The following is a 72,089-nucleotide window of genomic DNA, read 5'->3' on the forward strand; positions in this document are numbered from 1 at the left end:
TTCCCCTTCTATTTGCCATGAAGTGATGGGACCAGATGCCATGATCTCAGCTTTTGTTTTGTTTTTTGTTTTTTTATTACTTTCTTTTTTATTTTGTTTTTATTATTATTATTTTTTTTATCTTAGTTTTTTGAATGTCGAGTTTTAAGCCAGCTTTTTTACTCTCCTATTTGACTCCCATCAAGAGGCTCTTTAGTTCCTTTTCACTTTCTGGCATTAGAGTGGTATCATCTGCATATCTGATGCTGTTGATATTTCTCCTAGCAATCTTGATGCCAGCTTGTGATTCATCTAGTCTGGCATTTTCCATGATGTGCTCTGCAGAAGTTAAATAAACAGGGTGACAATATATAGCCCTGTGGTACTCCTTTCCCAATTTTGAACAAGTCAGTTGTTCCATATAAGGTTCTAATGGTTGCTTCTTGACCTGCATAAAGGTTTCTCAAGAGACAGCTAAGATGGTCTGGTATTCCCATCTCTTAAAATTTTTTTCAGTTTTTTGTGATCCACACAAAGGCTTTAATGTAGTCAATAAAGCAAAGGTAGATGTTTTTCTGGAATTCCCTTGCTTTCTCTATGATCCAATGAATGTTGGCAATTTCATCTTTGGTTCATGGATCACAGCCGTGTCGTGGAAAATGGGCTACATAACTCAATGAAGCTATGAGCCATGACATGCAGGGCCACTCAAGACAGACAGGTTATAGTGAAGAGTTCTGACAAAATGTGGTCCACTGAAGAAGGGAATGGCAAACCATTCCAGTCTTCTTGCTGAGAGAACCCTATGAACAGTATGAACAGTTCAGTTCAGATCAGTTGCTCAGTCATGTCTGACCCTTTTCGACCCCATGAAATGCAGCACACCAGGCCTCTCTGTCCATCACCAACTCCCGGAGTTCACCCAAACCCATGTCCATCAAGTCAGTGATGCCATCCAGCCATCTCATCCTCTGTTGTGCCCTTCTCCTCCTGCCCCCAATCCCTCCCAGCATCAGGGTCTTTTGCAATGAGTCAACTCTTCACATGAAGTGGCCAAAGTATTGGAGTTTCAGCTTTAGCATCAGTCCTTCCAATGAACACCCAGGGCTGATCTCCTTTAGAATGGACTGGTTAGATCTTCTTGAAGTCCAAGGACTCTCAAGAGTCTTCTCCAACACCACAGTTGAAAAGCATCAATTCTTTGGCACTCAGCTTTCTTCACAGTCCAACTCTCACATCCATACATGACCACTGGAAAAACCATAGCCTTGACTAGACGGACCTATGAAATCTATAATTCCCATTAATATATCCTGTGAAAACTTATTTCATGGTCACAGGTTGGTAAATGTCTTTGGTGCATCAATGCATTTCCCATTGAAGCTGTACATCCAAAAGAATGCATGTGTTTGCTTTGCAAACTAATTTCATGCTTATTCAACACCCTAATACTAATGAGGCTCACAGTGACAGAGCAATTTTTGACATGTTAACCCTATCATAGCTTTATAAGTATGGTGTTATGGTGTTTTAGTCACTAAGGTGTGTCTGACTCTTGTGACTCCATGGACTGTAGCCTTCCAGGCTTCTCTGTCCATGGGATTTTCCAGGCAAGAATACTGGAGTGGGTTGCCATTTCCTTCTCCAGGGGATCTTCCCAACCCAGGGATCGAACCCACGTCTCCTGCCTTGCAGGCAGACTCTTTACCAACAGGTACAAGGGAAGCTAAAGGGTGTGCTGCCTCCCCATCAGGGAATCGAAGCCTGGTCTCCTGTGTGACAGGCGGGGGTACTCAGCACTATACTAACGAGGACAGCGGCTTTTATAAGTATAAACATTTAAATTCATAGGGACTGCTACAATCCCCATTTTACAGATGATAAAACGAAATCACTAACATACTAACTTGCCCTAGGTCACAGGTGTTCATAGCAGGACTAGAATTTGAAATCATGAAGTCTGATTCCATTCTCTCTTTTTCAAATTATTTTTAAAAAAATTATTTAGTTTTTAAAAGTGCTGCACTCAATACGCCAGCAAATTTGGAAAAGTCAGCAGTGGCCACAGGACTGGAAAAGGTCAGTTTTCATTCCAATCCCAAAGAAAGGCAATGCCAAAGAATGCTCAAACTACCGCACAATTGCACTCATCTCACACGCTAGTAAAGTAATGCTCAAAATTCTCCAAGCCAGGCTTCAGCAATACGTGAACCGTGAACTTCCAGATGTTCAAGCTGGTTTTAGAAAAGGCAGAGAAACCAGAGATCAAATTGTCAACATCTGCTGGATCATCGAAAAAGCAAGAGAGTTCCAGAAAAACATCTATTTCTGCTTTATTGACTATGCCAAAGCCTTTGACTGTGTGGATCACAAGAAACTGTGGAAAATTCTGAAAGAGATGGGAATACCAGACCACCTGACCTGCCTCTTGAGAAACCTATATGTAGGTTGGGAAGCAACAGTTAGAACTGGATATGGAACAACAGACTGGCTCCAAATAGGAAAAGGAGTACATCAAGGCTGTATATTGTCACCCTGCTTATTTAACTTCTATGCAGAGTACATCATGAGAAACGCTGGACTGGAAGAAGCACAAGCTGGAATCAAGCTTGCTGAGAGAAATATCAGTAACCTCAGATATGCAGATGCCACCACCCTTATGGCAGAAAGTGAAGAGGAACTAAGAGCCTCTTGATGAATGTGAAAGAGAGTGAAAAAGTTGGCTTAAAGCTCAACATTCAGAAAACGAAGATCATGGCATCCGGTCCCATCACTTCATGGGAAATAGATGGGGAAACAGTGTCAGACTTTATTTTTTTGGGCTCCAAAATCACTGCAGATGGTGATTGCAGCCATGAAATTAAAAGATGCTTACTCCTTGGAAGGAAAGTTATGACCAACCTAGATAGCATATTCAAAAGCAGAGACATTACTTTGCCAACAAAGGTCCATCTAGTCAAGGCTATGGTTTTTCCAGTAGTCATGTATGGATGTGAGAGTTGGACTGTGAAGAAAGCTGAGCACTGAAGAATTGATGCTTTTGAACTGTGGTGCTGGAGAACTCTTGAGAGTCCCTTGGACTGCAAGGAGATCCAACCAGTCCATTCTAAAGGAATCAGTCCTGGGATTTCTTTGGAAGGAATGATGCTAAAGCTGAAACTCCAGTACTTTGGCCAGCTCATGCGAAGAGTTGACTCATTGGAAAAGACTCTGATGCTGGGAGGGATTAGGGGCAGGAGGAGAAGGGGACGACAGAGGATGAGATGGCTGGATGGAATCACCGACTCGATGGACATTGAGTTTGGGTGAACTCCTGGAGTTGGTGATGGACAGGGAGGTCTGGCGTGCTGCAATTCATGGGGTCGCAAAGTGTCAGACAGGACTGAGAGACTGAATCGAACTGAACTGAAATTTTTTGGTTGTACATGTCTTCGTTGCTATGTAAAGGCTTTCTCTACTTGCACCGCTACTCTTTGTTGTCGCGGTGCATAGGCTTCTCATTGCAGTGGCTTCTCTTGTTGCAGAGCACAGACTCTAGGACATGTGGGCTTCAGTAGCTGCGGCTCCTGGGCTCTAGAGTTGCTGTGCATGGGCTTTAGTTGCTCCGGGGCACATGAGATCCTCTGCACCAGGGATAAAACCCGTGTCCCCTGCATTGGTAGGCGGACTCTTATCCACTGTATTACCAGGGAAGCCCCTCCATTCTCTCGTAATCATTTCAAAAATTGAGATATAATTGACCTATAACATACTTTTTAAAATATTGAGATATAATTGCCATATAGCATTGTATTAATATAAGTTTAAGGTATACAACGTGTTGATTTGACACATTTATATACTGTACTATGATTACCACTAGGAGAGTTAGCTAATGTCTCTATCATGTGACCTAATGATCATTTCTTTTTGTGGTGGAAACAATTAAGATCTAATCTCTTACATTACCATATATTCTTAACCATTCAAGGTCAGAATCATGGAAAGATAGGGAGAGCGACAATTTGATCTGATATTTTGATAGAGGGTATTTTAATAGAGTGGTACAGCAGATTAGGGTGACATTTCAGGACCATGCATAGCACTTGAGCCACTTAGCTCTCTTGTAGTTCCCCTTTCCCAGCTACTAATATATTACCTTCCCACTGCTTTCTGGTTTTCTTCTTCACTTAATCATTCAGGCTACAAATTATTGTATGCCTACTGTGTACCAGGTTTCTGAATTATGTGCGAGAGATGAGACAATAAGACACAGGCCCTTCCACATTTACGGCATAAATTGCTCTCATTTCTTCCTTGTTCCTAATCCTAATTTCACTGTTTATTTTTTGCACCAGTTCAGACTGTTGATTGCTGATGTGAGGTGACCCCAAAGTGACCTTTTAAAAAGTCCTAACCCTTTGCCTTTTGGGCTCAGTAAACAACAGAAATAGTATATGGGTCCTACTTCTCAGTAAAAAGCCTTTTCACAGCTCAAGGCGAGGTTTTTGTTTTTGTTTTTTTTAATTTGAGAGTGTTTCAGACCCAACCTGGTTCCATCATTTACCTCCTGGCAGCTTGATAACCAGGGCGCAATAACTTCCTTATCTGTGGATTACTCAGTGACAATATAGTACCACCCCGGGAGCAACAGACTGAGGCCCTTTTCCAGATGCCTTGTTTTAAAACTTTCAGTTGGAAAGACCTTCACTATGTGAAACTTATTGCGATTATTTAAAGTCAATATCTGGTCTTCTTCAGAAACCAACAAACAAATGACCTCTGGCTTGCTGCCTCCTGATTTTGGCTCTAGACCATGGGATTATTTAATTTGGAGTTTTTCAGTCTGACAAGTGGTTAGAAACTGGCCAACGTGGGCCTCAACGACAGATAAGTGCGTCAAAACTGACAGGAATTATGAAGACTGCTATAGATGGCTTAAAAAAAAAAATCGACCTCCTGTTCTGCAAGGCATCATCGTCTCTTCTTCCCACTGCTGCGCTTTGCCAGGTTTTCTGAGAGTGCCAGGTCTGAGAGGCACCAATAACTCTGTTTCCTCGGTTTTTGCTGCGTACAGGTAATTAAGCTAAAAGTCTGTAGTAGGAGATCTTATTATGCTTTAGTACATTACGCATTCCAGAGCAGAAGGTTTTTGCTGGAAAGCTTCACTGTTAAGATATGATTTGCATTTTTTACTAGATACTTGTCTTTGCTCCTTGAGGACAAACACGTTAGGATTCCTTTGTGCATAAACAAAACTGTGGGCTTGACTGTGTGTTTTTAGCAAGACTGGAAATGCTTTAAAACAGAGCATGCTTTTGCTGCAGAGCCTAAACTATTTGGTTAAGGTGAGGGAGCAAGGCAGAAATAAGACTTTTTGTGCAACTCCATCTGTAATTAAAATGAGTGCTAAGTCATCATATGAAATAGCAAATATTTGCAATTACAACTATTTACTCCTAATTTTTAAAAACTGGTTTTTGTAGTGCTCTTTTTGAGGCCCCTGCCCTGCCAGTACTGAGGAATGTTCTTAGTCGACCTACTGAATTAAGCCTGTACTGTGGGCAATTCTACCTGCGTGGTCTCCAGACTGGGACGCAGCGGGTCAAGACAGAGATGGGCTGTTGGCCCATATGGTTTGCTCTTTTTCATCCATGAGGAGACTGGCCCAGAGCCTGGAACATCTATCCCGTGGATCTGGCCAGAGCCAGGGGGTCGCCTTTATTTAAAGCTGGTCTGACCTGCCCCTTCCTGGCTGCTTTCTAAGGCTGCGGCTCGGTCGGGGGAAGCGACGCGCGCCAGGACGCTTGGGTTCTAACGCGAGAGAGGGCGGAGCTGCGAGGCCGCAGCACCCGGGCACCCGGCTGGCATACCCAGCTGGCACTTAGGCCTTGTCCCGGCGGACAATGCCGCCCAGCCGGCCGCACTACAACTCCCGGCGCGCTCCGAACTCGCTCGCAGAAGCCAAGGGGACCCGGCGTGCTCTGCGCCGGCCAGCCTGACAGCCCAGCGCACCCCTCGGCCCGCTCAACGACCTGAGGGGAACCAGCGTGCAAACCTCCTCTCGCGCCTTACTGTCCTCCCCTCTTTATTCCAACTGCCTGAGATTCGGCCACAAGAATAGGAAGCAGTCTCCTAAATTCAACCCCGTAGAGTCGGAGCCAGCCAATAAAGTACGCAGAGTCAGGCCACGTGACAGTAGCGGGGCGGTGCTCCGGCGGCCCCCTAATCTCTATGGTTTTGGCGCCTCGCTAGAGGGCGTGTGGTCCACTGGAGGACTCCCTACATTCTTCCTCCATTACCTCACTGCCTCCGGTGGCTGCTGGGATACCGGAAGACTCGGGTCCCGACTCGGCTCAGTCCTCCAGCTGCCCGGGGAATACCTCTAGCAGTTCTTCCCCGCCGCCACCGCCGCCCCGCAGCTTCCTCCTCCGCCCGCCCCCTGCCGGCCTTCTTGGCCCCGCCCCGTCCGCGCCGCGCGTCCGGCCCGCCCGCGGCCCGCTTCTCTCGGGAGCCCCCACCCAGGCGCATGGCTCCATGAAGCAGGAGGAGGAGGCAGAGCGCGAGAGGTCCCGTCTGCCCCGGCTACGTCTGGGCCAGGAGAAAAGGTGGGAAACTCGGTCCGCGCCGCGCCCTCTTCCCCCGCCCCGCCGGGCCGCCCTCTCTCGCTCTGCCACCGTGCCCTCCGGGCCTCCTCACTCCGCGGCGACTGGAGGGGCCGGGGAGCGGGCCCCCCGGGTTCGGGGCGAGGGTCCCGGGGCAGCGTGGGGAGGGGGCTCCCGAGCGGCCGGGGAGGGAGGCGGCAGGCTGGGCCTGCGGGCCGCGTGTGCCCACCGGGGGGCGGGCGGGTCGGGAGACGCGCTGGGGAGGGGGTGGGCTGACGCCCCTGCCCCGGGCCGCGAGGAGAGGCCGGGCGAGGCCAGGCGAGGCTCCCACTCTTTTCTCCACTCCCTCCTGGAAACAGTCTCGGGTCGTGTAAAGTTTGGTGGTCTCCGGCGCCGCCTGGCGGCCCTTGCCCCCCGTCCCGGCGCCCCCTCCCCCGCTTGGCGTCTGGATTCCACCCCCGCGGCTCGGCCTCAGCTGCCCTACCCGTCGCTGGGTCGTCTCCCGATTCCTCCTAGCGCCCCGCGCTTTCCTTCCATCACCTTTTTCTTACCTTTTACCTTTCTCTCTGCCCGCTTGGCCCCTCCCCGCTCTGGTCTCTCCTCTCCCCTCTGTATCTCGCCCTTTCTTTGGTAAACTCTTTAACACGCACGCTCTCGCCTTTCATTAATCTTTTTTTTTTTTTAAACCCCACTTTCATTCTGTCCTTCCTTACCCACCCAAAGCCCCTATTTCCACCTGATATTCTGTGGGTTTTATTCCTCCCTCCTTCCCAGGCTGTGGATTTTGCCCTTCATTACTTGCCCTCCTCCGTTCCCTGTCCTGATCTGAACTCCTCACTTTGCCACACTCTCTCACCCTTATCCCTCTGGGCCTATCCTCTTTCACTGCCCTCTCCTTGGATAGAGTGGGTGGGGCCTGGAGTCTCCTGTTTACATCTTTGGGAATAACTCATATCTACTACTGGGGGGTGGGGAGAGTTGGTGAGATTATGAAAAAATTTATGCCAGCCTAAGAGTAATGATGACTGACTGTTACCAACAGTTATCATCTCCTTCTGGGATAACAAGATGGCCTGTCCTCAGGACCCTGACATGCTGTCCAGTAATCCTTCAGCGCCATGTTTGCAGAGAATTTGGGAGTCTTGTTTGTAGTCTGAAACCAGTAGAAAACTTTGAGATGGTGTATCTTGGCCTGAGAGCAACTTCTGATCTAAATTAGTGGTGGAGGAAGTTTTAATGTGTGTTTCATGTTCAGGTTCAATAAAACCTTTAATCTTCCCTTGTCCTCCCTTCTTGGTGTTGACCTCAGGAACGAGGTGGTTTACTGCAGGGGGCTGCCCTTGCCACCTTATATTTAGATTTTGAAATGTTTTGACTTAAGGAAAACCTGTTCCTTAGCTTTTTTTTTTTTCCTTCCTAGAAATTACTCTGTTGTAGTGCTTTCAAAAACCATCTCTTACCTCCTCACTGCCTTGGTTTTGTTCACTCACTGCACCTGCATTTCCATCTTAGGTACAGGAAGAAGGAATGGAATCAGAAGGAAGAAAATTCATTTCAGAGACAAAATAGCTCCCCTCCTCTGTTATAGCTGTTCCCCTGACAGTACAAACTCTCTGCTTTCAGTGAGTATTACCTTGGACATACTTAGAATGGAATTGTGTTGCTTTTAGTTTTTGTCTTCTCTTGCTTTTAGGTCTGTGCTTGGACTAGAATATATGTTTACTTTGTTCATTTCTGTTTTTCTACTTACATGAGTGTCCTAAACTTGATGAATCCTTCCACTTCCGCTTGCTCGCTTTTAAAATAATTTTAATTGGTAAAAAACGAGTTTATTTTCCATAACCCTATTAGAGTAACTTAGATGGTTTTGTAGCATTACACTTACCCTTGGGTTGCATAAAGGTTCGCCTCCCGCCCCTTCCCAAACTATTTAAAGACAAAGATCTTAACTCAGAGGTTAATACAGTTTCTATCAAGGTCAATGATCAGATGTCTTCCATATGGTTATAATTTTCAGAGAATTTTGGAACATTTTGCCCTAAATCTGCTAGTGTGATACTGTTTTCTTAAAAATAACTAAAATTTTACATGTAAACAGAGTTCTGGGAAATTTTTTATTACTGCTGGGTCTTCTCTGATGGTATGCAAACACTTGTAAAAAAGTTTTTCAGAATGCTTCATATCTTATTGGAGCCTCACAGTCTATCTGTGAGCAGGCTGGGGACAAATATTTTCATTTTACAAATGAAAGAACTGAGGCCCAGAAAGATCTGGCATTCTGCCATAGCTCACATAGTTAAGGGAGGGGATCTAAAAAGAAAACAAAACATTTGATTTCTTATATTCATGTTTTTCCTTAAGCTAAGTTCACACGAAGGTGTATAGTATTGTGTGTTTTTCTAAATCTGTAAATTTAAAAAGCAGTTGTATAGGCAGATCTGTTTTTCTCAGGGAAAATTTTTACACAGCAAATGTTTCAGATATGTATGTGTGTATGATTGGCTTTCAGAAATACAGAGATGATTATTTGGAATAATGTCCAGAATGTTTTGTGGGTCTTTCATCTGACTATTTCTTGGAATAGTTCCTTAAGTAGGCCAGAATATAGCTTACGTGCCATTTCATACTCAAATAATTATTAAATTGAATTTCAGTTCACTTCTGTGTCACAAAGGAAACAGCAGTCTGTTCCCCTCTGTGTAAATTTGGTTTGAATAGACATCTGGACACTAGTAATAACAGAAGAAAATGCAGAGAACCCCTCCCCCCTTTTTCTGCCTTTTTCCTACTTCCCAAGTCTGTTTTGTTGTTGTTGCTGTTGTTGTTAAAAGGTCATGCCCCTGAATAGCTGTTTTGAATTTTGTCATCCAAAGGTGAACCTATTTTTTTTTCCTACCTCCTAGCCTTTCTAGATATTTTTATCTAGAAAATTATTATTGGTTATTGGAAATCTAACTGTTTTGACTCGGTAGTTCTGTTAGTACTCAATATATATCAAGATTTCTGTAATAGTAGTGTATTTAGTAAATTTAGTTTCTTTTTGTTATATGGCTTCAAACTTAAAGGAGGACGTTTGTAGAATAGAACTGCACAGCTGTAAGCCCAATATTCCTTATACTTCCTGGCATCTCACAATGAAAAGATCAATGGATGACTTATTAGAAGTATGGGTCCCCAAAGAGGAAAAGCATCAAGGTCATTAGAATAATAACCCCATATTAATAGTAATAGTAGACGCTTTAATAAATAGTAGTTCTGTGCCAGAGATCAGCTAGATGTTTTTCACGTCTTACTCAGTGAATGCTCACAGAGAAACCCTCTGTGGTAGTAGGAGCCTACATCCAGAGACGGACAGCCTGCCTGAGTCTGCACAGCCTGTACCTGCTAAATCAGATTTGGGATTTGAGCCTAGATGGTGACCCCGAAGCCTGGACTCTGTCCTCTGAGGGTGGGAGCTGCTCTGGGAAGGCATCAGCTTGTTGTTTTCAGCGGACTTTGGAGCCTTGGAAGGGACCCCCAGTGAGGGAAGAAGGCCCTCCTGCCCAGCCAGCCGTGTCTGTCAGGATGCCCTCGCACCCTCCCCTCAGCACTGGTCTCCACATCTTGTTTATAAATATCAGCAATTTATGACACATCATTTCCATTAACTTCTGAAATTGTAAATTGCCCTCCTGACAAATAATGCTTTTAAAGTGCTCCATCATTTAAAAAAAGTAGGAAAGTTCTTGTCACATGCAGTTTAGAAACTAGGCACGGCGTTTGAAAGGAAAGCCTTGAGCAACCTACAGGTAAGCAGCCCCTGAGGCCAAGCCTAGGACTGACCAACTGCTGTGATTTGGCAGAGAACAGCTACCAGTATAAACCAAACCACGAAGTTAGTGTAGGGGGTGTTTGACCTGATTTTTAGCATGAAGTTAGTGTAGGGGATATTTGACCTGATTTTTAGAATGAATGGTCCACATTAGCTATCCGTTTTGCTTGAATTAAACCACGCCTTGGTTTGGGCTGAGTAGAATTGACGTTGTTGATAAGAATAGATACTTGTATTTCAGTCACCTTCGGCTTCTGACACACTCAACAGTCAGCCCCTCGCGGTGGAACAGAGTAAAGATCAGGCTGTTCCATAAATACTCGTTTTATTAGAAAGGCTAACTTAAATGAAGTTGCTGGGAGATCTGTAAATAAGATTGTTGATGTGTGTACCATATGCAGGACGCTGGGTTAAGTGTTGTGGGGGAAAAAAAACAGAAATGCAGCCCAGCTTCTGCGACTGAAGGTACTGGTGAGTTCAGCCCCGGCTGGAATTCAGGCGGCTTTGTACCCACTCACCTTCCCCTCAGGCCGCAAAGGTGCCTCATGAGGGTCAGGATCCCTTGAGCACTGTGTGTCAGATAAAGGGCATGGTGACTTTCAACACTGAGAACAACTTCACTGGACACTTGCTAGGTTAGGAGGCCTTAAGAGGTGAAACAGTGACTCCTGTTATTTCCTCCAGCTCTTTGTGGAAGTATGGGTATTGTCTCCATCTGGTAGAAATCCAGTTTTAACTAGCTTGTTCTCATTGTTTGTTCTAAAGTAGACGGAGTGTAGGAAAATGACATCACTATTATAGGCCCTTAAAATGGCCCTGAGGTTAGCTTGAGGTTAGCCAGCTGAAGGCTCCAGAAGGGTCTCTGTGGTATATGTGTTTATAAAGCAAGGATTTTTACCTGATTCCAGTTACTTCAGATGAACCAACTTGACAGTAGCCATTCGGTTACTCCCATGACCGTTGCTGGTAGTTTTTATGACGTTTTGGGGAAGCGTGAGAACAAAGGCATAGTTTTCTAAGAGAGGTAGAATATGTATGTCCTTAGGGGTATTTTTAGTCGGTCACAGCAGGTTAGTCTATTGCATTGAAAGTATTCTGAGGGATCTTACACTGTGCCCTCAGAAACAGAGCTGTTGGAGAATCAATGTCTTTTGTCACTGTGGGACGGTCCTGGGAGCCAGGTCTGGGACACTTAGTTGTGGTGAGGAAGGCACTGGCACCCCACTCCAGTACTCTTGCCTGGAACATCCCATGGACGGAGGAGCCTGGAAGGCTGCAGTCCATGGGGTCGCTGAGGGTCGGACACGACTGAGCGACTTCACTTTTGCTTTTCACTTTCATACATTGGAGAAGGCAGTGGCAGCCCACTCCAGTGTTCTTGCCTGGAGAATCCCAGGGACGGGGGAGCCTGGTGGGCTGCCGTCTTTGGGGTCGCGCAGGGTCGGACACGACTGAAGCGGCTTAGCAGTAGCAGCAGCCCACTTTGTTGGGTTAGGAGAGTCTCACTGAGAGGGAGACCTGATGGAGTGGATAGGCAGTGGTTGCTATGTAAATAAAAGTACTCACTACCAGCACCTGTTTAGTTAATATTTGCTTTACGCTGACATACACGTAAAATTTTGGCCCATTTAAAAAACAAACCTTAAATAATTCAGTAGGGTGAGGGAGATGGAGTAAGTAGGCTGTGGATGAAATAAGTTTGGCCCTTTGTTGAAAATTATTAAAGCTGAGTATTGGGTTCATTATACTCTTTTACTTTATGTTTGAAGTTTTCTATAGATTTAAGTTTTATGGAATAAATTTTAAAAAATGCCTTCTAATATAGTTTTGATGCAGAAAGTCTCTAACTCTGCCTTTAGTCACTAATTGAGAATATTGATTGAATTGTTTGTTTAGTGGCCTCCAGAGAAAACTTGGTCCTGAGGATCCACAAGGTTTGGGTTGGCTCTGTTGATTACAAATCACAGTTGGGGATGGTGTGGGTGAATTGCTAAATGTAATCTCTTGGTATGCCCCCCTACAGAGCACTGGTTGTGCATTATGGGTAGGCCAGGGGTCACCAGCTACAGGCCTCGGACCAGTACCTCCTGTCAGATCAGCGGTGGCATTGGATTAAAAATAAAGTGCACGATAAATGTGTTTGAATTGTCCTGAAACCAGTCCTGGGCCAGAAAGATTGGGGACCACTGGTGTAGGCAGAATCTTCCTGAGCTTGACCTCACCTGCCTTGGCGTGGTTTGAAAACCCACTGCTCTGTTACGGGGTGTTTCACCCATCAGAGAGCTGATGGCACCTTGGGAGGAACACCTGAGTTACCACTATCTCATGACATTTCTCTCTTCCTTCAAGCGGCCTGTGGTATAAGGAGAATGAGGAAGGATTTCTTTTTTTAACTTACTGTTATTTCATCCCTTCTCTTTGCTTCTTTGAACGTTGGGACTCTAGAGGCAGAGCCTCAGGGCCCTATTGGTGCTGCTAAAGCTCTAGCTCTCGAGACAAGGTCCCTCTGCTTCGTTGAACACATGCCCTAAAGCCTCTGCCCACAGTTAGGCCAAGGAGGACAGTCAAGTGAGGGCTCGGAGGCCAGTGTCACTCGTTGTGGATGCAAGTGACTACGGCAGGGGCACTGGTCGTTGTCAAGGTGATAGCAGAGCTTTGGGCTTAGGTTTTGGTTTTTTCCCCCTGCTCCTCCTTTTTTTTTAAATTATGTTGGCTGCACTGTCTTTGTTGCGTCTTGAGGGGATTCTCTGGTTGTGGTGTGGGAGGCCTTCTCTCGTAGAGCACGGGCTCTAGAGCCTGCAGGCTCACTAGTGCAGTGCACAAGCTTAGTTGCTCGGAGGCATGTGGGAATCTTAGTTCCCCGACTGTGGGTCAAACCCATATCCCCTGAATTGGAAGGTGGGTTCTTAACCACTGGTCCACCAGGGAAGTCAGCTTCCCTCGGCTCCATTTTTATGGGCAAAATTTTGCAAGCTATTCTTTTAGTTTTCAGTATACCCTTGATTTTTTTTTTTTTTTAATCACGCCCTTAGCAAAGGGACTGAATCCAGTGAATATTATTGGCAGGCTTCGTTCTTGTTTGTGGCATGGTGGGAAGACCCAAGCCTTGTAGTCTGACAGGTAGATTGTGGTCCAAATACTGACTCTGCCACTCAGTGGCAGTTAATGGCACCTAGTGCCACTCAGTGGCAGAGTGTTTTTCTTATTAAACCTAAGTTTCCTCCTTTGTAAAATGATTGTAATATCCTTGCTGGGTGGTTCTGAGGATTAAGTGAAATCCTATTTAAAGAGCATCTGTTCGGTGCTCTAAGCCTTGAGTGTGCAGCAAAGTCCTAGCCTTCCCAGAGTCTCCCCCTCTGGGGGGAGCAGTCAGATGAGAGCCCAGATGATAAGAGCAGCTAACTTTATGCCAGAAACTGTATGGAAGCACTTCACATAGAATAAACTCACTTCTCCTAACAGCCCCATGAAGCAATTCCCAGTTTGCTGAAACTGAGGCATAGAGAGGTTAATCCTGGAGGAATCACATGTGAACCCAGGCCATTTGAGTCTGGAGGCAGCATTTTTAACCAGGACCTCCTGCTCCCTCTCTTAACAGTCTGAACAAGACAGTGATATCCACACTTAGAATCATTGGAGGTTTTAGTGTATCACATGCATGAGGCTTTCTCAAAAAGAAGCCTGTTGCAAGCTAGACATCGAAATGTGCAAACCGTTACTCCTCTGCTAGAGACAACTTTCTTCCGAAGAATTGTCCTAATACAAAAATATGTATTTTGTTAGGGATCAGGATATATCAGAAACAAATGCAGTATTTGTGAAATTTTTGTATCTCATTCAATCTAAAGTGACAAGTTGTGTTTGTAGAAATAACGGCATTGGAAACGAGTATGCACTTACCTAATTTTATTTAAAAGATTGTACACATTACAACCAAAATACTATACAATACAGTAGAGTAGTGCCTAAAAAGGCAATTATGTACTGCGTGTTCAAATTACAGAGAAAATTTTAGATGAAAATTACATATTTTGAGTAGGAGGCTAAAACTAAGTGAAAAGTGAAAGTGAAGTCGCTCAGTCGTGTCCGACTCTTTGTGACCCCATGGACTGCAGCCTACCAGGCTCCTCCGTCCATGGGATTTTGGACCCCATGGAGTAGGTTGCCATTTCCTTCTCTAGGGGATCTTCCCAACCCAGGGATCAAACCTGGGTCTCCCGCACTACAGGCAGATGCTTTACCGTCTGAGCCACCAGGGAAGCCCTTAAAAAAAAAACCAACATGTAGTGATTTGTGAAAAAACAAAGTACATTTTTCTCAAGTTAGCAGGATTTTAACTTTGGTATTATCAACATTGAAATAACTAGGATCTATTTTCATGAGTCTCAATTATTGAGATAGATAACAGAAAGAATCTTGGTCATGTTACAGCTATATATCTTTACCTTGGGCTTCTTAAGAAAAAGAATTTAATGGAAAAAGATTCCTTCCTTCCCTTTATCAGCTGGAACTCTGGTTTGCTGGCCCATCTAATGCCACATTTTGTCAGACTGATGGCTTTGCATCTCTGCCTTGCTGTGACAGGGCAGAAATGACTACCTCACAAAAGGACTGAAGCTTGGGTCATTTGTGTGAATAAAGGTTTCTGCTTGGTTGTAGCTTTTTTGAATGGGGTCTTGAAAGTATAGAAGTGTAGAAATTGGAGTACGTTCAGAGGCGAACCAAAGAAAATAGGACCGCAGGATTGTGTGAGGACGGAAGGCGGGCGGTCGCCTTGTGTTAGCGCACTCTCGCCAGAGCAGCGGCTGCTCTCCATCCTCACAGAGGTCCGGAGCTAAAGTCACACAGCTAAGTTGAGGTTAGTGATGGGGGAAATGCGGAAAGGATGTGGTTAACAAGGAAAAACATGAAAGTTCCTCTGGGGTTCTTTAGAAACAGAGTGGTTCAATTTGGAGCCTGTAGAAATGTAGAGAAAGCGTCCTGATGAAGAGCCTGCCAGGTCAGGTGCAGTCTTTCAGTCAGTCTCCAAGTGTCCCCATTCGCCTGCAGACCGGCTGCCACTCTACCCTTCTTTCTGCCTGAGGAGACCTGGGCAAGAGGGAGCTGTCTTTGGCCTGCCTCCATCCATGATGGTCATAACCTTTATGGAAAGTGAAAAATAGCTTCCCCTCAGGTAACGGTTGGGCGTCCCTGGTCTGGAATGCAGGCTCTTCCAGCCCACTGGTCTGACACCCTTTGTGAGCAGTGTGACCTGTGTGAGAAAGAACTCGATGACTCCTACCCCTTCCATGTAGAGCCTTTCTCTGATTTTTGTGTTCTTGTAACTAACGTTTGAATTAACGCTTGGGTGTTCTCCTTTGGATTAGGGTTCTGCAGCATTCCGGACCTCAAGCACTGAATCAGGATGGGAAAAAGACGTTGTGTCCCTCCACTTGAGCCCAAGCTGGCAGCAGGTTGTTGTGGGGTCAAGAAGCCTAAGTTATCTGGAAGTGGAACGCACAGTCACGGGAACCAGTCCACAACTGTCCCCGGCTCTAGTTCAGGACCTCTTCAAAACCACCAGCATGTGGATGGCAGCAGTGGTCGGGAGAATGTGTCGGACTTAACTCTGGGACCTGGAAACTCTCCCATCACACGAATGAATCCCGCATCGGGAGCGCTGAGCCCTCTCCCCCGGCCCAATGGAACTGCCAACACCACCAAGAACCTGGTGGTGACCGCAGAGATGTGCTGCTACTGCTTTGATGTCCTCTACTGTCACCTCTATGGCTTCCCGCAGCCACGACTTCCTAGGTTCACCAATGACCCCTAGTGAGTAAAGCAGTCACGCGCTGGGGACGGTGACAAAGGCATGGCACCCTCTTTCCAGGGTTATTTTCTTGCAACGGTCTTCTACTTATAAAAAGCTTTAACATGGTTTGGGCAAAGGTTAATGGGAAAAGAATGATGAAAAATATCCAGACAATATCCAGAATATCAAAAGTGGATACTAGGCTACGTTTGAAGGAGTTATTGGCTTATTGTTAAAGTTACATTCTGGGAATCAAGAGGGTTTTGATTTTGCTTGTCTTTTGGTTTCATATGGCAGTGGGTAGCTCATTCAGACCCTCATGTGGAGAAGTCACACCACCACACCATTGCACACCCAGGCATTGCTGAAATCCGAGTGAACTACCAGTGTCTGAGGGCCAGGCTGGAGACGACGAGCTCATTCAAGAGTCTCATAACTTACTGTCAGTCCCATGGGGCTGCCAGCACCCCACCAAGAATGTCAGAATTTGTTTTGATGTTTTTAGTTCAAGACTGTCCCAAGTTCCCGTGAGGTGTTAGTGACTTAAATAAGGAATATGTGTATGTAAAGGGTGAAGTCAAGTGAAGAAAGGCATGCTAAGGCTTGCTTTCTCAGAACTGGAGGCAGCTTTGAGGTGCATTTAAAGAGCAGTGCTGCTTTTTAATTTTTTTAGGAGGTGCTTTTAGAGGACTCACTAAGAACTGTTCGTGCCATACTGAGGGCTGCGTGGGGAATAGACAGGCATGAAGAAATAGTCCTTGCTCTCAGGAGACTTGAATAGACAGATCACACACAACAGCTAAACCGGGTGTGCCTCACAGTGTCTGGGCAGAAGTAGAGGGGAAGTTAGTATGTGATTGTGTCAGAGGAAAGGAATGAGAAAATGTGCTCGCTTTTTAGGGAAGTATTCCCATGTGACATCTGTGGACAGAAAAGTCCTAACTAAGTAGATGGAGAGTCTGAGCCTTGACCTGAGTGGGATTAGGTGCGTCCCTTGCAGGAGAGGGACACAGACTTTGAAGAGTAGGTGGTGACCACAGCTTTGTAGGCTGTGGGGACAGTGGAATTGGAAGGGTTTTTGAGTAGGTTTTGAAACATTAACTTTGGCTGGTGCTGTTCAGGTGTTTTACTGAAAGGAAAAGATGGGTAGGTGGGAGATCTTGCCTTGTAATAATGATCAAAGGTAACTTTAAAGATGTAAGTTGCTTTTTAGCAGTGTTAACTCAAGAATCTTAAGACGTAAAGGCATAGGAACATGGAAGAATTTTCAGAAGAGGAGGCAGCCCCGTAACATGTGTCTAAATATCTATTACTGTCTATTTGATGTAGCCTAATGGAACATGACTTTGGCCTAGAAAGTGGTAACTTCTGCTGAAAATAAGCTTTAAAAAAAAAAAAATTATTATTTATTTTTGACTGCATTGGATCTTAGTTGCAGCCTGTGGGATTCTCTCTCGTTGTGACACTCAAGGTTTAATTGTCCCTCAGCACGTGGGATCTTAGTTCCCCAACTAGGGATCAAACTCATGTTTACTGCATTGGAACACAGATTCTTAGCCACTGGAACACTAGGAAAATCCCAGAATAAGCCTTTTTTTAAAAAATTCATTTATTGGCTGTGTTGGGTCTTAGTTGAGGCACATGGGATCTTCATTGCATCATCCAGGATATTTTGTGCGGTGAACAGACTCTAGTTGTGCTGCTCTGGCGCAGTAGTTGTGACAGGCAGGCTTGTTGCATGTGGGATTGAACCCATAACCCCTGCGTTGCCTGGCGTATTCTTAACCATCAGGGAAGTCCACAGAATAAACTTTCTCGGAGACTTTTTTTTTTCTGGAATTTATAAACAGAAGAGACAGAAATAATGATGGGTGCAGTATGGGGTTGAGGGGAGAAGGTGTGCATGCTATGTCTTCAGGAAGGATGGAACTGGGAGACAGAGACACAGAGAAAGAGGGTAAACAGGAGGAGGAAGATGTGGAGAACTAGCAGAGAGAGTCCTGAGCAGAGGAGGAAGGAAACAGTGTGTCCATGCGGAGTGGAGCGGAGCTGAGAGCAGGGGCTGCAGGAGCCTCTCCCTGAGCCTCGTGGCCACTTCTTCTCCATCTCCACCTTGGGGCCGCACGGCGCCCGGAGGCCGCAGCCTTCCAGACAGCCCACATCAGAGAACAGTCGTGTTGGGGAAGAACAGGCAGACAGGGATAAAGCCAAGGTTTTCTTCTCTGATTGCTGCGTGCTTGCTCTTTCAGTCCACTCTTTGTGACATGGAAGACAGGGCGGGACAAGCGGCTTCGTGGCTGCATTGGGACCTTCTCAGCCATGAATCTTCATTCAGGACTCAGGGAATACACGCTAACCAGGTAATGACACCACACGTGAGATGGGTAGATTATTTGTAAAATTTGAAAATAACTGCCTGTTTCTTCTGAGTGGTGAAGCTTGAGTGTTTCTTTTTGATAGTCAGGAGCTGTGGGGGCTTTAATCTGGTGAGTCACTTAGCAGTTCAAGTGTAGACAGTAGCATCATGTTGTATTTAGCATGTTCGTGCTGATGGGTAGTGAATGTTTTCTGCAGAGCTCAAGAGCCGTAAACTTTCAGGCTTATGATATTGGCTCCCAATTCCGGAGCAGCCTCACTCATGTTTTCTGTCCCCTCCAGTGCACTTAAGGACAGCCGATTTCCCCCCCTGACCCGAGAGGAGCTGCCTAAACTTTTCTGCTCTGTCTCCCTCCTTACTAACTTTGAGGATGCCAGTGATTACCTGGACTGGGAGGTGAGAACAGCCGCATTTGGAACTCTGCATCTCTCGTTGCATTTGGGTTCGGGTTAGTACATGGTAATGTATCTCCTTCATTGAGCAAGGGTATAAGCATGTGAGAGCCGAGGTCAGAGGCAGTTGTGGGCAACCTGGGTGACAGGAAAGATACTTTGATATTAGAAGCAGAAAGAAATCCCTTTCTTACCAGCCTACTCTCTCCCACATCCTTTTCCCACGTCTAATAAATAATGGGATAAAGGAGAACATTCCTGATTCTTCTTGGTAAGCCCTTGAATAAATGTTGTTATTACGAGCCACATGTGAAAAGTCAGGAATCCTGATCAAATCCTGTAGCCTGTTCTTGAATATTAAAGGTGGAATATTCATGATTATTGGATGCGTTATTGAGAGAATTGATGTATGTAGCCTCCATAGTCTCAGCGAGGTGGCTCCACATAGAGTCTCCCTTTCCCTGAAGCAGCAGTTTCTTCAGCTTCTATGCCTGAGAGAGAGTCAGTCGTGAAAAGTATGAGGCTCCCTTTTTCTCAGCCCTGGGTCAAGCTGGTCAGGGGACAGTGTCAATTTACATGAGGATAATTGAAGTTCCATTAGAGTAAGTAAACAGCATTTATTGGTTGTGTGTTTTTGTAGGTTGGGGTCCATGGGATTCGAATTGAATTCATCAATGAAAAAGGCGTCAAACGTACAGCCACTTACTTACCTGAGGTTGCGAAGGAACAAGGTGAGTTCGACAAATGGAGTGATACCCTCCACAGTGTTGTCAGGCAGAGGGCAGGGGAGTGGGCTGTGCTGCCTTTCAGTGCAGCGTGACTGCGTATGAGTGGCGGGCTTTCTTTCCATATCTATCAAATTCTTACAGAATAAGAAACTCCCCAAAAGAGCTAGGAGGGAAAAGGGGTAAATACTTGTCAGGTAATCTGTTTCACTTACTTTCAATGAGTAGTAGTATTTCTTGGCCCCAAAACTGCAGTGGTAATTGTAGAAAAAAAGAACTCAGTTGTTCCTACAGTGGGACACTAAAGGTAGGAAGTAGGCTGGGCAGGTTTTCTCTTTAAGAATATTTAGAAGAATACCTTAAAATGGTGCTTATGCATTCTGCAGTGTACAACCCAATTTTCTTTCTTTTTTGGAACTAGTCTTTTTTTAAAAAATAATATCTAGTAGTTAGGTATGAAACTGAAATAGAGGAAAATACTGAGTTCAGTATATCAATGAACTGATTATGTGGAGAGGGATTGCCTTGCTGGTTCCTGTCACGGAAAGCAGTGGGGATATGGCTTAAAAAAGAGGAAGCCTTTTAGCCACCTCTTTGAGGTCATAAATCTGGCATTTCTGTCCAAGGAGATGGACCAGGAACATTTCCTAATAGTGAGATGTGATGATGATTTAGGTAAATAATTAAACACTTCTTTCTATTTGGAAACTGATTGGGAAAATTAAAATCAAGGCACCTACTGAAGTGATTTATGGAGTTCTGTTTGGTTTTCAATTTGATATATTTGGTTGTATCTGGTGAAAATATTTCTAGAACAACACAGCAGTAGATGTGCAACAACTTTCCCATCCTTCCCAAGGGAATAGCTTCTGTCCTGCTGTCGAGCCTCTAGTAGAAAACGACTCCTAGAAATCATCAAGATGCACGTGAAGGAATGCAAGCTGCAGAATATGAATTCTCCTTTCTCCCAGAGCAGCCCTGGTTACAGCACTAGGCCAACTAAGTTGGGACCATATTTGCTTCTAGATAGTTGTCCTGGGATCATACCTGACAGGAAAGACTCAGAAGAAGAGGAAGGCCACTGACGGTGTGTGCTGGGCATCCTCGCACGTCTCTGGCTCTCCTTGGACTGCCAGTGAGGCAGACAGGACTCCGGGATGTGGGGGCCACACCCAGCCTGCCCTGCCCCCAGCGGGTCCAGCTGCTGCCCTCCTGTCACTGTGTTAGGGCACTGCCTGCCTGGTTTGGTGTCAGTGCTCACTGACCTCTGTGTGCCCGTCTTCTCCTCAGACTGGGATCAGATCCAGACGATAGATTCCTTGCTCAGGAAAGGTGGCTTTAAGGCTCCAATTACCAGTGAATTCAGAAAAACCATCAAACTCACCAGGTAAGCCACTGTCTCATTTTCCTTGTCATTTTAACTTAGTTGGGGTTGGATGGAAGATACTTTTGATAGACAGGGGAAGAGAAAAATGTTCCCTGCTAATGTCTCCAAACCAAAGAAGTATATGTGAGGTTGAAGCTCTGAGGAAGCAGTGGCAGAGAAGGCAGAGATTCCCCAGCATCCTGGGCGTCTCCACAGCTCAGCTGATGGCATAGTGGGGGCAGAGTAGCTGCTGAACAATCGTGGGTGTCTTTGCCAGACCCACTTGTTGGGAGGCTGAGTGGGAAAGCTGAAAGCAGGGGAAAAGGCTCTTAATAACAGAAGTCCTGGATCAGTCGAAGTCACCACATGCAGTCAGGTGGCGTGTTGATGGACTAGTAACAAGGAAACGCCTCTGCCTGTTAGGAGCAAGTACGTCTGTGGGGGGTTCTATAGTAAAATCTGTAGGAACTGGACCCTAAATCCCAGCTCCACCACTTCCAGCTGTGTGACTTGGGCCTCTCTGAGCAGAAAAAAAAAAGCCTGCCTTGGGGTTGAGTGTGGTAAGGTAATGTGTGCAGAAATTCTAGTCTGGGGCCAGGCAGTATTGTAGGTGGTCAGTAGGTGTCGGTTCTCTTCCCATCCCTATTGAAATTGGAAATCCTGAGAGGTGTAGCTTCTGTGGGTTTGTGTGGGCCTCTGTTGGCCTCTTCATCTGTAAAATGCTGAATAATCATGTAGTAACCTCACAGGTCTATTTGGAAGATAACCCCATGTTTTTGAAATGCTTTGGATTCCAAAAAAGAAAAATCTTCAAATACAAAGCATTATTATTATCATTATTATTATAATTTATTTGAACAGCCATTTCCCTGTCAAAATTCAGGAATAATCACCTTGCAGTGGAGGAGTGATTACAGAGGGAAAGAGATGGCTCTGGGTAAGGATTGTCACACCCAGCTCCTGTGGTCTGTAGTAGGCTCCATAGGTTTGTAACACCCCATGCTTCGCATCCTGACTCATGGCTCTTTTTAGAGCAAGGCCAAAGTGCTATGAATTCTGTTCTGATGACCCTGTGATATATGATATGGCACATTCATCTGGGAAGTGAGACCCAGGATCTTTTAACCTGCTTCATCAGAATTTGACCCAGAATTAGGTATCTGTGCCCCTTTTAGTTATAAATAACTTGTTTGTTGCTTTTCTGCAAGTTGAAGTTGCATTTCTGTCAAATTTATCACATTTTAACCTGAAATAGATAATGCATTTTACACTGGGCATTGGTGCAGCCATCTTCCCGTCTGCCACCCATATAATTTGACCTTGAAATTCTTCATCCAGACCCTAGTAGCAGATTGCTTAAGAGCAGCCTAATGATAAGCATATGAAGTGTTTAAAGGTGGGATGTGCAGAAAACATTCTCAGGGGTGGACTGTGACTGTGCTTTTTCATCTTGTTCATTTGTAATAACAACACTGTTTTCTTGTGCTGTCTTTCATTTTCTGTAAGTAAGATTGCTCTTGGTCTTCCATTTTATTCTTTGAAAATGTGGAATAAGCTTTTGGTTTACTCTGCTGCGTGATTTTAAAATGAAGTATTGGGGGTTCCTAACACCCTTTCCTGTTTCCTTACACAGGTACCGAAGTGAGAAGGTGACAATCAGTTATGCAGAGTATATAGCTTCTCGACAGCATTGTTTCCAGAATGGCACTCTTCATGCCCCGCCCCTCTACAATCATTACTCCTGACACACGGCTGCATGACCAGTCACACCCCCCCGTGGCCACCAATGGCTATGACATCATTGGAGCAGATGCCTCCTCTTCCTGGTCCAGTTACTTCTATTACTGCACCATTTTATGATGCTAGCTTCCGTTGCCAAGTCTGCCTCCAGCTGACTGAGGTGGGAGGGGGGGCTTATACTGAATGAAACAGAACTTGAGGGCCCAAGCCTTATCTCAGCCTTTCCTCAATACGGGGTTCCGTTGGACTGGGGCTCCTCCATGCCTAGTGAGAATTCCATGTGGGCTCAGAAGACTTGGGCATGCAGGTGCCGCTGCTGATGTGCTGCCTGTGTGTCGGACACACAGTGGAAGCTGGAATTGATGGTCCATGAAGGCTTACCCCACACACACCTGCAGCCTCCCCAGATCAAGTAGGTGTATTCCCCTGGCAGTCTGGGCAACGGAGACCAACAAGAAACATTTTTAGGTTGTTTTAAATTCCTTTTTTTAAACTTGCAGTTTATTGCGTACTGAGAGTTGATCACAACCTCCATGCTTCATAAGCGGACGCCATGTTAGGGTCAAACGTGGGCACCATGAGTCCTCCGTGGCTCCTGGACAGAGACCCACCTCAAGATCAGAAGCCCTTTGGATGGCGTTGCAGATCTCATTGCTCAATTAGCCTCGAAGGTTCTAATTCTCATCCCACTCTCAGTTGGATTTTCTGGCACTCTTCCTGCATCGAGTCTTCTGGGACTGAACCAAGCTCTGTGGTTTGGCCTGCTGAGGATGGACTGGGATGCCTGCGGGAGGTCCTGATGGCATCACTGCACGCAGTGTCAAGGGAGAGACCTCTTCCTTACCACCTGGCTACCTCACTCCTCTACTGGTAGCAGTGCCTATAGCTGGATCTAGGTTCTCAGAGACGTTCCAACAAGCACTTGGGTTGGGTTTTAGAAGGATACGTCGTCATAGGAGAGAATCCAGGGTCTCCAAGCTGTTTTTCTTTTCAGGCAAACATCCTGAGAGACCTTTAAGCAGAGGAGTTCCTTTTTCTAGTTTGCCTGTAGAAGTGGGAAAACTGTTAATGTTTCAGTCCTTTATGGGGACTTTAGACAAAGCTGTGTAATTAAACAAGGTGAATCTTTATCTTGCCTAACAGGCTGGGAAAACATCACCCCACTGTGGCAGAGTTCCAAATAGCTTGTTTTGTTTTAGGTCATTCATACTTTCATGTGGCATATTTCCCTTTCCCATTTTTGCTGATTCCAAATAGCTGTCAGCAGGTTTCTCCTTCCTCTTGCCTATTCTTCACTCATATGGTGGCAAAGTTCATAGAAGTTGGGAATTTGGAAGATGCTTTGACAACGTTGTCACAGAGGCACTGCTGAAGTGATTCACAGGGAGAGGTGGCCAGTTGGAAGAAAAGACCCTCCAGGTGATACACTGGTTTCCAACAATATGCTTAGAGAACTCTAAAGTGGATTGGGTGTCAACCCAGTGAACACAATGTTTTGATTTAATTTATTTTTAATGTTTATGTGGTAGTGGTGTGGCTTTCCGAAATGGGCAAATATTCAAGCAAAAGATCTTTTGAGTTTTCTTCTGCCAGGAGCGGGGGGCGGGGGGAGCAGGGACAGTCTGAGGAATGACACATGCTTTTCTAGGCATAGCAGTCCTGTTTCTTGAAGAGAGGGGTTAGGGAGAGCAGTGTGCTTGGCACCATCCTCTGCTGCTGTTAAGGATGTGGAATGTGCAAGGGAAGCGTGGGCTGATGTCCAGGTGTGTGGGCCAGGCTCCAGCACCAGCTCGCTGCTGGGCACACTCCCACATCCTGCCACCTTTCCCTCGCAGTGTTAATGAAAACAGGCTTCTGAAGATGAAGGAGTTGTTTCATGATTTCCTGCTGCTGAGAATAATAAATGTCTTGTTACAAACAAATGTGACGACAGTTACTTATAGGTGCCATGGATTGATGTCAGGGTGGTCAGCTCTGGACTAAACCACCCACCTCCAATTTGTACAACAGTATTGATACATAGGGCTACACTCATTACTGTTCAAGTCTTCTATGTTAAAAGTTGTGTTTAATTTCTAAAGTTTAAAAAAAGCAAAAAAAATGGTGCTAAACTTTCACCCCTGAGCACGCTCAGTGAGACTGGTCATGCAAGCATTTACAGTGCCATGCTCTTTCAAGCCTATTTTTTCTTGTAGAAATGTTGCCCTATTTGTCTTTCCCAGTGTATAGTATTTTTTTTTTTTTAATTTTATTGAGGGTGGGGTAGGAAACCTGCCATTTAAGAAAAAAACAAAATTTAAAACCCCAGGAAATGGGGGGAAAAAAATCAGTGCACAAGAATCGGGCTTAAGCCCAGAACCACACTGAAGTGGGCTCAGTGGTTTTTGGAGTGAAGAAGCCTTACTCCCCGCACATTCCCTTATGCTCCCATCCGAGTCCAGCCATGGAGATGCTCGGGTTCCTCTGACTTTAGTAAGAGGACTCAGGAGTCGACCAAGGAAAACTGTTTGGCCCTGTGAGGAATGGCACTCAGTGTCTGTCCTGAATGGAGCCTAGTCAGGAAGTGGTCTGGAAATAAATGGTCATGGTCACCTTATGAAGATGTGTGGCAGGTGGCTCTCAGGAAAAATACTAAGTCTGGATCATCCATATGGCAGCTTTGCGTAGGGAAATGACAACTCCGAACTGGAACTGACCTGCCTTCCATGTTGCTTGACCAAAGCAGTGATGAGGGTGGCCAGTATATGTAGTGTGAGTGGTAGGTTTAAAGAGAAGGGAATGTTTTCTGCTCAGTGTTTCCTTTGTCCTTGGACTGCTCAAGCTGAACAGTAACCACTGTTTTTAAGGGACCAGCCCACTGTGGCTGGTTTGGTTCGGAGTTCGTTTCATCCCTAGCTGTGAGTGCCTTTCGGTCTGGAAAGTTGGCTTGTCTCATAATACCCACAGCTAGGACATTCTGTAATTTCGAATTGTCCTTGTTCTTCATTAAAAGAGAATGTCTTTGATCACTAGAGTTTATCAGTGTTGGATTGTTTCCACTGTGAGATTCTTAAACTTTTTCGCTTCATAATATTAAAGCAACTCATGTTAGAGACCATTTCAACACGAAAGGTTTGTAGTTCAGACATTACATATATTTTATTGTTTATAATAAAAATCATCTATACAGAAGTCCTGGGTGTTAATATTTGCACAAGCTCTGTTTTCCATGGTATGTTAACACCTACAATTTCACTAACTGTTGATGTTATTTTCTATTGAGATCCTGGAACCTAGGGAGCTATTTGTTCTTTTTGTTTATTTTCATTCTTATTTCCCTGAAGCAAGAGACTTTGTATGGCCTTCAGTGCAAAGACTTTAGACCAATTCTTTGTATTACACTTGGTTGCCTCTTGGCTATATAACTTCTGAGTGCAAATCATTGAACTCTTTAACAAAGTATTGTAGAGAATAAATCATAATGGGTAAAAATTGTTCTTTGTCTTGTCTTTTTTTTTTTTTTTTGAATAGTAGATAGTAGTACTTTTTGAATAGTCATTATTTAGAGATAGCCAACCTGATCATATTTATTCAACCTGCATATTTTTGTATGGTGTTGAACCTCAATTACCTTTCATTTTTATATTTTTTTTGTGGTTGCTAGCAGTACCACTGGTTTTTTAAGAGCCAAATTTTCTGAACTAAGATTCATAGTTCTTAGATTTTCCAGTGAGACTGACCTTGCCCAGAAAGCTACAACCTGAAAGGGGGTCGTGGGGAAATGCTCAAATTTAAGATAATTCATGAGGTTAACTAACCCAACAGTGACCCTGGGACATTGTGTGGTCTGACCTAAAGGAAAATATTTCTTAGTTTTGGATGGCCCAGAAAGGATAAGGTGTGTTTGGCGAAAATAGCAAGGAATAACTTCACACTTTACATTCATATACTGATATTGTTAGTCTTCGGCTGAAATTATTTGCATGGGTGTAATTTTTTTTAAGATACCCAGATCCTCATCCCTGATTCTTGGCCACAGGTGTACATTATCAGGGTTAGATGATTTTGGAAATAGATTACAACTGATCTAAACCGACTGGGGTGATAACTCCAGAGTGTGTGAGAGGGATTTTGCTCCTGCAAGAGAAATTATGGTTCTAGAGTAGTATTTCATGTTTGTAATACCACCTGTAGTTAAACGGCATGGAAATCCATGTCTTTGTTGTTGTTTTTTTGTGGTAGTAATATAGAAGTGTTAGTTACATCTGACTCTCTGACCCCATGGACTCACATATAACATAAAATTCGCCATTTTAACCATTCTGTTGTTTGAGAAATGTTAACTAAGCCATGTGGTCAGAAATCAGAGTTCTTATCAGGATGGAGGAGGTGCTCCAAGTCTGCTCTAAATCTGCTTCCAGATAAATCTAGGGTCTGTGACCTTGGCTTGAATATCTGCCTTTGAAAGGCACTCACTGGGCTGGTTGAAGAACTTGACTCTGAGCCAATACAGTACAAAGAACCATAGTAGCTCTTGAGGAACTTAATGATCTCTTTCTCTGTATCTTCTGTCACTCTCTTTTATGATGGAAACTAAGTCCAGATCTTGCATGAGCTACTCTTACGTGAGCTCTTCTTTGGTACGGCTGTAGGACTGATTCATCTTTTTAAATTCAGTGCCTTGCACTTACGTGTTTATAATGGTTTCCTGAATGAAAATGTGGACAGAACAGCCTGTGAAACATCAGTGTGGATTATTTGTTGTTCTCCTTTCTTCTCTCTTCTGTTGACTTCCTGCTGTGTGTTAGGTTATCTGGCTAGTACTGGGGCCAGCAAATGTTAAGGTCCAGTTAAGTAGTAGGTAGGTGCTCTGCAAAAGCCTGTTGGATGGATAGATGGGAGAACGGGGCCTACACTGAGCTCAAGACTGTATCCTATACCCAGCTGGGGCATGTTCCCAGACTTCTCTGGGCATTGGTCTACAGCTCTAATGAACTGTGTAGGAAAGCACTTTGAAGCAGTAATAAGCCCTGTCAGCACTATATAACCTACCACTAATTCACCTGATACATTTCTTTTGGAAACACATATACAAGGCAAATTAACTTTTATAAGTTATAATTTAAAGGAATTATAAATCAAAGGAATACAGATGCATACCCTTGTCTGGTAATATCTTCATTTTTTGTGAACAGTTTATATACTTATAGATGGTTCATTTCTGAGCCAAGCAGTGCACTATGGTTATTTCCTTCATTGTACAACCATCTGTTTTCTCTCAAGTTGGAAACAAAATCATTTTTCATTTGCTTACTTACTCTATCATCCAAATGTTCCAACAGGCTTCTCAATTTCACTATCCACATGTTCAGAAGTATTGGAAAAAATCCACTACAAATCAAACATTTTAAACGCTTTGAGGCATTGGAGGAATTACACTGAATGTTTTCAGAGTCACCTACCCAGCTTCCCATCAACCAGAGATCCTTGGGTCGGTCAGCGCGTTCCTGCATCCCATCTAATCCTTCCCCTGCGCCCTGGAAACCGGTATCCTCATCCACACTTCACAGGTAAGATAGCTGAAGCTCAGAAATGCCAAGTAAGCAGTCCCCACGACTCGCGGCGAAGGACCTACTGTTGAAGAAAGTGACGGTTTCCTCCTGCCGCGGCCGCAGGATACGCCACCCTGCCACGGCACTTCCAGAGACCTGCAAGACCCCACCGCTCTGGCCCCTCTCCGCACGCGCCCGAGGCCGCTAGGTCCCTTGGCCCCGCCCACCTCGCGGTTGTCTCGCCTACCCATCGCGGCCCGCCCATCTCCAGTGGGGCCCCGCCCCGTCTCCAAGAACACGCCCCTTCCGTGGCGGCGGCCGGAAAGAGCTTCCGTTTCCGACATCGTGAGTACTGGTTCTCGGCGAGAGGATGGCGGCGGGAGGTAGCGATCCGCGCTCTGGAGATGTAGAGGAGGACGCGTCACAACTCATCTTTCCCAAAGGTGCGGCCTGGGCAGGCGTGGCGAAGGGCGCGGAGGAGGAGGGTGCGGGTCGTCTGGGCACGGTACCGCGGGAACTGGCCGGCTGGAGGCCACACCGGCAGCCCTGGAGCCGTCGGCGCCCAACTCCACATCGCCCCGGGTGGCCTCTTGTTCGTGTTTAAGTTGTTTTAAGTGCTAGAAGGTTGTGTCAAAACTAAAGCCAACATGAAAGGGGTAATGGCAGGTTTTAATCATTAATGTACTATCGCAGTAGGGAAAAGCGTGAAGCGTGGAATCATCTAGACTTGGATTTGTACAAAGGTGACTGGGCATTTTAAAGGGAGAATGAAGGAATAGGGAGAGGGGTGAGCAGGGGCTCATAGGGAAATGAAAAATTACGAGAAGCGGGGGTTGGTCCGTTTGAAGCTCTTTTGGATTTGTTAACTGATAAGTTATGGGATTAGGCTCCTTCCCTCCCACACCCTTCGCTCTGGGCTGTGCGACAAGGGCCATATCTTCAGATGTTGTCGGGAACAAACGAATTATTTTGACAGCCTTCAGTTTTCATAAGCAGCCATTGTCAAGGAGCAAGAGTCATCCCAGGGATGCAGCCTTGAGCTGTTAGAAATCGTGTTAGTGTTTTCTTCAAGTCTTTGTGGAACAACCTTGAGTCCTAGTCGAGAAAGGGGCGCGCAGGAGCCTGGCCAGAGTTTAGTAATGAGAGAAGAGACTCTTTGTCAGATGGCAGGGAGTAAAGCACGGTTTGCTATCAGGGAACTTCTGTGCTGTGTGATGGACTTAATGTGTAATTTAAAAACCCAAAATAAGTAGCTTAAGACTTCAAAATATATCTTACAGGTACTGAAAAACACGAAGTTAGTGAACAGTAACAACAAAGTGGGGGAAACTTTAACAGTACCCTCCTTTTTAAAAAAATTGCCATAATATATGCAGAGTAAAACATTAAAGTTCGCACCTTTTCACCCAAACAACTATAAATAGTTTAGTGTTTATCCTTCCAAACCACGCTTATTTATAAATATATACTTATACATATACCCTTTATTCTTTGCAAAAATAGGATTATGCTATAGAAATCATAAATTGTGTAGAACTGTTCTATTCTTTTAAAGGACTAGATAGTACTTGATGGGTGGTGATGGTGTTCAGTCGCAGAGTTGTTGTGTCAATTCTTTTGCGACCCCTTGGACTGTAGCCCGCCAGGCTCCTCTGTCCATGGAATTTCCCAGGCAAGAATACAGGAGTGGGTTGCCATTTCCTTCTCCAGGGCATCTTCCCCACCAAGGGATCAGGCCCAGGTCTCCTGCATTGGCAGGTGGATTCCTTACCACTAAGCCACCAGGGAAGCCCGCTTAATGGTTGTACCATAATTCTGTTTATTAATGTATATAGAGTTTGCTTTCAGTATTGTATTTCACAGACTCAGGGTGAAATATTTCTGAGGACAGCGTCACGGACGTTGTAGGCATAATGGACACATATGTTTGTTTGTTTTTTTAAGATGTGATAACTGAGAGGTAGGTGGTTTTCTGAATTTCATGATAAACCAGTTTTTGGTACCTGGGTTTTGTCTCGGTTCTTTTTATTTAAGGTGTTTTGTTTGTTTGAACACTGTGCAGTTGTAGGATGTGAAGCCTCTGGATTTCTGCAGGGTCAGAAATTTGCTGATAGTCACTAAGGCAAATGAACATTTAGAAGCTGACTTGGGGAGAAATATTTTCAGTTGACATTTATGCTTCTCGCAAATAGAGTTTGAAACAGCTGAGACGCTTCTGAATTCCGAAGTTCATATGCTTCTTGAGCATCGAAAGCAGCAGAATGAGAGCGCAGAGGATGAGCAGGAACTTTCCGAGGTCTTCATGAAAACTTTAAATTACACTGCCCGTTTCAGTCGTTTCAAAAACAGAGAGACCATTGCCAGTGTCCGTAGGTGAGTGGAAAGAAAGTTCTTACTAACGCAGACTATTGGATACCTGCATGCAGAATACTGTCACCACCACCATGCTCACTCACCCACCCCACCCCCCACTACCTCATGGCATCATCCGTATGATTCATGCAAGTAAAATTATGTCTTTGACAAAATTTAAAGTAGCTTGTTAGGCCAAAATCCTCCTTGCCTACTTCTTTTGTACCCCAAATCCCACTTACCTCCCTGCAGAGTGACTACTGTCAAAAGTTTGTTGCTAGCCCTCCAGAGCTTGTTCCATGAATTCATATACATACACGTCACAGGCACACAGCCCTGTTATGTTTTAAATAGAGTGGACTTATTTATTTATCATTCACCTGATAAGTCCTAGAGATATTGCTGTGTTTTTTTGGAATACCTATCTATTTATTTATTTGTCTGTGTCAGGTCTTTGGGTCTTCACATCAGCTCTTCACTGCAGTGTGCAGGCTTCTCTCTCATTGTGACTTGGCAGGCCCCAGAGTATAGGGCTCAGTAGTTGTGGCAGATCTCTTTAGTTGCCCTTTTGCGTGTGAAATCTAGTTCCCCAAGCTGGGATCGAACCCACGCTCCCTACAGTGGAAGTATAAAGTGTGGAGTATTAACCACTGAACCACCAGGGATTATCCTGGTGGAATATATTATTATATAATTATATATAATGTTATATAATATATAATTTTATATATTATGTATAATTTATTATTATATATTATTAATATATCTGTATATGATACACAATAAATATATTAATTATATAATTAATATATAATTATATTCATTAATGTAGCAAGAGGGACTACCCTGGAGGTCCAATGGTTAAGAATTTGCCTTTTGGATCATGTTGATATATGGCAAAACCAATACAATATTGTAAAGTTAAAAAATAAAAATAAATGAAAAGAAAAAAAAAAAAAAGAATTCGCCTTTTGATGCAGGGGACCCAGGTTCCATCCCTGGTCAGGGAACCAAGATCCCACATGCTTAATGGCATGGCCAATAAATAAACAAGCATAAACTTGGATTATTCTTTTGGATCTTTGCCATTCAAACGGTGACTGGTTTTTAGCCTTTATTCTCCCTAAGGCATTACTTCTCAAATTAAGTTGGATATGCTCTGGGAACAGTGAGGTGCCAGAGCATACAGGAGGCCCCAGAGAAAACAAGAGCTATTTTAACGTTTCTTTGATTTCCTTGGGGATGAACTTTATTTGTATGAATTAGATAGTCACTTGAAGTTTGATACAAATCGAGCCACTGGATAAGTCCATTTTTATAAACTGGGTAGCATCTTTTTCTTGAAGTATCAGTTTTATTTGATAGTACATGATTTAATACATTTCTACATTAAAGCAAGCAGATACCAGTATACTGTGAAATAAAACAAAAAATGTCTATGAGTTCTTGAATTAAATCATGAGACTTAAGTCCTTGGCAGTTGCAGAAAGTCTTGCCCCCAGGCTGCCTCAGGGTGCTTGTTTGCTCCACTCCTGTGAAAATGTTTGAGAAGTAACTGTCCTAAGGAAAAGCAGATGAACAAAAAGATGTATATATGCAGACTCTTCAGAGAATTATAGTAGTCAAAGGTGAAAAACAACCTAAATGTTCAGTAGTAATTAAATAAGTTGTGGTAAATCCATTTGATCGACTCCTGTATTGTCATTAAAAATTATGATAGAAAATGAAATTGAAGAATGGTCACATAAGTTAAATGTGCAGAGGGAGTTCCCTGGTGATCCATTGGTTAGGACTCAGTCCTTCCACTGCAGCAGCTCAGTTCAGTCTTGGTTGGGGAACTAAGATCCCATAAGCTGCTCAATGCAGCCAAAAAAAAAAAAAATAGTTAAATGCACAGAAGATGAAGTGATAAAACTATGTGAAGTATAGACTGTTGTGAAAAGTGTGAGTGTATTCATGGGGAAAATGTTCCATACAAAACTGCTAATTGTTTGACCCAAAAAATGAGTAAATGAAGATGGACTTAAACATTCACAAATAAAAGGTCTTAATACTATAAAGATGTCATTTATCTTCAAATTAATGTATACATTTAGTGCCATTCTAAATCCTCAAGGGAATTGATGTATATTTGCCCTTGAGGCTCCTCTATCCCTAGAATTTTCCAGGTGAGAATACTGGAGTGGGTTGCCATTTCCTACTCCAGAGAATCTTCCCAACATTGGCAGCCGAAGATTCTTTAATCACCTGAGAAGCCTACACACAGACACACACACATACACAAACTCTCTCTCTCTCTGTCAAATATGCTCATGATAAAGCTTAATTTGCCATATAATTCAACTAAGATGAGATGGTAATAGATCATAGTGGCTGAGGCAAGACACTGATTATTTGAATCCTACTAGTGAGTAGCACAGTCTATCTAAAATGGTGCCGAAAAAAATACATCCTCAGCAGTGAAAAATAAATAATAATAAATAAATAGCCCGCAAAAGATCTTAAATTTGTAAGAATTGTCAGGAAAAAATTAAAAAAAAAAAAAGGGAATTTGCCCTATAGGACGTTAAAATACATTAAAAAATGACAGTAATTAAAATAGTGACACTTTGGTGTGAGGATAGATCATTGGGACAGAATAGGAAATTAAGGAACAGATTCAAATCCAAATTTATTATATTTTATATGATTCCAGTATATGACAAAGGTGGCATGCTGAGTTAGTGGGGAAATTTTTTTTTTTTTTAATTTTTTTTAGGGTTAGGACACCACGGCCACTTGGCTGAAAGTGCCAGAGTCAGGAGTCCCCAGAGGCCTGACTCCAAGGCCGGTCTGTCCCTCTGGGAGCTGGCTCCTTCAGGACCCTCTCCTCTAACTGAACACCTCTCAGGGGTCCCACCTCAGCTGCCCCCAGGCCTGAGGAACCTCCCTCTGTGCTGGTTCCCTCTGTGCCATGAGGGAAATATTTTAAAACAGAGTTTTAACTCTGTATACCTTATTCCAAACTGGTTTCTTTAGAAATTAAGAACGTAAATGTAAACTATGATGCATAAAAGCACTATGTGATAACATGAGTGAATGTACAATTTTGGCTGTGGTTAGTAGGACTTTATATGTGGGGAAGGTTGATAAACTCTAGTTGGCTGTAAGCTTTGCAAGAGCAAGGACTTGATCGTATTCATCACTGTCAATTTCATTAAAGGCACTAACTAGTTTTTAGTTGAATAAGTAAATGAATTTGCAATAAATATCTTTAAACTTCCTTATATCAATAAACTGCCATACTTAAAATGTAAGTATGAGTAAACTGGGAAAGGATTGATAATCCTTAATGTTAAGAGCTCTAAAAAGTAAGAGATGACACCCAGTTTATAAAAATGAACTTAGTCTTTAATGACTAGATTTATATCACAATTTCAAAAGACTGTCTAGTTCATATGAAGTAATGCTCATCTTCAAGGAAGTCAAAGAAATTCTAAAATGGCTAAGCAGATTTTAAAAGAATGGGAAACCATCCACGTCTCCTGCACTGGCAGGCAGATTCTTTACCGCTTGAGCCACCTAGGAAGCCCTCTTCATTCTTTACCCATTCCTCAATAGGCCTGGCTCTTTGACTAATGTTTTTGAAGCCTCCCCAGTGACTATTTCTTTTGGAACCATCTGAGACCAAACCTCTCCCCTTTGGACCATGTTATAGGTTGAAATGTGTCCCCTCAAAAGATGCTGAAGCACTAAATCCCCAGTACCTGTGAATGTGTCTTTTTATGGAGATAGAATCTTTGCAGAAAGTCAAGATGAGATCATACTCAGTTAAAGTGGATTCTAATTCAGTATGACTGTTACCCTTATAAGAAGAGTATGACAGGGAAAATACCGTATGACAATGCAAGCCGAGAATGGTTGTCATGTTACAAGCCAAGGAGCACCAAGGATTGTCAGTGGCACCGGAAGCTAAGAAACTGCAGGAAACAGCTTCTCTCCTAGAGGCTTCAGGAAGAGCACGACCCTGACAACATCTTAATTTCAGACTTCTGGCCTCCTGAATTGAAGTAATAAGTTGTTTTAAGCCAAACAAACAAACAAAGAATGGGAAACCTAGTGTAAGAAGTAAGAGAAACAGGCGCCATCTTTTACTGCTGGTGGGAGTGTATAATGGTAAAGCTCTTTTAGGGCACTGTCTCTCAGAAGCCTTCCAGACAGTCATATTTTTGACTGAGTAATTCTGCTTCCAGAAATTTATCTTTAAAACACACAGTAATCAGATACATAAAGAAGTATGCATTTACAGTGATGTTCAGAATGCATTATTCAAAATGATGAATAATTGGAAGCAATGGAAGTGTTCAAGAGCAGGACGTTTGCTATATAATTTAATAAGACACAACCTGTTGAATGCCAAGTCAAAGGAAAAGGTACGTGTGTAAAATGTGGAAAACAGTGACTGTATTGTTGAGTGAAAAAAGGCCGGTTACAGAATAACATTTGTTATGATTTCTTTTTTTTTTTTTTAATTATGTAGAGAAGGGGAAGAGGATCTCCATGAATATGTTAGCACTAGTTATTTCTGGGTAGAATTTCAGGTCATTTTCCCATATTGGGTGGGTTTTTTTGAGGGGGTGTTTGTTATAAATGAGCATCTGTTCATTTTACAAACAAACTCCTTCATATACATATATTTACTACATTATGAACCTGTGTAAGTTTTTCTTTACAAAATGAAAATAACTTTATTAGGTGACCAAAAGTTACACAATAGAATGAGTGAGTTTATTTCTAAAACATAGAAAGATGTTTGGAATGGTTTACTAAGATGGTAATGTTGGTTTTGTTTAGGTAGTAATATGGGTGACATTTTTCTGTCTTTATGTTCTCAGTTTTGTATAATAACTAGTAGACTTGTAATCAAGTGATAAGGACAGTAAGTATTTTTGTCTGATGAGATAATCAAGGGTTTCACAGTCAGTCCGGTGGTTAAAACTCTGTTTTTTCACTGCTGAGGATGCAGGTTAGATTCCTCGTCAGGGAACTAAGAAGCTGCATGCCGCACAGCACAGCCAAAAATAAGATTTTTTAAAACAGGTCCTTTCTGAAACCTAATTTACCATGGACAACCTCTGTTTTAAGCAGTTTGATCTCCCTGGTGGTCCAGTGATTAAGAATCTGCCTGTCAGTGCAGGGGACACTGGTTTGACCCCTGGTTGGGGAGGAGTCCACATGCCTGAGGGGCAGCTGATCGCAAGCGGCACAGCTACTGAGTGCGTTCTGCAGCCCATGCTCCACCGAGAGGAGCCGACGCAGTGAGAAGCCGGGCACACAAGCAGAGAGCAGCCCTCACTCACTCCAACTAGAGAAAGCACGTGTGCAGCAACGAACACGCAGTGCAGGAAGAATAAATAGATAAGATAAATATTTTCTAACGTTTAGAAATTTTAATGTATAGTTGATGTCTTGATAAAATATTCTACTAAAATGATATTATCTTTTTAAAAATATAGTAGATGTATGAGAATCCAGGATATGATTTGTATTAATTATGTGCTTTTTTACAGTTTGAACTAGAAGTACGTTTAAAATAAGATGCAGCTTATACACAGATTTATACAAAGTAAGATATGCCTGTATTCATTTCTTAGATACATGTAAAAGAGAATTTGAGGCATTCCCTGGTGGCCCAGTGGTTAGGACTCTGCACTTTCACTGCAAAGGGCCTGGGTTTGATCCCTGGTCAAGGAACTAAGATTCTGCAATCCATTCAGCGTGGCCAAAAATAAAGAAAAACTTTTTTTAAAAAAGAATTTCCTCCAAGTCAAAATGCCTAATAGATCAGGGAACTCTAACGTCGTGTGTTAAGACATAAAATTAATAACAAAGGAAGCAAAGAACAATGGTAGGAAGAGCAGAAAGCAACAAAATAAATTCTTGGGGGAAAGATGGTATGCTCCTCCAGGTAGAGAGCATTTTTTTCGTAAGTTTTTATCACAAGAATCCTCTGCTTAGGTGTGCTCAGGTTACTTTTATTGTCTTTGCCTGATTCATAGCTTCCTGCTCTCCAGGAAGAGAAACAGGAACATGATTTGAAAGTGGGATTTTGCAGCAAACCTAATCTTAATGGAAAGATTGCAGATGCTTTACATTCTTCTCTTCCTTGCTAGCTACATTTCATCCGCTTTTTCTTATTCATCATTTGGCTTGTTTTGATATTTCTCCCCTATGATCAGCTTGCTGCTCCAGAAGAAGCTTCATAAGTTTGAGCTGGCCTGTTTAGCCAACCTTTGTCCAGAGACTGCTGAGGAGTCCAAGGCTCTGATCCCAAGGTTAGTACTGGTGGTGAAAAGTTCTGTGTATGTTGAATAAATTCCTACAAGTAGAATTACTGTGTTTAAAAGCTGTGTGATATCGTTGGCCAAAAAATTCCTTTGGTTTTAAAAGTAAAAATAAAACACATTTTTCATTTTCATCAAGAACTTTATTGAAAAACGTATTCACCATTTTGTTCCACTACCTTCTGCCATTTTTCAAGCAACTTCATAATTCCATCTTCCCAAACTTTTTATCTTTTTGATCAAAGAACTGTTCCAGGTTCCTTTTACCTTCTTCTATTGAAGAGGAACAAATTGAAATTTTTTCCATTAATAGAATTTTGTACAGACCGAAATAAATGGAAATCTGAAAGTTCAGTGTCTGGTGAATTTGTTTTCAGTCGCTTAGTCGTGTTGGACTTTTTGCAACCCCATGGAAGGACGCAGCAAGCCAGGCTTCCTTGTCCTTCACCATCTCCTGGAGCTTGCTTAACTCATGTCCATTAAGTCGGTGATACCATCCAACCACATCTCATCTTCTGTTGTCCCTTTCTCCTCCTATCTTCAATCTTTCCCAGCATCAGGGTCTCTTCTAATGAGTCAGCTGTTCGCATCAGGTGGCCAAAGTATTGGAACTTCAGCATCAGTCCTTCCAATGATTATTCAGGATTGATTTTCTTTAGGATTGACTGGTTTGATCTCCTTGCAGTCCAAGGAACTCAAGAGTCTTCTCCAACACCACAGTTCAAAAGCATCAGTTCTTCGGCGCTCAGTCTTCCTTACGGTCCAACTCTCACATTCATACATTACTACTGGAAAAAACATAGCTTTGACTGTGTGGACCTTTGTCAACAAAATAATGTCTCTGCTTTTTAATACTCTCTAGTTGGTTATGGGTTTTCTTCCAAGGAGCAAGTGTCTTTTAATTTCATGGCTGCAGTCACCATCTGCAGTAATATTGAAGCCCAAGAAAATAAAGTCTCTCACTGTTTCCATTGTTTCCCCATCTATTTGCCATGAAGTAATGGGACCAGATGCCATGATCTTTGGTTTTTTGAATGTTGAGTTTTAAGCCAGCTTTTTCACTCTTCTCTTTCACCTTCATCAAGAGGCTCCCATGAATATGGTGGATGAATCAAAACTTCCCAGCCAAGCTATAACAGTTTTTTCCTGGTTGTCAAAGAAACATTTGGTCTTGCGGTATCCTGATAGAATATTATGCATTTTCTGTGGACTAATTCCTGACACTTTTTGTCAAGTCCTGCTTTCAGTTGATCTAATTGGGATCTTTTCCAGAAAGAGCTCATAATAGAGGACTCCCTTCCGATGCCACCATGTACACATCACCACCTTCTTTGGATGAAGATTGGCCTTTGGCATGTTGGTGGTGATTCATTTTGCTTGCCCAGGATCTCTTCCATTCTGCATTATTGTACAGTATTCACTTTCATCACCTTTCAAACTTTGTTTTTAAAACGAAATGTTTTTGTTATATTCATGTATAGAATTGCACAGGAAATACGGTCAAGAAGGGTTTGGTTTGTTTTTTTTTTGGTTTGTTTTTTTTTGCATAACTTATGTAGAACCCAGACATCAAAGCAATCAACATAACCAGGCTGGTGCAAATGATTTTCAGTGCTTGATTCAGATATTTTGAGTGTGTTGGCTATCTATCTCCTGCGTGGTATAGCATTGATTGTTTTCTCAATTATTGTGTTGATTTCATTGCTATCAACTTCAGCTGTTCTGTCTTACTGTGGGATATCGTCCAGCAAGAAATCTCCAGCGCAAAAGTTCACAAACCACTTTTGACATATTCAGTCAGTCACAGCACCTTCTCCATACACTGCACAAATCTTTTTTTGCACTTCAGGTGTGTTTTTACCTTTCTTGAAATAAAGCATAATAGGCCAAAAGTGTTGCTTTTTTCCTTCTGTCTTCCATATTGAAATGGCTACACAAAAATTGACCAATTCTGATAACTTTTTTTTAATGCATGCTGATATGACAGCTGTCACAATGTAGTCTAACAAAATTGTTTTGAATGAAATTAAAGACAAGTAAGCGCTAATAGAGCCATCTTAAGGAAAAAAACAAACTTTGTGGCCAGCCCAGGAGAATGAGTGCTTTTGTAGTAAGACCAATGTTTTTACAGTGTACCAGTTGTGGGCAAAAATGTGAAACAGCTGAAACTCTGGTCCACTGATGATAGGAGTACAGATTTATACAGTCAATTTGGAGAATAATTTGGCTACATCTAGTAAAGTTAAATACACCCCATGACCCCAAAATTCATTCCTGGGTATGTGTCCTAAAAGCAGGTCAAACATAGTTTAAAAGGAGACATGTATTCCAGTGTATATTGCTGCATTATTAGTGATAGTGGAAACTTGCCAACAGTCTTCAGTCTGCAAGACTGGATAAATAAATCTGTGCAGTCGTGCAATGTTTATTATACAGCAGTGAAAAAAATAAGTGAACTAGAACAATGTGAGATAATGTCACTATATGCCAGAATGAACGTTGAGTGAAAAAATTGCAGAAGGATACATAACTGCTGTTTCTTATAGTTTAAAAACAGTGCTATGTATTGCTTATAGGTACATTCATGTATACAGTAGTAAGTATAAAAATATATGTAGGGGTAATGAATGCCAAATTTGGGATGATTGTTACTCCTAGGGAAGGAAGAGAAGGTTTTGGAGTAGGGGAGCCCACAGAGAACCATTGATTTGTGTCTGTCAATATTTATTACTGAGTCAACTAGGGATAATTCTTCTATACCTTTTATGTATTTGAAATACTTGATAATGTTTCAAAGGAAAGGAAGGAAATTGAGTTGAAACGTAAAGGTGTCAGTGTTCAGCGGTGAGCGCAGAGGTGAGCCAGCAGTGCTCCAAGATCTGCACCTACGAGAGAAGAGGGTGGGAGCACTGCCAGCTGCTGTTACACTCACTCTTGGTTTTCTTCTTGTAGCCTGGAGGGGCGGTTTGAAGATGAGGAGCTACAGCAGATTCTTGATGACATCCAGACCAAGCGTAGCTTTCAGTATTAATCTCCAGATATCACTGCTGCTGGGGACCCATGTCACATCCCCAGCACAGCGCCGCTGGCTCAGTCTAGGGCTGACTCACACAGAAATTCTGCTACAGAAGACACTTGGCCTTCCTTTGGATAGAACAACCCAGTGCTTCGTCTTGGTTTAGGTTGCTATTTCAAGCTTGACTGTTGGCCAGTGGTGACCTGAACAACCCTGGAGAGGTCTTGCAGTAGCTGCTCATGGCTGCCTGAGCTTGCCTCTGGGAAGGACGAGGTGGGGTGATGTGCATACAAGCCGCACTACCGACTGCCTCATATCATGGTCTTTGGCCCTTGTGTCATTTTGATTCCTAACACTTCATGTTTTAATATCAATGTGTTCGTAGTTTTTTAAGCTCTTCTAGAACATGTAAAACTAGTATGGGAAACAGTCTTACCTAAATGCAAAAGGAAGAATTAAAGCAGACCTATATCACTGTTTGAAATTCTTAAAGAGAAGACGTAGAGCCTTGGCATCATTGTGCTTAGCCCAGGAGACAGGAAAGGGGTTTCTGAGAAAAGCAGCTCCTCTGTCATCCTGAGGGTAACCACTGGGTGTTGTGGAGCACACAGCCTTGTGATGGACAAGCACCATACCTTTTTCTTGGATTCTTGTGGAACGTATATGTGGAGTATGTGTTCTTAAAGCGCTTACTTCGTCACTCCCAAATTCAGACTTTTCCCTACCAGGCCGGATGTGAAGCAGGGAGCACTTTGCAGTCTCCTCACGTGGGGCGTCAGGTCCAGACGTCTGGCCGCCTGCTCAGCAGCAGGCGTTCTGTGGGGATTTGCAAGGAGGGAGCCTGCCACTTGCTGAGCCACTAGAGTGATATCACTCGATCTGAGACTAGTTGCACGGAAAATACTTTAATAGCTAAATATTGTGGCTCTCAATTTTCAGAGGGGAAATACACCTGTTTTCTTCACAGTTCAGGGATTTTTCTTTGAAGTACTTATTGACGCCACCTGAATTCATGATCCAAAAACAAGGATGGGGAAAGAACAAAGTTGGCTTTAGAAAGTCAAGGCCATTTTATGTCAGCTTCCAAGGCAAAAATCAAATTTTCTTATTTTTATAAATTATTTTCAATTTCTGAAATGACATGGTTTTTAAGTCACCATTATTTGAAGGAAATGTCAGTTATACCTCAATTAAAGGAATATTTGAGGAAGTACTCTTCATCATTGGCAACTTCTTTGAGACTCATCAGCATTCTCAATTGTAAAATGTGGATAATAATAGATACTGAAAGTTGAATGAGAAAATTATTAATAATTTAGAGCCTGTTGGTATCTGACATACACTATACCCCAGTACATGTTAGCTGTCATTAGCTTGCTTCATAGAAGTTGGTGCAAGGATTTGGTAGCCTACCCACTGGCACCGGTATCAGACTGAAGACAATGCAAACTGACTACTTTTTGAAGCCTGTAGACTTGGTTTGTAAAAGAGGCAGTTACATGCTTGGCACCAAGCAATGGAACAGAAAACAGACCAAGATACCAGCTGGAATCCAGGCACGTGCACTGTGGGGCAGGAGCAGGGCCCTACCACCGTCGCCACGGTGTTCCCACCTAATACTCGGGTGAGCCACCAGAGAATTTTACACTGTGTAAAGCTCCTAGCATATAGTTAGGCACTAATGAATGGCAGGCAGGAAGGCACCTCGAAGCAGATGTAAAAACTAACTCACATTGGGATGATGGGTAAAAGCAGCCTTGTGCTGTGTTACAGATGCACAGGCTGGTCCGTGCCTTCTGCACTGGTTCTCTCCAGTCCTGGACAGCTGCTTGCTGTCCAGTGAGCAGCAAACCTCACAAGCTCTTGGATCATCTGTGAAACATCGTTAGACTTATACTGTTTGCAAAAGCAGAATTCAGACACATTGAAATAAAGATGTCATGTCAAAGCCTCACCTCACTGGAAAGCTAAATGAACCTGAAAAGCTTTTCTGGAAAGTTCTAGTCATTTTGCTTTTATAAAAATTTATTAAACTTGAGTCTTGAAAAACAGCATTACTGAGTGAGGCCTAAGCACAAGCTGCATAAAATGACTATTTTATGCTTATAAAATAAAAATGACTATTTTATGCTTATCTCTCAAACCCATACATTGAAGCCCACACACAGACTTGTGTATGAATAATTACAGCGTTATTCATAATAGCCCCAAACAGGAAACAGTCTGAATGTCCACCAGCAGGTGGGTCAATCAGCAAGATCTAATCTAGCCACGGAGTAGAATACCATTTAGCAATAAAAAGGTGAACTAAAGAAATACCTGGACCATTGAAACAGGGTATGTCGGTTGTGTGACACTCTTTCAGCTTTTTTTTAACTCTAAGCCCAGAAGAGCTAAAAGGCTAGTGCATTGATCACACCTGTATGTTCATCACCTGCATTTAACACATTTGTCATACTTTATTATATTTTTCCAGGAAGCATTTTAAAGCAACATGAGACTTCATTAAAAATTCAAGCATGCATTTTAAAAATACACTCCTCTGTAAGTTTGCCTATTGCACTTGTAAGAACACCAAGAATTTCCTGGTACTTAGTTCAGAATCTCCTGGGGAAAGTTCTGGGCCAAAGGTCAGTCCCAGTGCTGGTACAATTCAGTATATAAAATCAATTGTTATTAAATATCTAAACACTGTGAGAAATATCGAAGAAACATTGGGCTACTGCCCTCAAGTTGTTGGATGAAACTACCCCTGGGTGAAAAAAATGGGCCTAAACAGAGTGCAGGCCCTTAACAGTGATGTATCTGCATGTGGCTCTCCTGTCTCAGCATCGCAGGAGGACAGTCTGGGACTGACGGGTGGCATGTTTGGTGACAGCAGGCTGAAGGCACTTCTGTCTGCTGCAGTCTTGCAGTTCTGTGTGCCTCACTCCTTTTGCACGACGCTGAGGGAGTGCTTGATGGGCTTCCCTGTGGCTCAGATGTTAAAAAGAATCCACCTGCAATGCGGGAGACTGGGTTGGGAAGATCTCCTGGAGAAGGGAACAGCTCCCCACTCCAGTATTCTTGCCTGGACGGAGGAACCTGGTGGCTACAGTCCATGCGGTCACAGCAGGACACGACCGAGCGACTTTGACAAATGACAAGGGGGTGCTTAAGTAGTAAGTGTTGAGTAAATACATCGTCCCTGTTTTTTTGTAAATACACTGCCCCTGTTTTCAGCAGTGAGGAGTGCAGGGAGAGCAAGAATATACTTGAAATAATACAGTTGGAAGCGAGGGCTTGGTGAGACATGGTGGAGGAGAAGCAGCAGCCCAGGAGACACCTGAGAATTGTGGAAGACAGGGCAGCTCTGTCCAGCGGAACAGATAGGACTGTTCTGTGTCTGCTCCGTCCGGTGTGGGGGCTGCCTGCTACTCGTAGTCCTTGAGCACTTGAGGCGAGTGTCCCTCGAGGAACTGCACTGTAAATGTCTTAAATTTAAAAATGTAACTAGTCACAGAATCTCCCCAGTGGTCCAGTAGCTATGACACTCAGAATGCAGTGGGCCTGGGGGTGATCCCTGGTCAAGGAACTGGATCCCACGTGCTGCAGCTAAGGTCCAGCGCAGCAAAAAGTTTTTTTTTTTTTTTAATTTGTAGTCACATGTAGCCAGTGGACAGCACAGCTCTTAGCTCCCAACACAAATGTCCTGCAAAGCATTGACAGCATTTCAGCAAGATTGACAGTGCTCACATGAGCAGTAGTAGTAATGGCGGGCCATTCATCCGAATTGCATCTCCAGAGTTTTGAAGGCTAAATGTGTATATCACTCTCTGTGCATCACTGAGTCCAGCTTTTGTGTATGGTACAAATTCTGGTTTTTAAAACCTGTCTCTTTACTACTAATGCTCATGGACAAAATTATAAAGGCTGTTTTAAGGTAACATTTGGAAATAGTGAAAAGTTGAATACTTCATCTTGTGTTGAAAACCTCTTTCCTAATTCTGCATTTTAAGTAGGCTGAAAACTTGTATGTTGAATTTAAAAAGCAAAACTCCCAAGATTTATTACCTTTAAAGGCTTCTGATATTTATATTTAATAATTCTACTAATAAATGTGGTTCAGGCACTGGATACTCCTGGATTCAAACTGAAGTCCTTTTAAATTCAGACCAACCTCTTATCTCCCAAGCCATATCAACACCAGCCCGTGACCACACGTGTCCTAAATATATTCTGCTTGTTAATAGGGAACTTAACAGTGCTCCATGTTGAAAGGCATGTTGAAGTTACAAGACATGTAAGAAGCAATACTTACAACCAACCTAGATAGCATATTCAAAAGCAGAGACATTACTTTGCCAACAAAGGTCTGTTTAGTCAAGGCTATGGTTTTTCCAGTGGTCATGTATGGATGTGAGAGTTGGACTGTGAAGAAAGCTGAGCACCAAAGAATTGATGCTTTTGAACTGTGGTGTTGGAGAAGACTCTTGAGAGTCCCTTGGACTGCAAGGAGATCCAACCAGTCCATTCTGAAGGAGATCAGTCCTGGGATTTCTTGGAAGGACTGATGCTAAAGCTGAAACTCCAGTACTTTGGCCACCTCATGCGAAGAGTTGACTCATTTGAAAAGACCCTGATGCTGGGAAAGATTGAGGGCGGGAGGAGAAGAGATGACAGAGGATGAGATGGTTGGATGGCATCACCGACTTGATGGACATGGGTTAGGGTGGACTCTGGGAGTTGGTAATGGACAGGGAGGCCTGGCGTGCTGCAGTTCATGGGGTCACAAAGAGTCGGCCATGACTGAGCGACTGAACTGAACTGAACTGAAGAAGCAATAAAAGCAGTGCTTTCTAAACTTAATGATAGAAGAATTTAAAAACATGAAAGATTACATAAAAATTTTTAATTGTGCAAAATCACTAAAAAGGTAATTGAGAGACATAGAGAAGACAAGAAGAAGGTGAAGATGTTTATAAACAGCTTTAAAAATAAAATTTAAAATATTGGGACCCCAATTTCAGAAAGGACATAGACACAAGTTACATTCAATTACCAAGTTAATGGGGAAATGTACACCATAGTTAGTTTTCAAGAGTGATTAAGTGAGGTGACATTTTTCTCATTTAAAAGGTACAGAATGAGTTTGGAAGTTTACCTTCCTCTGATGGCATGGGGAGGGAGGAGGGTTCAGGATGGGGATCACATGTATACCTGTGGCGGATTCATTTTGATATTTGGCAAAACTAATACAATTATGTAAAGTTAAAAAAAAAAAAAGTACAGAAGAATACCCTTTGTTTACACATAGGGACACACTTCTTTGTGTTGGGTGCTGCTTTATACACATGAGGGTACAGAAACAGGATAGAACACCTACTCTTAGAGTCTGCAAGCCTCAGTGAGACAAATAAAAAGAAAGCATATTTCCCACAAAGACCACAAAATCATCCCCAAGCCCCTCCTCCCACCTCTGTGCTGTTTTTGTCCAGGACTTTAGATTGACTCTGTTTTTAATTACCCTCAACACACACGCAAATACACGATGTTTACAGTCAATGCAGAGACTTGTCCACATTTTTAACAATTTACTTGCTCATCACTGCCGTTCTGCATCCCTCCTTCCTCCTGGGTTAGTTTTCATTTTCACAGAGGTGTTCCTTTGGTAGTTCTTTGAATAAGAGAATGAGAGTAAATGTTCTCGGCCTTTCTTTAGCCAAGTATGTCCACCCTCATTTTGAGTAGTAGTTGTAGAATTCCATGTTCTACATAGACATTAACTTTCCAGGGTCCTTTGAGGATGCTATTTGTTGCCTGTAAGATTTCTGACAGTCTTAATGTTCCTTTGTAAATAATCTGTTGTTTCTGACTGCTTTTATGATTTCCTTCTTGTTTTTTTGTGTTTTACAATTTCACTTCAAGATGTCGAGGAATGGATTCAGTCTTACACTCTTTGAGAATTTGCTGCTGCTGTCTATGGCTTCATGCCCTCTATAATTTGGGACAGTTCTTTGTCATTGCCACTTTTAACTGCAGCTTATTTCCCATGCTCCTTCCTCTCTCCCCTTTTTTAAAATTTGTTTTGGCCACACCATGTGGCTTGTGGGATCTTAGCTCCCTGACCAGGGGCGCCGGACTGTCAGAGAATTCCCCACTGAGGTTTTTGTGTGTTTTTTTTTTTTTTTTTAAACAGCTTTATTGAAGTAAAATTGACATGCACATTTAAGGTTTACAAATTAATTTATTAATTATTATATTCTTTAGTATAGCCACGGACTGTGAAGGCATCACAAGAATTAGGTGTGGAACATTCCATCATTTCAAGAGAAACTTACACCATTAATAGTCACTTCCTCTTCTCCTCCCCCATTTCCATCCTGCTCAGTCCTGCTAACTGAATTCTTACTTCAGTGACTGTACTCTCTACTTCATAATTTTCAACTTGATGTTTTCCAAATCACCACGTTCTTTTTTCGACACTGTCGTATTCTTTCATCATAGTTCTACTGCTTCTTTCATAACTTCAGTTCAGTTCAGTCACTCAGTTGTGTCCAACTCCTTGCGACCCCATGCGTCACAGCACGCCAGGCCTCCCTGTCCATCACCAACTCCTGGAGTTCACCCAAACTCATGTCCATTGAGTCGGTGATGCCATCCAGCCATCTCATCCTCTTTTGTCCCCTTCTCCTCCTGCCCCCAATCCCTCCCAGCATCAGGGTCTATTCAAATGAGTCAGCTCTTCACATGAGATGGCCAAAGTATTGGAGTTTCAGCCTCAGCATCAGTCCTTCCAATGAACACCCAGGACTGATCTCCTTTAGAAAGGACCGGTTGGATCCCCTTGCAGTCCAAGGGACTCTCAAGAGTCTTCACCAACACCACAGTTCAAAAACATCGATTCTTTGGCGCTAAGCTTTCTTCACAGTCCAACTCTCACATCCATACATGACCACTGGAAAAACCATAGCCTTGACTAGATGGACCTTTTTTGGCAAAGTAATATCTCTGCTTTTGAATATGCTATCTAGGTTGGTCATAACTTTCCTTCCAAGGAGTAAAGTGAAAGTGAAGTAGCTCAGTCGTGTCTGATTCTTTGCAACCCCGTGGACTGTAGCCCACCAGGCTCCTCCGTCCATGGGATTCTCCAGGCAAGAATACTGGAGTGGGTTGCCATTCCCTTCTCCAGGGAATCTTCCCGACCCAGGGATTGAACCCAGGTCTCCCACATTGCAGGCAGACGCTTTAACCTCTGACCCACCAGGGAAGCCCTCCAAGGAGTAAGCGTCTTTTAATTTCATGGCTGCAATCACCATCTGCAGTGATTTTGGAGCCCAAAAAATAAAGTCTGACACTTTCCACTGTTTCCCTATCTAGTTCCCATGAAGTAATGGAACCAGATGCCATGATCTTCGTTTTCTGAATGTTGAGCTTTAAGCCAGCTCTTTCACTCTCCTCTTTCACTTTCATCAAGAGGCTTTTGAGTTCCTCTTCGCTTTCTGCCATAAGGGTGGTGGCATCTGCATATCTGAGGTTATTGATATTTCTCCCGGCAAGCTTGATTCCAGCTTGTGCTTCTTCCAGCCCAGGGTTTCTCATGATATACTTACTCTGCATATAAGTTAAATAAGCAGGGTGACAATATGCAGCCTTGATGTACTCCTTTTCCTATTTGGAACCAGTCTGTTGTTCCATGTCCAGTTCTAACTGTTGCTTCCTGACCTGCATACAGGTTTCTCAAGAGGAAGGTCAGGTGGACTGGTATTCCCATCTCCTTCAGAATTTTCCACAGTTTATTGTGATTCACACAGTCAAAGGCTTTGGCATAGTCAATAAAGCAGAAAGAGATGTTTTTCTGGAACTCTCTTGCTTATTCGATGATCCAGCGGATGTTGGCAATTTGGCATTTAATTTCTACTCTCTCTCAGACTGGTTATCTCTAGTTCTAGTTCTCTATTTGTTAATTTTGCCCTTTAGAGAGGAAATGTGTTGAGTTTATTGACATGTTTTTACAGAGGGGTCTGCAGGTCTCCTAGGCTTCTGGTATCAATGGCCTTGGAATATTTCTTACAATAACGTCTCAGCATAGCGATTCCTACAACATAGAATGTGTAGCATAAATTTGAATTCAAACCCACACGTGGCACAAGTTTCAGGTTTTGAGTTCTTGGAGGAGAAATTTTTTTAACCTGAAGCCTTGAATGAGGGACAAGCGTCGTTGTTCACCTGGTTATTTTGGAAGAGCCCACATTTCAATCACAAGCTGGAATCAAGATTGCTGGGAGAAATATCAACAACCTCAGATATGCAGATACCACTCTAATGGCAAGAAATGAAGAACTAAAGAGTCTCTTGATGAAGGTGAAAGAAGAGAGTGAAAAAACTGGCTTGAAACTCAACATTCAATAAACTAAGATCATGGCATCCAGTCTCTTCACTTCATGGCAGATAGAAGGGGAAAAATGGAAGCAGTGACAGATTTTATTTTTTCTTGGACTCCAAAATCATTGTGGATGGTGACTGCAGCCACAAAATTAAAAGATGCTCCTTGGAGGAAAAGCTATGACAAACCTAGAATGTATATTAAAAAGCAGAGAAATCACTTTACTGACAAAGTCCATGTAGTCAAACCTATGGTCTTTCCAGTAGTCAGGTATGGATGTGAGAGTTGGACCATAAAGAAGGCTGAGTGCCTAAGAACTGATGCTTTCAAATTGTAGTTCTGGAGAAGATTCTTGAGAGTCTCTTGGACTGCAAGGAGATCAAACCAGTCAATCTTAAAGGCAATAAACCCTGATTATTCAGTGGAAGGACTGATACTGAAGCTGAAGCTCCAGTACTTTGGCCACCTGGACTCATTGGAAAAGACCCTGATGCTAGTAAAGATTGAAGGCAAAAGGAGAAGGGGTTGGCAGAGGATGAGATGTTTAGATAGCATCACCGATTCAGTGGACAAGAATTTGAGCAAACTCTGGGAGATAATGGAGGACAAAGGAGTCTGGCATGCTGCAGTCCATGGGGTCAGACATGACTTAGCGACTGAAAAACAACAGATTTCACTCATGAGACAGACCTTCTGGTTCCTGGCATTATGCAGGGGACTCAGGAGAAAGATGATGTGGGAGATGGTAGAGCTGAATGATTGTCAGCAATAGGAGATGGAGGGCAAACTGCAGTTTCACTCATGCCTGTCATTGACAGCACAAGTTCTGTTTCCTTACTGGATTCAATTCTATCTACCCCAATGAAAGAACAATATGGTGATATCTGGGTAGTAACTCTTTTTTCTCATCATAGAAGACATGGTAGCACTGAATTGCATTATGGACGGCTCCTGCCATTTACCTTCATTTACCACTCTACATTCAGGTCCTGTGCCTCAAAACCAGAAAAGCCTTGGATTCCTGTTCAAGATGGTGGGGTAGGAGGAAACACTCCTCTTCTCCTGCTAGAGCACCAAAGTCACAGCTAGCTGTTGAACAAACACAGGAGGATGCTGGAACCCACCAGAAAGATACATCACTTCCAAAGACAAAGAAGAAGCTGCCGCAAGAGGGTAGGAGGGGTGCAATCATGATAAAATCAAATCCCATACCCACTGTGTGACCCACAAACTGGGGAACAATAATACTAAAGAAGTTCTCCCACTGTTAAGAAGGTTCTGAGCCCCACATCAGTCTTCCCAGCCTGGAAATCTGACAGAGGGACTGGGAATCCCCAGGGAATCTGTGAAGGCCAGTGGGATTTGATTATAGCACTTCCACAGGACTGAGGGAAAGAGAGACTACAGTCTTGGAGGACACAAACAAAATCTTGTGCAAACCAAGAGCCAGAGGAAAGGAGCAGTGACCCCACAGGAGACTGAACCAAACCACCTGCTAGTGTTGGAGGGCCTCCTGTGGAGGCGTGCATTGGCAGGGGCTCACCACAGGGCCCTGGCTCTGAAGTTCCCCCTTGGTGTAAGCCCTTTTGGACGTCACCGTTAACCCTACCATAGTGCCCATAGACCCCAAGACTGGGTTACCTCACGCCAAACAACTAACAGGGAGGGAACACAACCCCACCCATCAACAGATAATTGGATTAAAGCTTTACTGAGCAAGGCCCTGCCCATCAGAGCAAGACCCAGTTTTTCACATTGCCAGTCCCCTGAATCAGGAAGCTTACACAAGAGTCTTAGCCTCCTCCATCAGAGGGCAGATAGAAGAAGCAAAAAGAAGCACAATCCTGCAGCAGCTAGGAAAACCACATTACAGTTAATCAGGATGAAAAATGTTAATCAGGGTGAAAAAGCAGATGAAGGGACAAGATAAAACCCCAGAAAGACAACTAGATGAAGTGGAGATAGGCAACCTTCCAGGAAAAGAATTCAGGATAATGATAGTGAAGATGATCCAGGATCTTATGAAAAGAATGGAGAAGATGCAAGAAATGTTTACCAAAGACCTACAAGAACTAAAGAACAAACAGAGATGAATAATACACTAGAAGCAACCCAGAGCAGAATAACTAAGGCAGAAAAATGGAAAATAAATGACCTGGAGGATAGAATGGTGGAAATCACTGCCACAGAACATAGAAAAAATCATTTTAAAAAAAAAAATGAAGACAGCCTAACAGATCTCTGGGACAACATTAAATGCACCAATATTCCCATCATAGGAGGTCCCAGAAGAAGAAGAAGGAAAGGACTTGAGAAAATATTTAAAGAGATAATAACTGAAAACTTCCCTAACATGGGAAAGGAAGTAGTCAACCTAGTCCAGGATGCAAAGAGAGTCCCAAGCAGTATAAACCCAAGGAGGAACACACAAGACACATAATAATCAAACAGACAAAAATTAAAGACAGAGATAAAACATTAAAAGCAACAAGGGAAAGATGACAAATAACATACAAGAGAACTCTCAGTAGAACTCCTGCTTGACCTCCCAAATTGTGTATAGTTATTTCATATTGTTAAGTTAATCATGTTCCCATTATGGCATTCAATTGTAATTATCTTTTTTTTTTTTTGTCTAGCTATTGATTGTGGAAACTGGTAAACATTTTCTACTATTAAAAAAACTAACAATGCCTTGTCAAAAAAAGAAAACCCCCTTGACATTGCTGGTTTCTCAACAGAAACTCTACAAGCCAGAAGGGAATGGCATGATATATTTAAAGTGATGAAAGGGAAAAACCTACAACAAACAATACTCTACCCAGCAAGACTCTCCTTCAGATTTGATGGAGAAATCAAAAGCTTTCCAGACAAGCAAAAGCTAAGAGAATTTAGCACCACCAAACCAGCTTTACAACAAATGCCAAAGGAACTTCTCTAATCAGGAAACACAAGAGAAGGAAAAGGCCTCCTGAAAATAAACCCCAAACAATTAAAAAATGGTAATAGGATCATGCTGCTGCTGCTGCTAAGTCGCTTCAGTCGTGTCCAATTCTGTGCGACCCCATACACAGCAGCCCATCAGGCTTCCCCGTCCCTGGGGTTCTCCAGGCAAGAACACTGGAGTGGGTTGCCATTTCCTTCTCCAATGCATGAAAGTGAGAAGTGAAAGTGAAGTTGCTCAGTCGTGTCTGACTCTTAGCGACCCCATGGACTGCAGCCTACCAGGCTCCTCCGTCCATGGGTTTGCCAGGCAAGAGTACTGGAGTGGGGTGCCATAATCATACATATCAATAATTACCTTAAATGTGAATGGATTAAATGCACCAACCAAAAGACATAGCTTGGTGGGGCAAATGAAAACATGTGCGTATATGCATTTCCACTTACCATGTCACTCTGCTTGACCTCCCAAACTGTATAGTTATTTCATATTGTTAAGTTAATCATGTTCCCATTATGGCATTCAACTGTAATTATCTTTTATTTTTTTGTCTGGCTATTGATTGTGAAAACTGGTAAACATCTTCTACTATTAAAAAAAAACTAACAATGCCTTGTTGCCGGGAGCCAGCACGGGAGATCCCACCCATGACAAGGTCATGTGGAAGAGCCATGACGAGCAAGGCGGATCATGACTCGAGGGACCCCTGGATCTGCTCGAGCATCTACCCCCAAACCAGAATCTGTCTGTGTTACTATTTTGTGCCTTTCACCAACTCTTCTGACATTAACAGGGGGCTATCCCCAACTACGGAGAAGGCAATGGCACCCCACTCCAGTACTCTTGCCTGGAAAATCCCATGGATGGAGGAGCCGGGAAGGCTGGAGTCCATGGGGTCGCTGAGGGTTGGACACGACTGAGCGACTTCCTTTTCACTTTCCTGCATTGGAGAAGGAAATGGCAACCCACTCCAGTGATCTTATCTGGGGAATCCCAGGGACGGGGGAGCCTGGTGGACTGCCGTCTATGGGGTCGCACAGAGTCGGACGTGACTGAAGCGACTTAGCAGCACCAGCAGCAGCATCCCCGACCACCTTTCTCAGAAAAAGTCAACTTAGGGCTTTAGTTAATAAGTCTCCTGGGCGTGATAGGAGTGTTTCAATTCAAATCCCTCTGATGGCTTTCTAACTTGCCTGACAGGTTTATCCAGACTCTTGCAGCTATGCATGTGATCGTTCACAGCCTTCCAACCGTGAGAGACACGGGAAGCCTAAAACATTCTAAAAATATAGAGCCTTTTAGAGTTAAAAACTATTAGAGTGGTGCTGGTGTAAGATTTCATTGTTGAGCCAATGCTTGCTACCAGGTTCCCATATCCCTTATCCATTGTGCACCTGGGAGTGCATTAGTTAACGTAGTTGGAATATAAGAAAAACAAGCAGCAGCCTTGGAATTAACCACATCAGACCTTTGAGCTAATTGGTTCTTTCTTTGTTGTGACCCACTGCACCTTTGCTCCGTGAGAATGTAACTCTGTTTAGCACTTTCTGAGGTTGACATAGATTAGAAATATAAAGAAAAAACACTTCAAGGGAAAATAAGTTTTCTGGTTGAGCAGCCTTTATCAAAAAAGGGTCATAAAATGTCCACAGGACTCCAAGGCCAGAAGATAATGTACACAACATTGTTTATGGGAAAGGTATGCAGAAAAAGTCCTGGTTTTGATAAAGACAAAACAGATGTAATGTTTGGGCTGACTCTGCATGACTTTGCATCTTTCATTTCCTTCTATGTACAAGTCAAGGTATAAAAGTTTCTTTTGAAAATAAAGTTATGGGCCTCGCTCACCGAAAGCTTGGTCTCCCCGTGTCATTCCTTCTTTCCTTTTCTTTCTTTCTCTCTCTGTTCTTCTTTCAGGATGACTCCTTGGAGCACAGGGGCTCTCTGAGTTCACTTTTTTGCCTGGGTTTCTAAGACCCAGTTGGGAAGGCGCCTTGCCTTCTTCACCAGGGAGGGGACGTCCTGCATCCTCACCCCACCGAGAGGGCGCCTGTGGCCTCCGTGAACAGAGCAAGTTCCGTGCCAGGAGCTTTATTTGTTTTCTGTGTAAACCAAGGAAGATCAAGCCTCTTTCTCTTCCCTTTTACTTTCCTTATCGCCGACGCCGTCATCCCGAGCGTACCCCTGGATCCTGCTGGGGATGGACCCCAGCACCTTGTCAAAAAAAGAAAACCCCCTTGCCATTTCCTGCATCATGAATCTCTTTAGTTCTTCAGTTACTTCTCCTTTGTCCTTACTCTGGGCCTCCAATTCCATCAGGTTGTCAAGGCATGTTCACGTATTTGAAAGTCATAACTTGAAGGTTCATATGTAGGGGATTTACTGTATAGCAAATATCTTGGGTGCTCCCAGAAGTGAAGGTGAGTGGCATAAGTAGTCATGGGCTCAGAGGGAAAGAAAGTCAGCACTAGAGATGGGCTTTAGTGGTAGAGAGACGGAATTGAGTCCAGTAGGGAACTCTGTGGGACTTCCCCGGTGGCTCAGCAGTAAAGAATCTGCCTGCCGTGCAGGAGCCACAGAAGACCTGGGTTCGATCCCTGGGTTGGGAAGTTCCCCTGGAGGAGGACATGGCAACCCACTCCAGTAATCTTGCCTGGAGAATCCCATGGACAGAGGAGTCTTGTGGGTTACAGTGCATAGGGTTGCAAAGAGTTGGACACAATTGAAGTGATTTAGCATGCACACATGCAGCAAACTCTGCAGCTATAGTGGGCAGACACCAGCACTTAAAGGCTTCTAATGAGGACACAGAGGCCCGACTGGTGAAGTCACTTGCCAAGGCCACACAGGTAGCTCCAGGGAGCAGTGTGAAGGCCAGGGAGACAACAGTCTCAATTACTATGGTCCTTTCTGAATGGACCCTGTTCTCTAAGGAAGCTGGCATTCCTCCAGGTCCTTCTTTCAGTTATGCAGTGATGTTTGTGGATAATAGGGTCCAGAAGAGCGTGCTGCTGGATCTCAACAAGGAAATCATGGATGAACTGGGTGTGACTGTGGTGGGCGACACCATCGCTATCCTCTAGCACGCCAAGGTGGTACACTGCTAGGATGTGTGCAAAGTTGCCACCAAGTTGATGCCCTGTAGCCCCAATCCCCTCCCAGGTGAAATTCACTGAGGCACCTGTAGGAATTCTTTTCCATTATAGGTTATTATGAGATATTGAGTATAGCTCCCTGTGCTATACGGTAGATCCCTGTTGGTTGTCCACTCCGTGTATGGTGGTGTGTCTGTTTTAATCCCAAGCTCCTAGTTTACTGGGCCCCCTTTCCCCTTTGGTGGCCAGGGGTTTGTTTTCTATGTTTGTGGATACGTTTTTGTTTTGTGAATGGATTCATTTGTTATCCTTTTTTTTTGGATTCCACATACAAGTGAAATCATGTTTGTCTTTGGCTTGCTTCACTTAATGTGATGATCTCTAGGTCCATCCATGTTGCTGAAAACACAGAGTCTTATTTCTCAAAAAACAAAACAAGTATCTTAAGTACAGAAAAAGCTCTCTATCCAGAGCTGATTCTCACTTTTTCTAGTAGTGAAATTGGCAGAGTATGTTATGGTCACTTATTTGTGGACTATACTCATCTGTTAAACAGGTGAGTTTTTCAGGAGCTAAATGGTTTGGAATCAAAATATTTTTGATTTTGCCGGACCTTGAGGGCATCATGCTGAGTGAAACAAGTCAGACAGAGAAGGACAAATACCACATGATCTCAGTTATACGTGGAATCTAAAAAACCAAGCTCACAGAAACAGAACAGATGTGTGATTGCCAGAGGTAGGGGGTCAGGAGCGGGGGAAATGGGTGAAGTTGAGCAAAAGGCACAAGCTTCCAGTTATAAGTCCTGGGGGTATAATGTACAGCATGATGACTGGAGTTAAAAATATTGTATTATATATTTGAAAGTTGCTATTAGAGGGGCTTCCCTGGTGGCTCAGATGGCAGAGAATCTGCCTGCAAATGCAGGAGACCCGGTTCAATCCCCAGGTTGGATCTTCCCGGCATGGCAACCCACTCCAGTGTTCTTGCCTGGAGAATCCCATGGACAGAGGAGCCTGGCAGGCTACATAGGGTCCACTGGGTGGCAAAGAGTCAGACGTGACTGAAGTGACTTACCACATACACAAGAGAGGAGACCTTAAAAGTCCTCTTCACTGGAAAAAAAAATTGTAACTATGTGAGGTGATGGATGTTAATTAAACTTATTGTGGTGGTCATTTTGTTATATTATGTTATACATCATCAGTTCAGTTCAGTTAAGTCACTCAGTTGTGTCCAACTCTTTGTGACCCCAAGGACTGCAGCACACCAGGCCTCCCTGTCCATCACCAACTTCGGGACCTTACTCAAACTCATGTCCATTGAGTTGGTGATGCCATAAACTAATACAAAATTTCGTGTCAATTATATCTCAATAAAACTAGAGAAATACATGAAACTTACTTTTTTTTTTTTTTTACTTAAAGTAAAAATTAGATGCTTGAGTAAACAGACACAAAAGAGGTGACCATTTATGCTTCCCTTCCTTACGGAGCATTTAAGAACTGAACTTGCCTCCTTACTCAGGTCAGTGTACTTTAGCGTGGACAGAGGTCTGCCAAACGCCCTCCTCTTCTCTGTGTGGACAGGCGAACTCAGAGTGTGCAGGCCTGCTAACCCCTGGACAGACTGTGTCAACCAACTTTGGCTACACTCAGGGCTCCTGAAAACTCCCTAGCAGGGTCCCAGTACCGCCTGGCGCCGGTCTGACACACAGTCCCTTTTTACTGCAAACTCACAGCTGGGGAAACCACGCAGTTGGCATTTCAGTATCACGTGAAGGAGCTCACAGTTGGATATGCCTCTGTGAAGTAGAAAAACCGTTATCAATGTATCCTTCTTGGTGGGAAAAAATGAGCTAGTTTTAATAATAATAATAGCTTGCTTTTCTATATAAGACAAGATACAGAGGTCTCTGCCTTTACCAGAGGCAGTTCTTGGTAAAAAATGTTCTTTTCAGCAGCTAGTCAGAACTCACATTCTCCAATAACTTACTCCTGTCAGTTATGAATGTTCAATAAGCAGGTGCTTTTCAAAACATTTAATGATCTAGAAGCTAGGCTGATGACCTGGATGTTGTCAGGCAGTAACTCTGTAATTGCCAGATCATAGTGAGGTCCTGGGGAGATAGGCATGCTCAAGGTCACTTATGGAAATATTTCAGTATTTTAGTAACTAGTATGGTCCCGGGGTTATCTCAGCTGAATCTCTCCTTTCTATGTCTCTCTCACACACACCTACCCATGGATGTCTTGTAACTCCCAGGTTTATTTGCATTTGAAACAGAGAAGGGGCGAAGGCAGACTGCCCTTGAGCCCAGGTGTTTGTGGCTAGATGCTAAGTGTTTTATATATCTTATCGAAACTTCAGCACAACCCTTGGGGAATTTTTAAAAACACTCCAGGGCATGCCCTTATACTTTAATGCTCACTAATGCTCTTAGTCAAGTGGGCCTTAGAAAGCATCACTACGAACAAAGCTAGTGGAGGTGATGGAATTCCAGTTGAGCTCTTTCAAATCCTGAAAGATGATGCTGTGAAAGTGCTGCACTCAATATGCCAGCAAATTTGGAAAACTCAGCAGTGGCCACAGGACTGGAAAAGGTCAGTTTTCATTCCAATCCCAAAGAAAGGCAATGCCAAAGAATGCTCAAACTACCACACAATTGCACTCATCTCACATGCTAGTAAAGAAATGCTCAAACATTCTCCAAGACAGGCTTCAGCAATATGTGAACCATGAACTTCCTGATGTTCAAGCTGGTTTTAGAAAAGGCAGAGGAACCAGAGATCAAATTGCCAACATCCGCTGGATCATCGAAAAAGCAAGAGAGTTCCAGAAAAACATCTATTTCTGCTTTATTGACTATGCCAAAGCCTTTGACTGTGTGGATCACAAAAAACTGTGGAAAATTCTGAAAGAGATGGGAATACCAGGCCACCTGATCTGCCTCTTGAGAAACCTGTATGCAGGTCAGGAAGCAACAGTTAGAACTGGAAATGGAACAACAGACTGGTTCCAAATAGGAAAAGGAGTACATCAAGGCTGTATATTGTCACCCTGCTTATTTAACTTCTATGCAGAGTACATCATGAGAAACGCTGGACTGGAAGAAGCACAAGCTGGAATCAAGATTGCTGGGAGAAATATCAATAACCTCAGATATGCAGATGCCACCACCCTTATGGCAGAAAGTGAAGAGGAACTCAAAAGCCTCTTGATGAAAGTGAAAGTGGAGAGTGAAAAAGTTGGCTTAAAGCTCAACATTCAGAAAACAAAGATCATGGCATCTGGTCCCATCACTTCATGGGAAATAGATGCGGAAACAGTGGAAACAATGAGAGTCTTTCTTTTTCTGGGCTCCAAAATCACTACAGATGGTGACTGCAGCCATGAAATTAAAAGACACTTACTCCTTGGAAGGAAAGTTATGACCAACCTAGATAGCATATTCAAAAGCAGAGACATTACTTTGCCAACAAAGGTTCATCTAGTCAAGGTTATGGTTTTTCCTGTGGTCGTGTATGGATGTGAGAGTTGGACTGTGAAGAAGGCTGAGGGCCAAAGAATTGATGCTTTTGAACTGTGGTGTTGGAGAAGACTCTTGAGAGTCCCTTGGACTGCAAGGAGATCCAACCAGTCCATTCTGAAGGAGATCAGCCCTGGGTGTTCTTTGGAAGGAATGATGCTAAAGCTGAAACTCCAGTACTTTGGCCACCTCATGCGAAGAGTTGACTCATTGGAAAAGACTCTGATGCTGGGAGGGATTGGGGGCAGGAGGAGAAGGGGATGACAGAGGATGAGATGGTTGGATGGCATCACTGACTCGATGGACATGAGTCTGAGTGAACTCCGGGAGTTGGTGATGGACAAGGAGGCCTGGCGTGCTGCGATTCATGGAGTCACAAAGAGTCGGACATGACTGAGCGACTCAACTGAACTGAATGCTCCTATAGCCTTCTCCATATCTGATCATTCATTCATTCAACATATTTTATTGAGCACCCACCAAATAGACTTGGATTCAAAAAGGCAAGCTAGATGAGAAGGTTCCAGTGCTCCTGGAGTCTACGTTCTAGTGGGGAGAAAGGAACAAGAAAAGCAATGAAGCAGATTAGCCTGAGAAGAGTGCCAGATTAGATATGGTGCTTGGGGCTGGCCTCTTTAAAGAGTTGCAATTTGAGCTGCCAAGATAATGAAATCTAGCGGGGGGGGGAGAAAGAGTTCCAGATAAGGAGAGAGGATGCAAAGTGGAAAGGCATGGGGTGGGGACAGGGGTGTGGGCGCCGAGAAAACAGACTGGCGCTTCAACAACTGGGGCAAAACCAGCAGGAACTGAGGTGGCAGCAAGGGGTCTGGATTTTATACTCTGTGCATTGGGAAGCCATTTGGAGGCTTCAAGTAAGGGGGACACAAGCTCTGGTTTGTGTCTGAAACAGGTCATTCTGGCTGCAGTGTAGACAATGGATTGGAGTTGGGTGGAAGAAGAAACTAAGATGGAAAAGGAGAGAAGGGAGAACAGTTAGGAGGCAACCACAATAGTCCAAGCAAACACGGCCTGGACTAGAGCAGAGGTCAACGCGCTTTCTGTAGAGGAGCAGAGAATAATTCAGTCATTGTGGGTTACATATGATCATCACCCCAGATTCTTTGTCTTTTTTCTTAATCCTTTAAAAAGGTAAAGCTCTTCTCAACTAGATACAGGCACACTCTGCCTGTATCTGGACTAGAATGACAGCAGTGGAGAGGAAATGTGGTCAGGTTTACAATTTGTTTTGAACATTCCATGAGAGCATTTCATTTCACCAAAGAAGAAACTGAAACTCAGAAAAATCAATATTATGCAAGCAGTAAATCACAAAGATAAGATGTAAATTCCAGAAGCTATTTGAATCCAGGACTATGTGACCCAGGGGATTTCTGGTGATAGAAAATATTCATGACACAAATGGTATGAGGCTTGTGTATGTCCAAAGGGCAAACCCTGGGCTGGGGATTGAATTTGCCAAGTGCTCCTTAAATTCTCTAACAGGCATTAGAGGAAAAAACAGAGGCAGTGCAGGCCAACATCAGTTCACCATGTGGCAGAACCAGGACTCTGACCCAGGCCTGTTGACCTGGGGTCCAGTGTTCTTGCTTTATAAGCCAAACCTGGAGTTGTGTATACAGTATTCTAAATGCAAATTTTTATTTTCTCTAAACATCAGAACTGGGTATTCAAAGACATTATATGCATTGTCTTCTTTGTTCTTTAATTCAGGCACATAGTTTGTTCCGTTTCTGATTTGTTGTTGTGGTTGCTGTGTTGAAAAGCCTTGCTTTCTTGGCCTCTCAGAAAAATATTGGGATTTCCCTGGCAGTCTAGTGATTAAGATTCCACGCTCCCAATGCAGGGGGCATGAATTCGATTCCTGGCCAGGAAACTAAGATCCCATGTGCCATACAACATTATCTAGAACTCTGCATTATCTAGAGGGATCTCTAGAAATAACCTAATTTAATCCAGTGGGAGGTGATATATGGAGCTGTGTTTAGATGTTTAAAAAACACAAGTATGGCAATTGCAGCATTAGTTGTACTAGCAAAAGATTAAAAGTAACGCAAGTGCCATCAGTGGTTCCAGTGGTCATGTATAGATGTGAGAGTCAGACTGTGAAGAAAGCTGAGCGCCGAAGAATTAATGCTTTTGAACTGTGGTGTTGGAGAAGACTCTTGAGGGTCCCTTGGACTGCAAGGAGATCCAACCAGTCCATTCAAAAAGAGATCAGCCCTGGGTGTTCTTTGGAAGGAATGATGCTATAGCTGAAACTCCAGTACTTTGGCCACCTCATGCAAAGAGTTGACTCATTGGAAAAGACTCTGATGCTGGGAGGGATTGGGGGCAGGAGGAGAAGGGGACGACAGAGGATGAGATGGCTGGATGGCATCACCGACTCGATGCACATGAGTTTGGGTGAACTCCAGGAGTTGGTGATGGACAGGGAGGCCTGGTGTGCTGTGATTCATGGGGTCGCAAAGAGTCAGACACGACTAAGTAACTGAACCGAACTAAGACTGAGAAAAGTGCCAAGACATGTTGCCACAAAAGGAGCAAGATAAGAAACGTTGTATCACATCCTTCTCCGTAGGAAAAAATAATGTCTATATACTATTTCCATATATTATATAATACACAGGATGGAAGGGGACAGAGTACAGCCTTTAAAAGAAGGACATAGATGATACAACAAACACTGGTTAGAACCAACTAGAGGGTACTTCCCTGGTGGTCCAGTGATTGAGAATCTGACTTGCGATGCAGGGGCCACCGGTTTGACCCCCGGTTGGGGAACTGAGATCCCACATGCTGCAGAGCAAGGAAGCCTGCACGCCACAACTAGAGAGCCCACATGCTGCAACCACAGAAGGCGTGCGCTGCAGCTGCAGAGTGTGCTCCATAAAGAAATATCCCACATGACACAGCAAAGTTCCTTCGTGCCACAACTAAGACCTGATGCAGCCAAAAGAAAAAAATTAAAAACAAAAAAACAACTAGGCCCAACATGGTGGAAGACTTGACTTCCAGTAGACATGGAGCCTCATTATGTGCTCATTGTAATACATCAGCTAAACGACACACCTGCAGAGCTCCCCCATGAGCTCTGAGGTCCTGAAAGGCCAAAGGTGGGTGGTGGCACAATTCCTGGAAATCCTCGACCCTTCCCCCAAATAACTGGAATAATCATCCCACTTGTTAGTCTATGATATTACCCAGCCCGTAATTCTAACCACCCCAGATTTCGGGACTGCTCTTGCCATAGGAGGTGGACCACACTCTGGGGAGTGTTCTTCTCCCAGGGCCTCTCACCTGGGTCTGAGATGGCCCACACTCTGACTATGGCACGTATATCTCCCTAAAGAAACCTGCTACCCCACTTAGTTCTCAGGACAAAGCCCTCTTGACTCTGCTTGTATCCTTCACAAGGGTTCTATATTAACATCTACTTATCACTTTGTCTCTTGCTAAATGCCTCTGGTGCTTAGATGTAAAGAATCCGAGCTTCTTGAGATCAGGTGGGCTGTTTCAGCTGGGAGATTGTGGGTTTAAGTCCAGTCTGAAGTGTGACTGGGCTCAGAACTGCAGTCTGAGGTGTGCAGTTTCATCTTTGAAGGACACATAAGAAACTGGTAAGAGTGGCTGCCTTCAGAGAGGCGACTGAATGGGAAAGCAGTTCTCTTTTCCTCCTTTTTCCCTCTTGTAACTTGGATGTTGTGCCATTTGAATGTATTACCTATTCCCCCCAATTTATAAGGAGCAATTGTTCAATATTTCCTTAAAGAATGTTTCAAATGCACACAAAAATAGAATAGCTTTATGAGCTCTCATTTACCTGTCACATAGCCCATTCCTGTCATCTAGCTCTTCCTTCCCTCCCATCCATTTTATAAACTGAGCCTTTACAGAAACAGAAATGCAGCTGTACAAGCAATGCAAAGCCTGCTGCTGTTCAGTCGCTCAGTCATGCCCGACTTCCTGTGACCGCACAGACTGCAACACGCTGCTTCCTCTGTCCTCCACTGTCTCCTGAGTTTGCTTAAATTCATGTCTATACAGTTGGTGCTGCCATCTAACTGTCTCATCCTCTGCCTTCCCCTGCTCCTTTTGCCTTCAATATTTCCCAGTATCAGGGTCTTTTCCAATGAGTTGGCTCTTCGCATCATGTGGCCATAGTATTGGAGTTTCAGCTTCAGCATCAGTCCTTCCAATGAACACCCAGGACTGATCTCCTTTAGGATGGACTGGCTGGATCTCCTTGCAGTCCAAGGGACTCTCAAGAGTCTTCTCCAACACCACAGTTCAAAAGCATGAATTCTTTGGCACTCAGCTTTCTTTATGGTCCAGCTCTTACATCCTTCCGAAGAGTGTCTTTTAATTTCATGGTTGCAGTCACGGTCTGTAGTGATTCAAATCCTATCTATCCTTTTTTCCCCTCTACCTATCCTTTTAATAAATCTCCAAACCTCCACTGTGAAGAAATGAAAGTGTGAGTCGCTCAGTTGTGTCTGACTCTTTGAGACTCCATGAACTGTAGACCACCAGGCTCCTCTGTCCTCAAAAGTCGGACCTGACTTAGCACCTAACCAATAACAGCAAGCGTGTGTGTATATATATATAACTTTTTTGTGGGGCTATTTGTCTTGATAGTGTTAACTACAAATTGGCACTTGCCAAGGGCATTTGTCATCTGCCTCTGTGGAGACTGAACCCTGTACTGCGGCAGCTGTTGACCTTCGACAAGCCCTGAGGGAAGTTGAGTGTGGAGAATGAGGCACTCTGTGCTCCAAGGAAACTGGTGGAATAAGTCTTTAAATAGATATTTTTTAGGAACTGATTTCATGATCTCAATCTTTGCATCTCCTCATATCCAAAAAGCACTAAATCCCTTCATGGTGACACCAGCTCCTTGTGACTAGCAGAAAACCTTTTGTAAAACAAGTGCTTGGTTACACTGAACTCCCCCTTCACCAACATCATATAGGTTGACCTTCCCCACTGCCTCTTTGGAGCAGTTTCTCAGGGCTATCTGAGGGCTATCTCCCAGGCTGCAGTCCTCATTTTGCCCCAAATAAAACTTAACTCACACTCTCACGTTGTGCCCCTTTTTTTAGTTGACAGCAGTTTCATGCTTCCTTTCTCCTTCTTTCAGATTTACTCACGATTGTTATTATTTTGTAATTTTTATCATTGTGCTATTTTGGAATTCATACATTCTACCATTTTTCTCACTGAAGTGGCTTCTCCGACTGCAGACCACAGGCTCTGAGCATGTGGGCCTCCGGTAGTTACGGCTCATGGGCTCTAGAGCACTGGCTCAGTATTTGTGCTTTACGGGCACAGTTGCTCCGAGGCACGTGGGATCTTCCAAGACCGAGGATCAAACCTGTGTCCCCTGCATTGGCAGGTGGATTCTTTACCACTGAGCCACCAGGTAAGCCTAGGAATCATTGGGGTTTTTTTGCTAGTGAATATCTCATTTCTGCCTACATGTACGTTTATCAATATTTGCTGAACATTCCCTCTGAGATCATGCTCCCTTTAATTGCCTCAGTTTGTCTCTGAGAAACCATCTTTATTTTTACTGTTATTTGAGTACACGTTGAAGTATACGATTCTATACTGATCTTCTTTTGAAGTCTGACACATTAAGGTGTTATTTTAGTTCCTTTGATTTTTACTGTTGCTGGTTGTTCTTTTGGGGTAAAAACAGTTCATCTTTCCCTTTGTTTTCTTTGCATCTCAATACAGCTGTATGTGAATTTTTAATTTCTCCACCCACCATGGTTTTCATCCTGTTTCTTAAAGCTGAGAATTCATACATTTTATTAAATCTAAGAAATATTTGGCTGTAATCACTTCAATGTTTTCTCTTCTCCATTCTCTTCACTTTCTTCTTGGAATAAAATTAGAAGGTTATCAGATCTCATCCTGTTTCATATTATTTAACTTTTTTATTTATTTATCTATTTCTTTCTTTTTTTATTTGTTTGTCTTTTTGTTTTTATTATGTTAACCTCCCTAACTGAGTATTCCATTTCTTTGTATAGCTGGGTTGGGAAAATATGTCAGATCTAACTTCCATTTCTATTTTTTTTTTCACCTATCTCTAATCTTTGATAGTTCATTAAATGAGTTTTTAGTTTTAATTTCTGTATTTTTTTATGTCTAATATTTCCAATTGTTTCCTTTAATAATCTGTCAGGACATGTTTGATAATCTGTAATTCCGTGACCATGCTTTTAGTTCTACACTTACTTTTAAAAATATTTTAAATATACCTGTGATTCCAACAACTCTAGAATCTCCAGCCCTTGACAGAAGAAACAAGGTATTTTTAGGTATTTGAAAATGCATGGGCTCTGTCTTCTGGTATCTGGATCTTAATCATTTCCTGTCCTCATTTCTTTCCTTTAATTACTTTTGTATCATAAAGTAGAATGAAATTACAAATGTACCTTTTACAGAGTGTGTGTTTACTCATATTTGAACATACCAAACAAATTATTTGCTCTTGACATCATAAACAGTCTGATTATAGCCTTTAATAAACTTAGTTATGTGTCAGTACTTATTTCAGATGAGCACATTGCTGACCTAAAATAGAATTAGAACCCTCATATTAAGGTAGAAGAGGGGATGGAGGAAGGAGTAAGCCACTGGTGTAATGTCCACCACCGTACTGAGTTTTCATTTTCTGCATGTGTGAGAATTCCTCAAAAGTGCAGTATACATGAAACAAACATGTCACTGCTGAGATTTTCAAAGTATCTTCGAAACATACTTTTAAAAAATGTTTAAATTGAAGTATTATAAACATATCGAAAAATCTTTCATAACATGATTGATTAGTTCAATGAATTTCCACAAACTATGTAATCACCCCCTAGATTAAAAAATAAAGACAGAACCCAAAATACATGACTCGAACCCAGCACCCCAAAGTTCCTTCAGACCTCTTTCGCATTATGCACCAGGGGGTCACCATTGTCAACTACTTGCAAATAAAGAAAATAATAATTCCTTTTGTGTCAACTTCATTTGCTCTACATTTTGTGAACTCACTCATATAACCATATACTTTAAGGATCCTTCTTCCCTATGAAACGATAGCATACACTTGCTGAAATATGCTAGAACTGGTTCACACATTCTACTGTTAGGAGGGTTTGGGTGGTTTATGCCTTTGGGAAATTTAAGAATAAAGCTGCTATGTACCGTCCTGTAAATGTCTTCTGGGAACATGTGTGTGCATTTCTACTGTATTCTTTATTCCTCTGCCAGGAAGAACCACTGGGACACAGCGATGCCTATGTTCATCCTCGGATACTGACCGAGAGTTTTTCCAAATAGAATGAGTGTACATCTAACCCTCACACTGGCTGTGGAAGAGCATCTGGTTGGTTTGGTTGCTGCCTAGCCTCACCCACAATTGGTATTTTCTGGAAATGTCATATCAGCCATTCTGGGAATGCGCAAAAAGCACATCGAAATTTCAGATGCTTCTAGTCAGTTTGCAGATTCTGACAGTTTGCAGGCAAGAAGGGCAACCTGGTCAACCTCTGCCACTGTTGGGGCTGTTCCTTAGCATCTCGTCCAAAACAAAGAACTGGGAGATAGTTTGGTGCTACTTGATATCACTGCCACCACAAGCCCTGGAAATGCACAAATAGTGGGAGATACAAAACATGAGGACAAATAGACGCTCAGAGGAACACTGGCGTCCAACACCCTTTTTGCAATTCCCTCATATCGCTAAGCAAAAGCAGTGAGTGTGCCGGCCCATCAGTGTACTACAAGTTCATCTGCATCCTCTGAGTTCCCCCAGAGGACCGGTGAGCAGAGCAGGTAAAGGGGGGCCATCTAATGCCAAGTTAAGATTGTCTTTGTCTGAGGCAGAAATGTTGCTTTCTTGATTTTTTTCTTAATCAGCCTAGCTCAGATATGACCTGATCAGGCACATCATAGAGTTTATTTACAGTTTCCTTGGAGGACTGGAAGGGTAGTCTCTTGCCAGCTGTTTCCTTCTTTCTTTTTATCGCAGTATAGTTGATTTACAATGTTGTTTGTGTTAATTTCTGCTGTACAGCAAAGTGACTTAGTCATACACATATATATTCTTTTTTACATTCTTTTCCATTTTGGTTTATACCAGGAGATTGGATATAGTTCCCTGTGCTCTACTCTAGGACCTTGTTTATTCATTCTAAATGTAACAGTTTGCATTTACTAACCCCAAAGTCCCTCTTCCCTTTTGTCAACTCTTCCCCCCGTCTTTTGTCAACTGTTTCTGACTTGCTGCTGCTGCTGCTAAGTCGCTTCAGTCGTGTCCGACTCTGTGCGACCCCAGAGACGGCAGCCCACCAGTCCTTGCCTGGGATTCTCCAGGCAAGAACACTGGAGTGGGTTGCCATTTCCTTCTCCAAAGCATGAAAGTGGAAAGTGAAAGTGAAGTCACTAAGTCATGCCCAACTCTTAGCGAGGCTAAGAGGCTCTTGATTTTTTTTGAGCTCTTAGACTCCTACCAGGCTCTTCCATCCATGGGATTTTCTAGGCAAGAGTACTGGAGTGGGGTGACATTGCCTTCTCCGGTTTCTGACTTAAGAGGCACTAAAATATGGGAGTATCAGGTTATAAACTGTTGGTAGGGGACCTTTCTCCAGCAGCAATTTTTCCTCTTCAATTAAGACTTTTGAAATTGACAACCAGGACAGACTTGAGACACATCCTCCAGGAAACATTTATGTCTTTTGGTATTTGTAGGTGTCTGCTATTCTTGCTTATAGGTTTTCTAGTCTTGACCACTGTTTCTCATCTGATTCTCTAAAGTCAGAAGGAGAGCAAACTATCTGTGTGAACACACTGTGACCTGATCCTCATGGTGCTTTCATTTCTGTAACTGCAGGTGGCTTCAAGAGAAAGCAAAAAAACAAACAAACGAACTGTACACATTCTGGGTCAGTTACTTGCTGGGGAAAAAAATCCAGATGATATAGAAAGGTGGGTTTTTCCTTCTGGCTTTTATCTAGACAACCAGCCCTATTCCAACTTTCTGGTGGAAGTGAGGATTGAGAGGAGGCAGAAGAAAACGATTTTCTAGGTAAAGAACTGTGGCTGTGTTTCTGTAAGCTGCTGCACTCCCTTTAGATAGCACAGGTTTGTCGTGGGGTCTGGGACACATCTTCTCGTCACTGTGTGTGGTGTGTCTTTCCCCTAGATTACATCTCCCTTCCACAGCAAAACTGCAAGTGTCAACTTTTTCAGTAAAAACTTCTGTCACCTGGGACTTCCCTGGGTGGTCCAGTGGTTGGGAGTCTGCCTTATAATGCAGGGGATGTGGGTTTGATCCCAGGTCAGGGAACTAGGATCCCACACGCCGTGGAGCAAGTAAGCCTGACAGCCACAACTGGGGAATCCGTGCCACTGCAATGAAAGACCCCACACCACACATCAGGGATCCTGCGTGTGGCAGCTAAAGCCCTACACAGCCACATAAACAAACACATGAATATACAAAGTATTTTTTAAAATCCTGTTACCATTACCTCGTGGGTATGAGTGCATCCTCTTTCCACCCTAGTTGGGTGCCTTGCAATCCCATTATGACTGTAACCACTCAGAGTTACTATTAGACCCCAAAGTTAAGAATAAATTCTTCCACAGGACTGTCCTTTCTTTAGATACCCAGTCACAATTCAGTGGTCCCCAGTCTACTGGTACTTCCCAAAGACTGGAGATAAATTTAGGGGTCCCCATGACCCCCTCAGGTTTGATACTTTACTATTAATGATTCACAGAACTCAGGAAAGGGCTATACTTATTACTGAAGTTTTATTTTATTATTTACTATTATATATTTATTACATAGGATGAGGTCTGTGAGAGGATCCTGGAAGCATAGCTTCCATCGCCTCTCCCTGTGGGGTCAGAGTATACCACCCTCCAGCACATTCATGTATTCACCAAACAAAAACTCCACTGAGTTTTAGTGTCTCTAATTTTTACTGGGGTTTCATTATGTAGGCATAATTGACTAAAGCATTGCCCAAACGATTGAAGTTGTGCGCTGTCTGCCCTCCCCTCTCCTAGTCTTTGACCATGGTCAAAGATCATATGATCTATGATCATATGATCATACCTGTCTGAGCATCAACATTTGCTATAGCATTTATATAACAAATACAGCAAGAGTACCAGCATGAATATAACATTTGGAGGAGCAAGTGTGGGGCACAGGTCTTTTGGCTCCAGTGTACTTCATAATACATGTGTCTATCAATACCATAATTATAATTTTACTAATAATGCCAGTGTTAGCCCATATTGAAAAATGGCAGATATAAACTGAAAAATAGAAGTCAAGAGATACTGACACGTTACTAAAGTTCCTTTCAGTCATTCATAATTAGTTCAGCCCATCATCATGGTGTATATCCAAGACGTCCCCATGGGCCAGGGTCACACAACCATGCAGACTTCCATTTGAGATTGTCAGGTTCCAAAAAAAGGAGCTGTCTCAGCTCGATATGCTTCACTCTTTCTGGCATCTGGAATAACTGGACTAAGGGCTATTTTGGGGACGAATACAAGGTTTATTCCATTGCATAATCCATGTATTCATTCCTTTACCCTCAGTATTACTTCCCCGTCTCTCCTCTGATACAGAACCAATGTGCTATTTCTACACTAGACAATATGGGTGCATTTACTGTGACTCCCATTTTGACCAGAGGAAGTGAAAGCACAACTCATTCAATCAGGTCCTTAAGGATTCTGACATAAAAATATAAAGGTATAGTTACAATTTCTTATCTAGAAACCATGTCTGATTCTGACAATTGTAGTTGCAACCCAATCCTGGAACTACTGGGTCAGTAGGAAAAAAAAATTGAGGTGATGGGGGAAGAAAGAAACATATATAGACATGCCATCATCTTTCCCCAGTGGGAAGAAGTGCATAGACAGGGACTTCCTGTGTGGTCCAGTGGTTAAGTATCTGCCTTCCAGTGCTGGGGACAGGGGTTTGATCCCTGGTCTGGGAACTAAGATCCCCCATGCTTCAGGGCAACTAAGCCCACACACTGCAACTACAGAGCCCTCAACTCTAAAGCCCATGAACCACAACTAGAGAAAGCCCGTGCACGGCAATGAAGACCCAGTGCAGCCAAAACAATAAAAGAAACTTGGTAGTCATACCAGCATCCTCTCCCACAACCTCTTCCCAGATCCATCAGAAAAGTAGGAGGATCTATCTAGTGGGGACACATCCTCAGCACCGGTCATGGTGAGTGTGAGCAAACCCTTGTAAAGGTGAGTAAGCAAGCCTGTCCTAACTATCTCCCTGTGTTTTGGGCTTCCGAGTTGAAGCTAGTGGTAAAGAACCCACCTGCCAATGCAGAATACATAAGAGATGCAGGTTTGATTCCTGGATAGGGAAGATCCTTTGGATGAGGGCACAACAACCCACTCCAGTATCCTTGCCTGGAGAACTCCATGGACAGAGGAGCCTTGCGGGTTACAGTCCATAGGGTCACAGAGTTGGACATACCTGAAGCAACTTAGCACGCATGCATGCCCCTTGTTGTAGAGAAATGAATGATCTAGTTGCCTATCCCAATTCTCTATCAGATCACTATTCTGAGAATGAGTGTGTGTTCCTTGGTCTAAGAAAATCTAACTGGGTGTTCTAAATTGGTCCAGAACCTTCTGTTCTCGTTCTTTTGTTGTACACTGAGCATCTGCCTTTACCAGCTGGTACTGATAGTCTGGTCCAAAGTCAGGGTCTATTCCCATCAGGATGCGAGGAGAGCCCCTGGGACTCTGACATTGGTCCCATGCCAGCTTTCCCCCTAGGGACTCTGCTCTGTGGCCATCTGCAGTTTCCATCACTGTTGTTGGCTGACAGAACAGTTCTTATTGGCATTTCATGTCTCAAAGGGTGCAAGAAGAAAACACGTAGCTTCATCCACTTCTGTTTTATTGCAGTCCATGGGCCAAGATGGCCACCTCAAGCAAGCACACTGATACATCCGCTTGTCTATTCCAATCAACCCTTAAGAAAAGGGTTTTTCTGATGGGCATTGAGACACCCACCTTTCAAACACTCCTCAAATTTCCATAGTGATTTCCATAGGGCTACATCCTGTTCGGGTATCCTTCTTTTTTAAAGATATATATTTTTAAAATATCTATTTATTTATTTGCCCACACTGGGTCTTTGTTGCAGCATGCAGGATCTTTTTAGTTGCTGCATGCAAACTCTTAGCTGCAGCATGTGGGATCTAGTTCCCTGACCAGCGATCGAACCTGGGCCCCCTGCACTGGGAGCATGGAGTCTAAGCCATTGGGCCACCAGGGAAAGTCCATGAGCATCCTTCTAATAGGACTGTTTTCCAGTACTCTCATGTCTGACTATATTGCCCTGGCTCTAGGTCACATCCCATTAGTAAAAAACAGGGGCAAACACCATTCGGTTTAGTCTGCTGAGCTAATTTATTTTTACTTTCTTTGATTAACATGACAGTCTTCCAAACAGAACACACTCTGTTGACCTTAGAACTGCCATCCAAAAGCTAAGCAGCTCTGTGCTGGTCAATCAAGAGCTGTTTATAGGGCGCTGTCCAAGTGTCAGTGGATTCAGGCAGCCCCTCATGTGGTTCTCAAGGCAGTCCTAAAGGAAAAGATAGTACTTGCTCACAAATGTGCTAACTCTTTACACTCCCCTTGCAGCATCTGGGCATTGCCCTTCATATTACAGTGTCTCTCTGATCTCTCAAGATATTATGGATAGTTCGGGTTTCAACTATTTTATATCCTTCAGTTGTAGGGCAGAGTCAATAAATATCTGATTCAAGTTATACCTGCTCCTCAAATGGAAATTCTTTAGTCCAAGATGCCAGGAGCTGTTGCAGGGCAGCGGGTGGGGCCCAGAGGATTTTGCCGTAATCCCCAGTCTGCAGTCTATACAGCTTTCTTTATGGTCCAACTCTCACATGTGTACATGACTACTGGAAAAACCATAGCTTTGACCATACTTAACATGGTTGGCAAAGTGATTCTCTGCTTTTTAATATGCTGTCTAGGTTTGTCATAGCTTTTCTTTCAAGGAGCGCCTTTTAATTTCATGGTGGCAGTCACCATCTGCCGTGATTTTGTGTGTTAGTTGCTCATTTGTGTCCAACTCTTTGCAATCCCATGGACTGTAGCCCACTAGCTCCTCTGTTTATAGGATTTTCCAGGCAAGAATACTGGAGTCAGTTGCCATGCCCTTCTTCAGGGGATCTTCCTAACTCAGGGATAGAACCAGGTCTCCTTCATTGCAGGCAGATTCTTTACCATCTGAGCCAACAGGGAAGCCCTGCTGTGATTTTGGAGCCCAAGAAAATAGAATCTGTCACTGTTTCCATCGTTTCCCCATCTATTTGCCATGAAGTGATGGGACTGGATGCCATGATCTTAGTTTTTTGAATGCTGAGTTTTAAGCCACCTTTTTTCATCCTCCTTTCCTCTTCCTCAAGAGGCTCTTTAGTTCCTCTTCACTTTCTGCCATGAGAGTGGTATCATCTGCATATCTGAGGTTGTTGATATTTCTTCTGGCCATCTTGATTCCAACTTGTGATTCATCCAGCCTGGTATTTCACATCATATACTCTGCATATAAGTTAAATAAGCAGGGTGACAATATAAAGACTTGATGTACTCCTTTCCCAATTTTGAACACGTCCTTTGTTCCATGTCCTGTTCTAACTGTTGCTTCTTCACCTGCATACAGGCTTCTTAGGAGACAGGTAAGGTGGTCTGGTATGCCCATCTCTTTAAGAATTCTCATTAGCATTTCCAATTAATACTGCTTGAAGGGTAGATTTCTGTGCCTTTGTTTTATCCTAGCAGGGAGGGGAAACATTTTCTCAGTTCAGTTCAGTTCAGTTCAGTCGTTCAGTCGTGTCCGATTCTTTGCGACCCCATGAATCGCAGCACGCCAGGCCTCCCTGTCCATCACCAACTCCCGGAGTTCACTCAAACTCATGTCCATCTAGTCGGTGATGCCATCCAGCCATCTCATCCTCTGTCATCCCCTTCTTCTCCTGCCCCCAATCCCTCCCAGTATCAGAGTCTTTTCCAATGAGTCAACTCTTTGCATGAGGTGGCCAAAGTACTGGAGTT

General features: G+C 43.3%; 2 protein-coding genes across 6 annotated transcripts; both read left to right on the forward strand.

Annotated features, from left to right (window-relative positions):
- The first annotated feature begins 6,282 nt into the window (after positions 1–6,282).
- AMMECR1L (AMMECR1 like) lies at positions 6,283–26,238 on the forward strand. 5 transcript variants are annotated; one of them, XM_005202211.5, is made up of 9 exons: positions 6,283–6,566; positions 8,076–8,185; positions 15,741–16,185; positions 18,415–18,525; positions 18,824–18,938; positions 19,575–19,665; positions 20,950–21,046; positions 21,909–21,962; positions 22,659–22,748. In XM_005202211.5, the coding sequence occupies exons 3-8, from the start codon at positions 15,779–15,781 to the stop codon at positions 21,934–21,936; spliced, it is 849 nt and encodes a 282-aa protein (XP_005202268.1). In that variant the 5' UTR covers positions 6,283–6,566; positions 8,076–8,185; positions 15,741–15,778; the 3' UTR covers positions 21,937–21,962; positions 22,659–22,748.
- Positions 26,239–28,643: 2,405 nt separating this feature from the next.
- Positions 28,644–40,361, forward strand: POLR2D (RNA polymerase II subunit D). The gene is given in 4 exon segments (NM_001076458.2): positions 28,644–28,739; positions 30,489–30,669; positions 36,867–36,962; positions 39,924–40,361. Coding segments are annotated over 4 exon segments (429 nt in total). The 5' UTR covers positions 28,644–28,666; the 3' UTR covers positions 40,003–40,361.
- The last annotated feature ends 31,728 nt before the right edge of the window (positions 40,362–72,089 follow it).

Source organism: Bos taurus, chromosome 2 (assembly GCF_002263795.3).
Source record: "Bos taurus isolate L1 Dominette 01449 registration number 42190680 breed Hereford chromosome 2, ARS-UCD2.0, whole genome shotgun sequence".
Lineage (NCBI taxonomy): Eukaryota > Metazoa > Chordata > Mammalia > Artiodactyla > Bovidae > Bos > Bos taurus.

Coding starts and splice junctions, on each gene's coding strand:
- AMMECR1L (XM_005202207.5), top strand. CDS start 15,779: ATGGGAAAAAGACGTTGTGTCCCTCCACTTGAGCCCAAGCTGGCAGCA. Junction 18,939..19,574: donor GTGATTACCTGGACTGGGAG/GTGAGAACAGCC, acceptor GTGTTTTTGTAG/GTTGGGGTCCATGGGATTCG. Junction 21,047..22,658: donor AAAACCATCAAACTCACCAG/GTAAGCCACTGT, acceptor TTCCTTACACAG/GTACCGAAGTGAGAAGGTGA.